This window comes from Podarcis liolepis, assembly GCF_965112155.1.
Source record: "Podarcis liolepis genome assembly, chromosome: 2".
Lineage (NCBI taxonomy): Eukaryota > Metazoa > Chordata > Lepidosauria > Squamata > Lacertidae > Podarcis > Podarcis liolepis.
This window is the reverse complement of record NC_139555.1, coordinates 59140991-59212745: the sequence shown is the minus strand read 5'-3', so window position 1 is coordinate 59212745 and position 71755 is coordinate 59140991. Positions and strand designations below refer to the sequence as shown.

The window sequence follows — 71755 nt, the reverse complement described above, 5'->3', positions numbered from 1 at the left end:
AAGATTGTAGGAATGGATCAAATGGTATGAAAGGGCCAATATATTACCGGGCCAAGTTTAAGGTTTTGATAATGGTGTACCCTACACAACTTGGAGGGGCTGCAGAGCTGGCTATAGGAACACGTTTAATAAAAGCGTGTGACAAAGGAGACACTGGCTATGAGAGATAAAGCGAATGTGAGATACAGTGGTACCTCGGGTTAAGTACTTAATTCGTTCCGGAGGTCCGTTCTTAACCTGAAACTGTTCTTAACCTGAAGCACCACTTTAGCTAATGGGGCCTTCTGCTGCCGCTGCGCCGCCGGCGCCCGATTTCTGTTCTCATCCTGAAGCAAAGTTCTTAACCCAAGGTACTATTTCTGGGTTAGTGGAGTCTGTAACCTGAAGCGTATGTAACCTGAAGCATATGTAACCCGAGGTACCACTGTATATTTTAATTGCCATGTTCTTATTGGAGAGAGAGAGTACTCCAAATGAAATTACTGTAAGACTTAGGGAGTATATCTGCATACACTCAGCTGGGCCTAAAGAGCAGGGAGAAATTCTATTCCATTTGCATTTGAAAGTGAACGTACCTACAGTGGTACCTCGGGTTACATACGCTTCAGGTTACAGACTCCGCTAACCCAGAAATAGTGCTTGAGGTTAAGAACTTTGCTTCAGGAGGAGAACAGAAATCCTGCTCCGGCGGCTGTGCGACAGCAGGAGGCCCCATTAGCTAAAGTGGTACTTCAGGTTAAGAACAGTTTCAGGTTAAGTACGGACCTCCGGAACGAATTAAGTACTTAACCCGAGGTACCACTGTAATTCACACATCACAAAACAAGATGTGAATGGAAACACAGCCATTTTTTCCAAATGAGCACTTCTCCGAATTTTGCGGTGCATTTCCCCACTCAGGTAATGTCTGCAAAACTGCATATACTAATATAAAGTGTCCATATAAAAGCATATATACCCGTGAAAATAACACAGAGAAACACATTACGTCGGAGGAAATTGCTTTGCATAAATGTGTACATTAGGAGAAATTTGCACTCAATTTTATGGGGACTTTAAAAAGTCACAAAATGATGTAGAGAACTGATCTGAAGATAGGAAAAACGAGAAAGCAAGAGAAACAGAAATGGCTCTACTTGCCCATCCTTACCTGGGAGCAATAGGGTCTGGTACAGCTGTGTTGTTGGGCTTCCCTAGCTTGTTCTAGCTTCCCAATGCCATGCCATGCTGCCAGTTACCAAGATGTGGGGGGTGGGGTGGCAAGGCAGTGATGAGCTTGGGATAGGCTCAGAGGTGGGGGCATTGGGTTTTCTCCATCACTGCACCTGTGCCCTGCTATCCACTCCCCTCTCCTCTTAGTAACCAGCAGCAGTGTGCAGCATTGGGAAGCAAGGACCACAACACAGCCCCCCACCTGCACAGCTCATGTGGCCTGGGAAGAACTCCCACAGAACTCCTTGGGGCTTACTTCCTACTTGCCTTGTTTCTCTGGAATAAGCTCCACTGGACACAACGGGACCTACTTCTAAGTGAGCGTGCAAAGGGAATATGTTGCAACACAGAGAGAAAAGTAATCTTCAATGACAGAGGCTCACCCACTGCAAACCCTCCAGTCAAAAATGGTCCTGGGTCCATCAACTGTAATTAATGGTCAGTGCTAGGGATTGCCAGCAGCTCCATAATATAATACAAATCCTTATTAGTCTAATACCTTGACTAGCAATGTGTATGGGCACCAAGGAGACCATATATTTATTCATGTTATTCTCCTTTCGGAGGTTATGTGGTTGGCCCATCAAATGTAGGAAGCGCCTCTGATTTGTTGTGTTGCATATAAACAATTCAGCAGCAAAAAAGCACAGAGCATTTCAATCCTTATATTGTGAAGGCTCATCAAGCGACTCCAAACATGCCTTTGCTACCCACATCCTTTCCCCTTGACAATTCAGTGCCCTGTCTTTCCCCACCCATGATTTATTTAAAAGTATTGCCTTTTTCAGTTTGCCTAACCGAACCTCATTTGACTAATCAAATTGTCCCAACCTTGGCCAACTGCCCCACAGTTGTGTGCGCAGCCCTAATTTTATGAAGCTTTTGAAAATCACCACATATGTGGAATTGCATGTTCCAGATCCTACTACTACTATTTTTTTAAGGATGGGTCATGATTAAATAGAATGATTAATCTGGGATTACTTTGTTCATAGCTTTGTAATTATACCTTTGCTGTGCCAGCTTTCTGCTAGAGATCTGTCTTTCTTCAACCTTGCCTGTTCATGCAGACTCTATTCCTTGGGGCTGCTTCATATCTAATTATTTTCCTGCTCTCTGTACAGGAAAAAATGTCTGTGCTCCTCCATACTGACTTTTCATGGGGTGGAGCTGCAGCTGGTGGAGAATGCGGTGGTCCCTTGGTTTGTTTTTTACCATTTGCTGAAGTTAGCATATTTAACCAGTCCCTTGCAACTGCATTGGCCTATCACAAGGTTCTGGAAGCATCTCAAGGTACTGATGCTCACCTTTAAGCCTGGATCTCTCATACACCTCTCCAAGCATAAGAACATATTCAGTTTAGAACCGGGGTATATGTGTCTCTGTGGAGCAGGGCCTTTGCAGTGGTGACTCAGGGTATTTGGAACTCTTTACCCAAGGGACCCAAAGTTTGCTGACTTTTCAAAAAATTCTAAGGTAATAACAGGGAGGATTAGCATGCTATTTTTAAGCTAGAACACTTAAATATCAGAGTGTGTGCATGGGCTGGTACACATGGCTGGGAACACATTTGATGCATGCCAGGAAGTTTAATCACAGAATGCTTGCTTAGGCTGCCTTCCCCTTCCCTGTGAAGCAGAGGCCTGACTCTGCCCAAAGGAGTGAGAGGATACCACCAGGGTAAGATCCTGAAATGGGTAATATCCACTGGTGGGGCCAGAGCAGGACTGGCCTGGTCATTGATCCATTGGATCATATGCCTGTCTAACTCCTGGAGGGGACCCGATTCAGCACCTTCAGTCATGCTAGCCTGAAACTAGTGCAGCAAAAAAGGCACCCTCCCCCTCCAATGCGGCAGTACAGTGGTACCTCGCAAGACGAATGCCTCGCAAGACAAAAAACTCGCGAGACGAAAGGGTTTTGCGGTTTTTGAGCTGCTTCGCAAGACAAATTTGCCTATGGGGTTGCTTCGCAAGACGAAAACGTCTTGCGTTTTTTGCAAGTTTGTTTCCTTTTTCTTAACACCGTTAATACAGTTGCGACTTGACTTCGAGGAGCAACTCATAGAACGCGGTGTGGTAGCCTTTTTTGAGGTTTTTGGTGATTTTTGAAGCTTTTCCAAAACTTTTCCGACACCGTGCTTCGCAAGACGAAAAATTCGCTAGACGAAAAAATTCGCGGAACGAATTAATTTCGTCTTGCGAGGCACCACTGTAGCTCCTCCTCTCTGATCATCGTTAGGACTGCTCTACCCATTTCCTGGTTAAAATATTTATACCTCCAACTGTTACTAGATTATAGCAGGGTTCTGCAAACAGCCAATATAGTAAACAGTAAAACTCAATGAAGCGGCAAAAATAACTCCGGATACATCATTTGCATTTATTGTAAAACTCTTGTGAGATTTTTTAAATTTTATTTTATACATTTTATCTCATTTTCCTCCACTGCCTCCACCTCCTGCAAGATAATGTAGTTAGTAGCTTCTGTATTTTGTTTTGTATGATATATTTTTATGGATAGAAGCTTCACAGAGTCTTCTGGAGTACACAGAATATAAATACAAAGGAGTAATCTTTATAGGGTATTGGTTGTGTTCCTACTACATGGATCAGAGTGTAGGCGTGGGGGAGAAATTCCATTTGCTTTGCATTAAAAGGCAAACCTATTGAATTTGATGTGTTCAAAACTCTCTGCAAACCAAAACACAGCCATCTTCTGAAATTCAGATTTCTCTGAATTTTGCAGTACATTCTTTCAGCCAAGTCATGTGTACAAAAATTCACATACAAAGAGAAAGTTTGCATAAACATACACATACAGTGGTACCTCAGGTTACAAACACCTCGGGTTACAAACACTTCGGGTTACAGACTCCACTAACCTGGAAGTAGTACCTCAGGTTAAGAACTTTACCTCAGGATGAAAACAGAAATTGTGCGGCAGTGGCATGGCAGCAGTGGGAGGCCCCATTAGCTAAAGTGGTACCTCAGGTTAAGAATGGTTTCAGGTTAAGAATGGACCTCTGGAATGAATTAAGTTCATAACCAGAGGTACCACTGTATTAGCAAAGATAACATAAAAATCATATTATAATAGGGGAAATATAAATATTAGGGAAAATATGCTTTACTATGTGTATACTGGGAGAAAATTGAACTAAACTGCTGGTGAATTTTCATAAGTACCTTATAAATAAAAATTCTCAAATTTATGTAGAAATGTGCAGAACTAAGGAACTGAGAGAAACCCAAACTGACAGATTCACCTTTCCTGATCCAACAGCCAGTGCCATCACAGGCCACTTCTCAAAGTGCAGGTGGAAGGGTGAGGAGGAAGAAAGCTGGCTTGATGTCATTCGACTGCACCAGTTTCACACACAAAGCTTAAACTCCATGCATTAAAATAACACTATCCATTGCATTAAACCTTGCGCAAACCTCATTGGCTTAAATGTAAAGAATCACTCCCATGAACTTCTGATTTGTCCCATTTGTATAAAGGTACAAATAAAAATATACCTTTTGTCTTTTCAGCAAGTTCCCCCTCTGTTAAGTATGGTACTTGAAAAGAAAAGAACAGAAAAGAAAAGCTTTCAGTATTTTCCACATTTAAGAAAAGAAAAATCAGAAGGCAGGTTTGTTAAGGAAGTGCCAGGATCTGTACTAAATAAGCCTCATGGCCTTTGGCTGTTGAGTAAGAACTTTCCATAGTACAGTTTGCTAAACATCATAATTCCCATGGTAACCAATGCATTGCATTGCCATTCCTCTAATATATTGTGTACATTTTTTGTTTGGAAGCAACAATTACACAGATACAACACTGACCTCGCTGCCCTTTGGAGCAATTCCTTCTAGAATATGGAGGCCAAACTTAGTCTCGCATGCCCCATGCAGAACACAGAAGGAACAGCATAAGTCAGAAGTATATACTTTTCACTAGAAAGATAAATCATGGGTACATAAAGAAAGTTAAAGCACAACATGAAAGAACCTTGCAATGTCTTGAGCTCATCATCCCATTTGCACACACAGACGACATGAAATGTTTGGGTGTTTGAAAGAATACTGGCCGTGAAAAAATGATACCTCAACAACCCAAGCTATTATGAAAATGGCAATTAAAACCTATCATTAAAATAAGTAATGTTGATCAAATGCCCCTAAAGAGATGTTGGCATCCATCTGTCTTGAGAGACAATGGAGTGCACCTCTGGGGGTGCAGTTAAACTGCTGAAGGAGGCATACAAGACACCATCCAACCATCTTTGGATCTCCGTTCCAGCTTTGTGTAGAGTTTACTCCTTAGCCTTAGCTTCTCCTGAAGATGTCCCACAAGGCAGCAGGTATAGATTTTTCTCATGAATTAGTATACCCACAAGGCAATGGAGGTTTAGTATCAAACTTTTCCTTCTCTTAGACAGGCTACCTTCCTAGATTGACAAGCCCCATCGTCCCCTCATTTCCCTCCGCTGAAACCACCTCCTTGACCATTGGACCCAGGATCGGTCTTGTCCACTCCATCTGCCAGAGCCTGTCTTCACACGCAGGGGAAGAATTTGAGACCCATCAGCTACCTTAACCTGATTTAGCCGGCCAGTTGAAGCTGTTTCCAAGGTTGTGGCCACTGTCACATGCTGTTGGCTTCTAGGAGAAAAAGGTGTGAGCTGAGTGCAGGGTGGAGACCAAAAGTGGACAAACTACTCTAGAAGGAGCATGATGTACAGAAGTACTGCTGCTCCCTTAACATCTCTTATACCTCCAGTAAGATTCAACCCAGTAAGATTCAGCCCGGTTTCTGAGACTGGCAGCCTAGGTTGGTGTCCAAAATGAAAAGGCCCTGCTCCTGATAGATATTGTGCAGCCCTTCAGCTCTGTTCCACATGAAACGTGGGAATTCAGAGATCATTCTCCCATGGGAATTGCAAGTTATGAACATTCCTGAACCATATTTTGTGGTCAACCGAACGCTAAGTCCAGTTCATCTTTTCCCACTTTATCTCAATGATGGCTCAAAAATCTGTGTCTGTGACTTCCTGTTCCAAAGCACTCAGCTGAGCGTGTGATAGGCAGCAGTGGCATGGTCTGTTCAACCTGTGGGAGGTCAGCATGGGGTCTTGAAGAAAAGCCACAACTGTTAAAGACTCAAGGGGTTATGACAATAAACTCTTCCTTTAACTTACCCTCACATGAACACAGTCGGCAAATGCCTGCTACTTGCATGTTTTTTGCAATGCTTCATCTTTTGGAAGTCAGTTATTTGGACTCCTTGCAGTACAAGCAGTGGGATATGTAATAGGCCCACTTAGAAAATATATTAAAGCAGAATGGGAATTGTAAAATAACGCGAACCAAGAAGTCCAAGACGTTCCCAGCTTTTGATGTCTAATGAGTCGATTGCATGGAAACCTCCAGAAAAGAGCATAAGTTATGAATAAATACATCATCCCCCTTGGTCCGAGGCTTCCAAGTTTAAATCAAGTGCAGCGCAGTGCAAGTGCACATCATCCAGATGTTTCTCACATTACTATATTTCAAGTGTTTACTGGAAGTGATCTCATCATACATGGTTAATGTTGGTGACCGGCTCCGCATGTTATTCATATCATGATTTAGCTTTAAGATACTGGTGGATCATAGTGTTGTTTAAAATGGATAAAAATGTGCATTTAGCCACTCACAGGGAGACGAGGCAGAGCAACCTGGACGTGACAGGGCTGACTCTTAATCCATGTTGAAAGCGAGGAAATTAAACCCACGTATAAAGGAAATATCAGTACATTTTTCCTGGGAAATAAATTGAGTTTGGCTAATCTAGCAAATCAACAGAGCCACTGTCCTCCTCCAGAGCAGGCCCTTCATTAAAGCTGCAATCAATCTCTTGCAGGCTGGGGAAAAAAATATGAGTCAGAGGACAACAAAAGGAAAGGAGAAATGCAGCCCAAGCTGGTGTGTGTTTCCTTGGAAGCAAGCCTCACTGAGCTCCATAGGATGTAATCCCCCATAAGTGTGGGAGGGATCGCAGCCACAGAATTATTGGCTGTTATGGAGCCATGAACCTTATTTCAGTGGCTGAGACCATGTGGGACACGCGCATGCTCCAGGGTTCTTTTCCTGGTCACTCTAGTTTAGAAGGAACAGGTAGAAGATAATGTGAAAGATCATGGCCTGGGGCTAGATGAGCAAACAGTCTGACTGAAGATGCAGTCCCATGGACATCAAATAGCCTTTAACACACAGTTAATGTCCTATTGAATTCTACAGAAGGGCCATAGCTGAACCATACAGTATCTGTTTTGTATGCAGAAGGTTCTAAGTTCAATTCCTGGCATCTCCAGATAGGTCTGGAGACACCTCTGTCTGTAGCGTAGATAATATTGAGTTAGACCAAATACCTGATTCAGTAAAATGCAACTTCTGACAACCCTTTGTTCCTAGAATTTAGGCACACTTAACTTTCCCACAAATTTCACAGACTGGCAGGTCATGCATCCATAGCAGCAACCAGAGGAGGAATGGCTGCTGGGAGGAGCGCAAAGAGAAGAATAACCACAGTACATCATCAGCAACACAACTAGATGCCTTCATCTGCCCCTGCTGCAACAACAACAACAACAACAATAATTTATTATTTATACTCCACCCATCTGGCTGGGTTTCCCCAGCCACTCTGGGTGGCTTCCAACAAAACACTAAAATACAATAACCTATTAAACATTAGAAACTTCCCCAAACAGGGCTGCCTTTAGATGTCTTCTAAAAGTCTGGAAGTTATTTTTCTCTTTGACATATGGTGGGAGGGTGTTCCACAGGGCGGGTGCCACTACCGAGAAGGCCCTCTGCCTGGTTCCCTGTAACTTGGCTTCTCGCAGCAAGGGAACCGCCAGAAGGCCCTCGGCGCTGGACCTCAGTGTCCAGGCAGAACGATGGAGGTGGAGACGCTCCTTCAGGTATACTGGGCTGAGGCCGTTGAGGGCTTTAAAGGTCAGCACCAACACTTTGAACTGTGCTCGGAAACATACTGGGAGCTAGTGTAGGTCTTTCAAGACCGGTGTTATATGGTCTCGGCGGCCACTCCCAGTCACCAGTCGGAGCGCTTTGGAGAGCACCAGAGAGGGTGCTTCGGAGCCAAACAGTCAATAGCCCTGGTTAACTCCACATTCCAGCGGGCCACCAGGGAATCAGCTGAAAGGCCATCAACATGGGATAAAGCATCCCCTACCACTCTCTGGAAACCATTTGGATCCATTAAGTGGCGGGGGCGGACCATCCGAATCGGTCCCACCTGCCTGCAGAGGGGAAGGGTCGTGGAGAAGTCCAGTTGCACATATCTCTCCCGTATCAGTCTCTACAGCCACAGCAGACACTGTAATCTTCCAACAGTTTGACTTCACCCCAAAAGTTGAACACCTCCATTGTATCCCAATATAGTTGGATGCCAACCAATCTTGCATATCTTTGGTGATCATTGTCTTCCATGAACACAGTCTTAACAGTGAGTCCTTAAGTGACTGTGGAGGCCAATTCTGGATCCACACATACTTCCACAGTGGGGACATCAGTTTCCAGGGAGGAGTTGATCACGGTGAGGGTTTGTCAAACATGCCTTCCTCTTAGCACATTATCCCCTTTGCATATACCAGGTTATAGAACCCATAGCCCATGGGAGAGTTTCAAAAGAAGTCGGTAGACACATCCACAAGCCACAAAATAGTGGCTTGTATGTTGAGTCCCATGCAATGCCTGCTACAGCCACTGGAAGCTGCCAGGCATAGTTGCAATGCTGGAAAATGCATAAACTGCCATGATTGCCACTTGATAAACCTCCTTAAAGCGACTAGTCACCTCATTCATGCTATGGAGAAGTGGTCCTATTCATGATCAGTGACCAGTGACACTTGCTTCACTAAGCTAATTCAGTGTAGTGTGACTATTCATCAGAAGTGGAGCACAGTGCAAGTACATCTAAAACAAAGCAAAGATATTCAAATAACTTTCTCGCTGACTTCATTCAGTTTTCACTGCCTCTGGGCCAACAATGCATGCCAGGGTCCGTTAGGTCTGTCAGGCAGAAGATCAAAACAAGAGGCACCAGCGATGGAACTGGAACAAGCTGTATTCTCTGCAACTTCAGCCTTCGGTAACAAGGGGACCCTTTATTATTTTGCACTGCTGAAGTGATCTGCACGAGACGAGGCCACCTTTTGAACCGAAAGGAAAGAACATCTGGCAGCAAAGCATCTACCAGCTGTACAAACAGCGGTGGGGGCAGGGTGTTAAAACTGGGGGAGATCTGCAAGATACTAAGATTTGAACAATGGCTCACACTGCTGAATCAGTGTGTCACAGGGCACTTTTTCATTCATTGTATTTATATTCCATCTTCCTTCCAAGGAGCTCAAGGCAGCATACGTGGTCCCCTTCGTTTTTACCATGACAACCAGCCTGTGAAGTAGGCTGAGTTGAGAGCTAGAGGCTGGTCCAAGGATCCCCAGTGAATTTTGAAACTGATGGGCAATTTGAAAACAGGTTCCCCCTAAGCCCTAGCCTGACCTTCTGCCATTCCACCACACTGGCTCATTGGTGTGTGCGTAGGAATATAAGGTTTAGGCATGTCGAAAACCATAGCTATGTAGAAATGCACAGGTAAAGGTTTACCTGACCGCCTCTGACTAAAGTGCATCATTCCCCTCCTTAGCGAAGGCTGCTTCGGAAGCATGCACGTGGTGAATGCAATGTTTGATGTGGGCTCCCACAGGTACACTTAGGCCAGGATCAAGCGGGGAGAGAGGGGGCATGTGCCTCAGGCAGAAGGCTGGGTGGGGCAAAATAGCATCCTGCCCTGGCCACCACCCACAGGGCCTTCCCTGGTGCAGTGGCTTTAAATGCAACTGGCACTGGCAGGGTGGGTAGGGGCCTCCTTTGGCTGAAGCAGCTCAACCAGTGCCAGATTTACTTATAAGCAAAATAAGCTATAGCTTAGGGCCTCACTCTCTTGGGGGCCCCAAACAAATTTAAAGGAGAAAAAAAACCTGGATGTACATTTCCAAAATATAAGATGAAAAATAAAATAAAACCTACATACAGCAACAGTGTTTTGTGTTGTGTAGGCTCCTATGATGTATTTCACTGTTAATATACTTCTTAATTGTATTTCAGTTCAACAATTACTTTCATAAAATACACATTTTGTTATGTGCAAATGGCTTTAGATACCTATTAGGTCCATAAATTGCCATATAGCATATATTCAACACAAAAAACAGCAGCAATTTGTCGTTGACAAAGGACAGCTGGACATATAAATGGCCCTATCACCTTCAGTAGCTTAGGGCCTCATCAGACCGAAATCCGGCCCTGAGCTCAACGCAGTGCAGCACAACAATGGCGTAGCGTGGGGGGTGCAGGGGGGCCGGCTGCACCGGGTGCAACATCGGGGGGGGCGCGCTTGCGCTCGCACTCGCACTCGCAGCTCTCTGCCCCTACCTGGCTCACTCACTCTAGGGGGCGCAAATTACTTGCCTTGCCCCAAATGCTGACAAGCCACGCTACACCACTGCACCACAACATGGGACAACTCAGAACTCCACCTACAAGGTTCCTCTCTTCCAGTGGTGGCACTTTCCTTTCGCTGCCCATTGTGGTGATGGGGGTCCAGACAGGGGTGGATCTACTATGAAACTAATGATTCAGGGCCCCTAATCCTGGAGGAATCCAGGAAGTGACTTTAGTCCACCTTGCTTTAAAATTTGGGGTCTAGTAGAGCCAGTATGAGTCACATGACTCAAACTGATATATTGGGGTGTGTGTGTGTGTGTAATTTGGTATATATTTTAACAATTCCAAAGTCTGACAGTCAGTAGCACATATGTTGTAAAGGTGTGGCTCTCTGTTGTGGAACAACCCCATTGAAGAAGATAACAGTATTACCCATATCTCATTGCTAAGAGTGAAGGGGCCCGTCATGAGAGTTCAGGCTTCAGGCCCCCCAAAATGTAGGTCTGCCACTGGGTCCAAGGGAAGGTTGACAGCTATGGGGATGATCACCTGGTGAAGCAGCTTCCCAGTGGTCCAGGGTGAGAGGACACCCCAGGGCTGGAAGGCAGGTGCTTTTTCTAGCAGCCATTAGGGAAAAGAGCCGGGAGACATACTCTGTTCTGCCACCCCCAATATCTGACCTCTAGAGAGGCACTTCTCTTCCTCCAGGAGGGTAGAGTAGGGCCACGTCACCCATTTTTTCTTTTTCTTTATTGGAGTGGGCAGAGAAGTACACCTTTACAGCTGTGCAGACCTGTGTTTTATATCTAGCAATTTATTGCAAAGCGCTTTTGTTGATCTGTGCTGTATATAGCAATACACTGTAAATGGCTCATGGTGTAAATTGCTTTGAGTGCCCCCGAGAAATGATTCAAAAATCAAATAAATAAATAATACATTTGATCAACATCTACGACAGCATTTTTTAAATTAAAACTTCTCATGTGCTTTTATCACAGTTCAGTTATGGCCAAAAAGGCTAATAAAAAAACTGGCCTGCAAAGGTATGCTTTAAATTATCAATACTGGAAGGTATTTGGCAGCATGCTAATGGACTTGATGTTGTGCCTCTGTGAAGCAAAAAACACATGGCAGTTAATTTTAAGTACTCCGGTGTTGTGTCACTATCCCTGAAATGAAACAGGAAAGGAGACGTATCATGCAGAGAATATCAAAACAATCATTTTAAATCCAAACAGGAAAAGAAAGTGGGAAATGTAGAATGAAGTACAAACGGAGATATGTTGCTCCCCCTGCTGACGATTATTGAATATAGCCAGAGTGTTTCTCGGACTGCAAAATCAGGACCATGCCTGCAGCAGTAAAAATCCTGGGTGTCCCTTATTTTCAAAACATTTTTGCTTCAAAGAATCCCAGCGCCAGGAGTGCCTGGCTTGTATCTGAAATAGAAAGCTTTGTACCAAGGCATCCACTGAAATGCTCATAGGCAGATGGCAAGAGCAACACAGGAAAAGTGAAGCAAGGAGACGAGAGCTACTCATTGCCTTCCTTTCCGGGCATCAATTATGTCTGCAGAAAACAAGGGAGATGGCAGGGACTGCCTAATGACTTTGTTCTCATCCACAGCACCTTGCATTTTTATAACAGCAGAGGAGCCTAAGAAATCCTGCTGAGTTGAAATACATCATTGTCAAGCTTTTGCCAGTGACTTTGCCCAGCTCCTCAAAGAGGCTCAGATTCTGTTCATTGATCACCCTTGCCTGCTGCTCCTGCATCTTCATACATTCACCTCAGCTGCCTGCCTTTATTCCTAGGCTGTGGGGTCCCTGGAAATTTTGTGCAGAAGTAACCCAACAATGTTGCACAAAAAACTAGATTCTGAAATGGGCAATCTGTGTGGCTTGGGGGGGCAGGGGGGGGGAATCTCCACCTCTGTGAAATGCACTGATGATAATTAAGCCTACTTTGTAGCAGGGTGAGAATGTTCTCACAATTAAAGTCACGACAGGAAGACTGCCATCTTTCTGGTGCCATCACATGACACGACCACATGGTACACGACGTCAGTGTGAATTAATATGATTCCAGATTGGCTAGATCACGTAGCTGCCAGATGATGGAGAATCTTAAAACACATGTAGCGACTGCTGAGAGTCTCGAATAGAAGTAAAATGGTGCACGATAGACTAATTCTTCTACATAAATAGTATTTACCTTTAGCCACAAAAATTCACCTCTGCTTTACTCTAGTCATGCATTGGCTCTAGTTCAGCAAGCACCCACTTATGTGGGACTCTTATGGCTGTACGGTTAGGCCAGCTCTGTCAAAAGGCCAAAGGGGAACATGCTGAAGTAATTGATAGCATAAAGTGGAGGCCCGCAAAGATGTAAAACAGGGATAGAGATGAAAGGTTTGGTTTTCAATTGCTAAAAAGGAAGGATGCATGCATGGTTGAAATGGGATGACTCTGTGGAGCAGAGGAAGAAGTTACATCCAACATTTCCTCTGAAATGCCAAATGAAATGTTCAGTAATGAGGGCCAGATTATACATAAATATATAGTGTCCTTTTTCCTTTAGCAGCTGTATGTGTTTAGGTAATTTGTTTGGCAAACCGTAACATACTGGAAGAAGTCTTACTTTTGAGAGTCAACTGCTTTTAAATAACTTTCTGCATCAGTTCCCCCCACTTCAGATGCAATAGCAGATCACGGTATGCCTCTTGATTCAAACGGATGAGAGGAAATCAGGGCATGTGATGGGAGCATGTAAGTCCAGGGTTTCCTCATGTAGTGACAGACTGTGCTTAGCATCATGTCTGAATCGAAGCATTGAATCCATCAAGCATGGTCTTGTCTACTTTGGCTCTTAGCGCTTGTTCTTAGCCCTCCTACATGGAAACTTTAACTGGAAATAATGTAAATTGGGCCTGGGAGCTCAAATGTTTGTAGCAGGAGCCAGCCACTATCCTACAGCCCCTTTCCAATTATGACCCCCCACACACACACTGCACATGTGTGCATTCACACGACCTACTCCCTGACTGCCCACAATATAAGGTTGTGCATTGGTGGGTAGGCTGCTGAAGTACAGGTGTGAAACAGAAAACCTCTGCTTGTTTTCCCACGGGTACCAGTTGCCTTGGAAACTATCACCTCCGGCTTGTTATCTGGGGATGCTTTTAAAAGGGAAAGCAAAAGTGTGTGTTCAGCCAGGACTGCTAATGGGTGGGATGCTTGGCACTTGGGCCTATGGCTCCCTCTGAACCCATTCTGTTCCAAAGCATACGGTTTATGAGTATTTGTTCCCAAACACCACCTGTAACAGCTTACTCTTGTGGTTTGTTTATGCCCCGCCCCAATGCTTAACTTTCTCATGCATTGGAAGACTGCAGGGGGTTATTCTGCACAATCCCACTGCCCATATGTGGATCAAAGTGAGCATGCACATCCAAATGTTCATCATTGGGGAGACATCTATTTACAACGCAGCATAGGGCTTATGGAATGTTTGGAGAGGAATATGGATGTGTTTGTAGCTGAGATAGATTGCGCAGTCCTATTTTGGCTAATTTACAATGCAGTGCAATGCAGACTTACTCCGAAGTGCATCCCACTTATTTCAGACATCTCAACTATCTGTAAGACTGCAGCCTTAATGGTTTCCCATGCCTATTGATGTAATACATGATTCCTGTTAAGTCCAAAGGTTACTACTTTAAGGGTTCAGACAGAACCTACTTCTTGGTGAATGCTTTTAAGGTGATTGTTGCAACCTTGATCTCCCCCATCCACCTGCCTACACACCAGGGTTCACTATTGCTAACAGTGAAGCCCAGGATGAATTGGGAACAAATGTCAGAGGGCATCTCAAAGATGTCCCTTATTAGGAACAAGCTCTAATGCACTTTGGGCATGAGAAAAGTCCACGAGAAATGCAAAACCTAGGCTGGAACTGCTCCAGACACTGGTGAACTGGAACGCATAAAACACAGACCTTACACACTTGGAACTTTTAAAACTGGAAATACATTTGTGTGTTTGTCTAGGGAATGTTTTTTGGTTCATTTTTGTTTTATTATGTATCTTGTGTTCTCATATTGTAATTTTGCTGTTGTGAATCAGCCTGCAATCTTCAGCTGAGTAATTATAATGAAAGTGAGGATGAGCTGTCAGATGGCTTTGATGGTAGGCCCCCAAACGACATCTGGTGGCGGCAGCTGGAACATACCAGTTGTTTGGTCTAACACAAAAGGTATTAGCGACTGATGTGAGTATATTAGCAATTTACCTCAACAACATATGCATCCTGCTTGTAGATTTTTATTTTCAATTACAACTATATTCTGAAGGCTTAGTTTACATACTGAAGGATGCAATGAACTGTTAATACATGCTTTATTATTATTTGTTGAATTTATATACCACCTTATAGCCCGAGGTCTCAGGGCGGTTCACCCAAGCATATTGCTCTTTAGAGAAGCCAGAGCACATAAGCTATTCATTTAAATTGATGACAAACCACTGGAGCCACAACTGTGATCAAGCTATATCTGATTAGTAGTGTCAGAAGGTAGATGATGTGGATAGGTGCCTTAAAAAGTGGGGCACTTGTGGCTCTCTAGATGTTGTTAAGACTCCCATAAGCCCCAAGCAACTAGCCAATGGTCAAGGGTGATGGGAATTGTAGTCCAGGAATATCTATAGGGTTGCAGATTCCACACCTCTGCATTCAGATGTGGTTTTGGATCCAAATTAAGGCTCATCCAAATTTGGATTTCATATTCTAGTACTGTATTAGGAAGCCATATGGAACTACAACACAACTTGAACTGTTTCAGTGCATTAATACCTTCATTATTATATGTTCCATCTGCTTCTAAACATTTCAGTCATAAGCTTATATACTTTTGTAGTTTTCTTTCCTCAAACTCAAAATCCTACTGCAATGTTCTGACATTTGTGCTTGAACTAGCAAGTTTGTGCTTGAAATTCAGCCGGCAGAATGATGGCAGTGAGCTCTAGCTGCTGCTGAAATAGTGTTTTCCAGCCCTGGGGAATCAGTTCTAGCCAGATGTTCATTTCAGTATGGTCCACTTAAAACTACAACACTCTTCATACAGAAAAGTTGGAGAAGTTAACAGCTCCCCAACCCTTGTTGTTGCCAAAATGTATCTGCAAAAGCAAAAACTGAGAACTGCATCTACAACCTTAATACAGATGCAAAATGCTACGACCCATAAATAACTATGTAGAAGTTGTTCCTTACAAGTTATCCATAAATAGTCCATTATGGAGCTTTGCAGCAGGCAATAAAAAGGTTGTAATCACTTTCCTCTACTTAAAATGTGCAAGTTGTTTCTTTCTGGGAACAGAATGAAAACAACATTAGTGCTACATTAAAAGACTTTTCTACCCCAACCTGGCAGTTCGAAAGCACATCAAAGTGCAAGTAGATAAATAGGTACCACTCTGGTGGGAAGGTAAATGGCACTTCCAGGCGCTGCTCTGGGTTCGGTGTTCCGTTGGACCAGAAGCAGCTTAGTCATACTGGCCACATGACCCGGAAAAACTGTCTGCGGACAAACGTCGGCTCCCTCAACTAGTAAAGCGAGATGAGTGCCGCAACCCCAGAGTCGTTTGTGACTGGACTTAACTGTCAGGGGTCTCTTTACCTTTCCACAGCACAATTTTTACTTTTCAATGAACCTGCAATATGAAGCTGCCCTGGGTTTCAAAAGCAGATTCCTACATGGCAGCAACAGGGATAAGTATTTTTAGTGAAAAGCAAAGTTAAACACTCCATCTCTTCTCCAAGTGTCAAAAATCTAATTTCATAATGTACATTTCCCCACACACTATAGTCAACATGCATAGGAAGCAGATCTTTCAGTATGCTAGCCTTGCTTAACTGAAATGAATAAGCTCCATTCCATTTTATTTTCTTTACATGTACGTAGTTTTGAAAGTTTTATTTACAACATTATACATTAGTTGATATCACTGCTCAATAGCAGTAAGCAGTGTAAAATTATTTGTAGAAATGGCTCTACTTGGTTTTGTTTTACATACCAAGGATTAAACTTCTATAGCTTTCCATAATGTACAACAGATGGCTTTGGTTAAAAGTTTGGAGAACTGTACAATACGACTGTCGGCTTTGTTTTTAAGAAGCTTTGCGCAATAAAGGTAGTGAGATATGGTTATGAGATTCAAGAAGCTCATCAAGAGATAAGCTGTCTTCCACTTTACCTCAAAGTCCTTGGCCTCTGCTGCTCTTCCAACCACACCTCACCAACTACACCCTAGTTTTAAAGTTTTTAAAATGTCCTTCCCATTTGTAGTGATAAAGTGGATTAGTACTTTAACTGGAGCAATTTATATGAACTGAAGGAAACTGGTTCACTCATCTTACAATTTTGCTTTCTCTAGTTTATGTGAACAACACATAACTTAAGGCTACAATACCAAACACACAGACTTCTGGGTAAACATTCATAGGATTACACTGAAATTGTGCATAAATGGTTACAAACAAAATCTGTACTAAAATTCTACCGTTTATGTGTAACACAGTGCTTACGTGCATTGAACATCCATTTCAGCCGTTGAGTTTTGCATGGTTACAGTTTAACAATTTTGTTAAGGTAACATTCTACTTGACATCAGCAAAGCCTGGTTCCTACAGTTACCCAAGGCTCAGAGCTGGAAATGTTATGTGAAAATGAAACACTCAGAATTGATCTTATGTGCGAGGCTTAGGTAATTTCTATGCCACTCTACTAAAATCCCAGCTGTCAATCTAGGCAGAATCATGTATGTTTACTTCGTAAATCTCGCTAAATTTAATGGGACTTTAAACTAAGTGTATACAATCCAATTCCTGCTCCAACTGATAAAATGTGCCTGCCAAATAAAGTATTGCACCAAATAAATAGAGCATGAACTGAGCTGAAGTTAAACACCTGCTTCCCAAGTAGAAAAGGTGTGTACTATCAAATATTGAATGAAGAGAGCAGTGCTTCTGATTGTACCTCTAATCAGGCATCCCTTAAATATGACCATTTCTGCTTATTTATGAGATATGTTGCATACAATGGTATGTGCAATACACAGCAGTCTTGCTTACATCTCTGGGCTAGCAATCTCTATTTCATTCAGGATAAAAAAATTTGTTATCTGTACAACTTCAAACTACAGGAGAAAGTTTTCACACTCTTCCATGAAAACCAATAGAAAATGGTGCATCTGGGAAAGTAAATCAAACCTTTCTCCTAGACATGCTTGTTTTCAACATGAAGTACTTTTCAAGGCAGGAGCAAACAGAAATACCAAAATATAGTACAAGTGGAGTGGGCAGACTGGCCAAACTTTTTCCAAAAGGGTTTTTCAAATGGTTCTTCCTTTCCACTCTGTACTAAAGGTGTTTGTTTGATTAGCAATGAGTTGCTTACACTTGCATAAGTTCAGATCCTGCAGCAGTACCAAGGCAACTGTTAAGATGCAAGAACCCTGAGCTTCAGTAGCGGGGTGGGAGGTTAGAAAGAACTGTTTTTTCTCTGTAAGGGGAGCACAACCTGAGAGCCTCCAACCGGAAAAGATGGGAATTTCTCTCACACACACATGCACACAAATGCAACCAGGGGAAATATCTCTATAAACTTATGGGTTCGGGTAACCAGTATCTTTAATATCAGAACATTCAGAAACACAAGTTATTTTCCTGGAGAGGCATCACTTATAAGTAGCATCAACACTATACAGACATACATCATCTATCCTTTCTCAATGCTGGTATCTGTTTTATTTACATAATGGAATCCTATACAGGTAGTAGTAAGAGTTCTCTCTGTGAGTTGTTCGGCAGAGAAGAAAAATCAAATGATTGCTTGTATCAGGCTGGCAAGATGAGAAAAGCTCCTGGAGAAAAGTGAACTTGCAATTCTACCACGCCTTCAAGCTGTGCTTACAGCACATGTACGGGCAGTGATTGCTGAAGAGAATAACTTAATTTACAAGTGGCAGAAGGCTGAGCTGTTTCCGAACTGCCTTATGCTGTGATCACTATGGCTGCCATCTGCAGTGCCACCATCCACCCATACCTAGAAAAACCATAAGCTCTCGGACATGTATTGACCAATGTTTTCTATACAGTTACGTAAGTCCATAAGCAATTTTTCAGCTGGTTATAATAATTATAATAATTTATTATTTATACCCTGCCCATCTGGCTGGGTTTCCCCAACCACTCTGAGCGGCTTCCAACAGAATATTAAAATACAATAGTCTGTTAAACATTAAATGCTTCCCTAAACAGGGCTGCATTCAGATGGTTAGTGGGGTTGGGGGGGGGGAGAGAAACAGTGAAATAGTGCATTTACACAGTTGTCCTGTTGTAGCTTGAGCATTGTCACAATACTAATACAAATATAGGCCTCAGGCATCATACTATAAGCTGTTGTTGTTTACAAGTTGTATATAACCACTGGTTTTAATTAAAGGAACAGTAACAGGAGAAACAGCACTTTAACTCAAAATCCAGACACCCATTAGGCAGAAGTTTACCAAGAAGGCCAAAGTGTTTAGCCACACCAGAAATACTAGTACAAAAGTAACTTGTACTAAACCAAGTGCTTAACAATTAAATACAAATCTGTTAAAAATACTCCAATTAACTGGAGGATAAACTAAGCACTTAATGGATATACTTTCAATGTATACACTATTCAGTATACTCTATTCCATTTTGTGATTGGCATAGTACTGCCGGTATGCAATTAACTGAGGAAAATAATTCAGTATGTTTATATTTAAGATTCCTTATTTGCATAGAAAGCAACACCCTGTACAGCCAGTTCTGACCAATTCGGCCTTTTGCCTTTTTTTCTTTTTTTTTTACCATGTTGGCATCATATCAGGAAACCACATTCTTCCAAGGTGTTTGGAAACTTCAGAATGAATTTGATCCAGATTGTAGTCATTGTCTGGAATAAGCACTTCCTCCATAATGGACAGCTGGGTAAGCCTGCCTCCGCACATCTTTACAAACTCAATGAAGCCTCGACATGTAACTTCACATTCACCAAGCCCCATGGCAGTTAGATTCTTACAGCGTTCAGCAATGCGAATGAGTTCATCATCCAAGGGCTGCAGGCCATTAGCACAGACAACTAATTCAATCAACCTTGGGCAGTTCAGTCCAATACGTCCGAGCATTGATTTGCTTACTGCACGGCCAAAATAAAGATGAGTTACAGGTGTTTCCTCCCTGAAGAATGCATCAAATTCCTCCTCATATAGGAAGAAGTACATCACAATGTTGACTTTAGGGGAGTGTTTAATGAGAGCATCCCAGCTTTGTTTTTTGATAGCGTGAAATTCAATCTGTCCAGGATTCTCACTCACAACATCTATACGGAGATGTTCAAGATTAACATGCTTCTCACTTGAAAGAGCCAGTAACAATTCATCACTTAGTAGATAGTAATTAAGAGCAAGCTCCCTAAGGCCATGACACTGGTCAGCAACACAAAGAATTCCTAGGAATGACAAAAAGATGGAAAGAAAAGTTAAGTACAAAGAAAGACTCTAACTTAGTTTACCTCCACCACGCTGAAAAACATTCCCAATTCCAGGACATCACAATTATCAGAAACCAGCATCAAGTTCTTAACCTAATCTAAGTTGTTATCTAACAACTTTTATGTGAAGCTTCATAAGATTGTGCCATTATATACGTAGCCTATAATAAGGGCTAGGATTTTGCCTGCCATGTATATCTTTTTGAATGCATCACTTATTTATATAAACATTAATGTATGTTTTAAATGAGGATTATTGGTAAGAAGGTCTGCATATTGTTCAGCAGATATTTTAGCAATCATTCTATATTGAGGTCTAGGATACGAAATAATGCTTGTAAAGAACTGTTTTTGGAAGTTCCAACCACTATGGAAAGCAATGTAAATGCTCACTGAGAAAAATAATTGCATTTCAAAATGGAACTTTTTTGTACAGTCTGCTGTCTGTATGCATATTTTCTCTCAGTATGTTTCAAGAACAAAAACCTTCACAACAATTTTATTTACCTGAAAGGATTTGATACCTATGAAAGGCAGTACTTGTCAGTATATTAACAAAGCAAGCAACTAAGCATAAAGGACTCAAATCTTGACATAGTCAATTAGTGAAATTCATTCACCAAAATTTGAAGTCTATGGAGAATAAAGCTGTGATTTTCTTAATTTTTTTCAGTTTCCAGACGCTATGCTGGGCCTACAAAGGTATTTCATCTGAGTAGCAGAGACTATGGCAGCATCCACACAGCTCAATAAAGCAAACAGTTCATTGTCAACACAGATGGCTCTTGCTTTGGGGATGGTTTTGTTTTGCTGCAACCCAATCATAAGGCTAAATCATCTCTGGAGTGAAACAAGTCATGATCCTCTTTCAGATGTAATGCTAATAATGATATCTACAGTTTATTTCTTCTGTAATAAAGACAAAAGTTGATAAAAGAATTTCATAAACTTGGTAAAGCAAGAGGCAACCTTGATAATTATGAAGGTGATTTTTAAATAAAAATGTTAATTGAAGTAATTAATCATGATCTGCGACTTTTATATTACTTTTTGTTTTCTCAGATTACTTACCAGCTGGTGAAACATGAGGGCAACTGCTCATTTTGAGCAATTTTAAAGTGTCGCTATTGTTTGCAACAAGGACCTTCAAGGATGGATCATCTACTGGTGTGTCTTCAATCTTGATGGAAGATAATGACTTGGAATTGACAAATACTACTGTAAGCGCTGATACGAAGTGAGCCTATTCAGACAAAAAAAAAGAAGGAAAACATTGGCATGCAGTTATACATTCACGGCATGACAAACAAAAAGTTTGTCTTGAGACAAAAAAACCTTTAGGTTCTATGCAATACTATTTACATTTGGCTAGTAAAAGGTATTTAAGAGTTCCTTGATTTTAACAAGGCGTATCTAGAGGCTAAAAAAGTAATGATCTATTACCATCAACTGCAGATGTAAAAAAAAAAAATACTTTTAAAATTTTATCCCAAAATCTTGTTTTTTCCAAAGGAAAAATGTATGGAAACAACAAAGAAAATAAAAAATAACTGACAACCAGGCCACTATGGAGTGGAAGCTCCTAACTCCATTTGCTGACTGGTTGAGTACTGGAAATTACAATAAATAAATTAATGAAAGTCAAAAATTTGACATTGAGCAATCAAATGTTATTTTAAAAGAAACGTGAAGCTCATGCTCATTTTACATCCTGCATAAACACTGGTACTGAAGTCCCAATAAACTTTACCGTGCCACTGCAATTAGAAACTCTGCCCAACCTCTCCCCAAATTACCCTAGAAATTCATTACACGCAGAGTAAACCTAACTTTAAGAACAGATCCCACCTCATTTTATTTACATAATTTCAAGTTCAGAACTCTATGGAATATCACCTTGGAAACATTCATGAAACTTGGTTTTGCCGTTGAAATCAAGCCAAGTGTCTTGATAGAACAATTCACCAGCTGAGATAGGATGTCACAAGCTGCTTCTGCAGACTCTGTACTACTATCAACCTGAAAGGCAACATGCAATACTTTAGTGAAAATCAACATTACATTAAATTATATTCATTATGCAATGTAGAGAGTCAATGAGTACTAGACCATGTACTGCTTTGTACTCATGCATTGAAGTTATTGCAAAGCACTTTTGATTCTTAGCGAGCACACCTGTCCAAAATGCTGTACTGCAACTTCATTAATGCTTCCCAGAGATTCTTGAGCAGCAACTATGTAATGCATGCATGACACAGAGTTTAGTGCAGATTTCATAAAACACAGCATCCCTGTGTTTGAAAAAGGAATGCAAGCAGTCTATGTCACTCCAAACCTGCTGGAAGGAAGTGTACCTTCCAGGCTGTCTGGAGTGATTCAGTTTAATCCAAAGGAAGGTTGACAGTGACCACCTGATGCCAGACTTCTTGGTGGGGAGGTGGGAGGGGGAATTGTTCGGTTGAAGTGAATGGGAAGATAGGAATTGGAGACATAGAAAACTTGCAGTTGCCAGCACATTTCTATTTCATATTTCTACACTTAAAAAAACAGCAAACACTAGCATAAACAAATAAGTTTCTTTAAAATTGACAGATACATATTCTAAAATTCAATATACATACAATATTCTTAATTATTACTAGAACACAAAAGAGGCTTCTTTACCTTGAAGCTGACATACTGCAAATGATCAGCATGTCGTTTAATAATCTGTTGAATGAGATCTGGGTGAGTAGACTTCAAGTATGAAGTAGCAGGCTGATTAAGCTCAAATTCAAACTTTCTCCAGAGATCAGGAATATGAAACACTTCATTCCATCTCCGGCAAACTGAAGATGCACGGGCACGATCAACAAGAGGCAGGCATTGGAAGATATGCAAAACTACGTGGTGTGGCAGACTTCCCCAGTCCATCAAGGTAAAAGGATGAGATGTGTCAAAGAGAGTGTCGTAAAAACCAGTTTTCTGCTTTTTTGTCCTCTGCAGTGTTTGAAGAACTGGATTTTCAGCTTTAGCTGTCTGCCTGATCCTCTTCATTCCGAGAGCAAAATGATTTCAGGTACAATACTGTTGAGATGTATAGAAGCTGCAAAGCTTTCTGTAAGTTTTCAAGTACTGTAGATCTCTATAAAAGTACATAGGGCCGTAACAAACAAAATAATTAGAATTCCAAAGTATATCTTGCAACTTTGCTTTTGTAAGCTATAATATTGTTTGATCCTTTGTCCCAGTTTTCAAAACAATGCATAAGGACTTAAAGGGGGGTGAGGCACATGCATGCTTCACTCCTCTTATTTACCAAAGTTGGAATGAAGGCACTTACTAGTCTCTATATCAGAAACAGTGATAAGGTAGTGTTCCCAATCACAGGGAGGTTTGCAAGCATGTTCAGCTGCAAAGCTAGTCAAATAATAGTGGTAGGTATAAGCACAGTTTGACATAATTAGTTGGGAATCATCATGTTCTAATGCTAAGTGATATATGAAACATATGGCTACAGTATTTTTCTTGTGGTAAGGAGTTCCATAGCTCAGCTCCCCTAAAACATTTGCTCTAGAGTATCACACCCACTTCCAGCGGCGTAGCGTGAGTTGTCAGCACCCAGGGCAACGCAAGTAATTTGCGCCCCCTAACCCGGGGCAAGGCAAGTAATTTGCGCCCTCCCCAACCCCTAACCTGCGAGTTGCCGCGCAAACAACGCTGCTTGCCCGGAGGAGGATGGAGGCAGAAGCAGCCGCCGCCTGTGGCTGGGCCGAGGGGATGGCGGCGGCGGCAGGGTGCAGAGGCTGCCCGTGCCCGGCCAGGCGTCGGCGCTGCTGCAGCGGCTGCTCCTCCTGCGAGCAGTGAGCGGAGCGCAGCCACAGCGAGGGCGGGGGGCGCGCGCACTAGGGCGCAAGGCTGGCGGTGGCGGCGGGGAGCCCGGCGGAGGAAGGAACTTGTCCCTTCCCTCTGGACTCGCGCCCCCCCCCCAGATGTTGCGCCCGGTGCGGTCGGCACCCCTGGCACCCCCCACGCTACGCCACTGCCCACTTCCAAATTTTAAGCGGAAACAGGAAATAAGTTTTCTTTGGTATTTCCCCCCCTTATACGTGCCTTTTAAAGGTATTTTTATTCATTCTCCTGTAATTTCTTCTCCCATTCTCCTTTCGCACTCAGCTCATATCTTATCTCCAATAGCCATTCCTCCATTCTGTTGTTTCTACATTCACTTCTACCTGATTCCCTTCCTTTCTATTCCTAGTTTATTATTACTATTATATTTATTAACTTGCATCCCTGGCAACTTTTACTCAGCATGCAAAAATGGTGGCAGTGCTGACAATAATTCAACCAAAAGCTTATGGTACGCCAAGAGAGTAGTTCAAGTACTGGGCATGCTGTGGCCTCCCTAAAAGTGGCCCAGGGCCCATCAGTAGGTCCCAGCCCACTGTTTAAGATTAACCAAATGAAAGTTTTAAATCAATTAAAAAGTTGTTTTTAATTTTGTGAATTATAATTTTTTTGGTAGAAGTTCAAATCCTTTCATTAATGATAAAAATATTAAGAGGTTTAATCTTACACAAAGAGGGGTGTGTCCAACTGCGTCACTTACCAGCAGAGCGTTTCACCAGCAGAGTGAAACAATTTTGGTAAATTCTCCCTTCTTCCTCCCTGCCCCCATCTGTTTTGGAGAATCTTACAATTCAATACTGTATTTAGGACTTGGGGAAATGGGGAATTGCTAGAAATGGTTTCCCCCCTTCACCTTGCTGAGTGACACCATTGGATACAACCCAGAACATTTTAGCAATGTAAGATGAGGACAATAAAGATAATCTTGTACCGTATAGGTTACAGACATTTGCAGCCAAGACAGACATATAACATAGGAACAATGGGTTGTATCTAATGCTAGTTCTGCTCAGAGTAGACCCACTAAAATTAATGATTCTTTCTTAGTGATACCTAGTAACTTAAATGAGTCTACTCTGAGTACCATGAGCACTCACTATGTAACCCAATGTTGCTGGTTGGTGTTGTTTTTTTTTTTGGGGGGGGGGGGGAATTAGAGGTCTTAAGTATGAGCCAAGATGGAGTTCATCAACCTTTCTGCTCTAGAACAAGTGGTTCTCTAATCCTGGCGAAGGCCTGGACCACTTAAGTAATCCATTTTTAAAAAAATAAAGAGCAGACAGGTGTTTTTCCAGAGGAAAGATAAATAGTATATTGAAGCTGAAGGTTCACATTGCTCTAAAAAACACTTATATTCAGAGAAGATGAATAGCAGGCAAGCGGTGGGGGGGGGGGGTTCCCAAAGAATGTTGCTGCTAGCATCAGTCATTTATTGGGATAATTAAATGTGTCCTCCAATCACCAAAACATTACTAGCAAACAAGGACAATTTACAGCACACAAGTCCACTCTGAGGTAAGTCTGAATGAATAGGCCTTACTCACAGGTAAGCAAAGTTAGGACTACAGCCTTAGTAATAATATTCAGATACTATTACAGTATCATCTCTAAAACATCAGCTGTGAAAATCATAGTATAGTTTTCTGATAATTAGTTGACAAAGCAAGCAAAATATATAGCTATAAAATGACACAAACTATAAAGCAGCAACTGCTGTACAGCGGTACCTCGGGTTAAGTACTTAATTCATTCTGGAGGTCTGTTCTTAACCTGAAACTGTTCTTAACCTGAAGCACCACTTTAGCTAATGGGGCCTCCTGCTGCCACCGCACCGCTGCACGATTTCTGTTCTCATCCTGAAGCAAAGTTCTTAACCTGAGGTACTATTTCTGGGAAGACAGGAGTGCCTGGCGTGCTCTGGTCCATGGGGTCATGAAGAGTCGGACACGACTAAACAACAACACTATTTCTGGGTTAGCGGAGTCTGTAACCTGAAGCATATGTAACCTGAAGCGTATGTAACTCGAGGTACCACTGTATTCATTTTATAATCTACCTCACAAACAAATAAGAGCATGTGACAATGGTAGTGTTAGCATACCATGCTAAATCATAGCTAATGGTTTACAGTGGTACCTCGGGTTAACATATGCTTCAGGTTACATACATGCAGCCAGTTTGACCAGAATGCAGAGCAATACTGTAGGAACGACTAATTCTGCACATCTATAAATTATAAAGCTGTAGTTGGTACTTTTCTCTGAACAAATTAATAGTTAAGACAAAAACATTGCATGTGAACCAAAGTGTTTCCGAATAGATTCAATCTTGCCCCCCCCCCCCCATGTTAAGTCAACTACAGCTTAATGGCTAGTTGTACAAGTCACCTAGCCTTGAATTAGAGGTGCACTTGCACACATACCTCTAGAGAATGTGGAAATTCCTGTCTAACACAAGTACCTTTATGGTGTCAGAACAGCCATCCCACTGATGAGTCATCCTGTCTGTGTGAAAAGATTCCTTAACTCGAGAGCAGGGTGGGGTCCTAGAAAAATGGCTGACCTATGAAGTCATCCACCAAAGAAAAAACAACTTGCCAAGTCTAGGAAACCCATATGAGGGACTCAGTTAAGTTTTGGAACTATGACTTGTGCAAGTAAATCACTTCCTACTAGTGGTTTGAAATTCAAAATATCTGGAACTGATTAATTTCATGAAAGAAAAACGCCAATGGAGCAAGACTTCTAACACAGAAGAATGTACCATGCAGTTTATAAAAGCTTGGCAAACCTGACTATATCCAAACATATGACTTTATACTTCAACTAAGAAAATTATAACTGTTTAAGTACTAAAAATATGATAAACAGTTCAAGGTTCACCCAGGCTCAGTTATGGTGTGTCCAGTGTTATATCAGAATGAAACCAGATACAGAGGACAGGGTAGCAAATGGCAGCAGGTCAGCGATGTCCCCTCAATACTTATTAGCAAGGTGAGCCTGCCTAGCAAGCCGACCAGGCAATTTCCATTCTGTAAGCTAAGCACAATTTGTATTAACATGCTTGCGACAAGCAGGAAAATTAAAAGCCCTGAAAGAGCTTTGGACTAATGGAATGGAATGCCAGCCCAGCAACAAATCATAAAATAGTTTTGAAGCTGGGATTCAGTAGTGCTGACTTCTTCCCATGATTGCTTCTTAAATTTGTCCATATTTGTAGGAAAGCTGCTATGGCTCTAATAGATTGTAATGAATCTCTGCGCAGTTAGGCAAAGTTCAGAAAAGGGTAAGATACTCCAAAAAGTATTGTGCAAAACAGGGAACTAAGGCTGCAATCCTATGGACACTTATACATATGGGAAGAAAGCAGTTCTCACAAGGGAAGGAAATAAAATGTACAATCTCCTAAGAATTAGTATTGAGCCAATACTTTCTAATTCTTTCATACCTGTTTATAACTTAAGAGTTAAGGGTGATCATCAAAGTACATGAGATCAAATTATTCAGGAATGCGAAAACTCAAGAATAAGGCTGATAAGGAGCATCTTCTCTAAAGAGAAATGCAACAACCTTTGGGGTCTTCAGAAAATAGGTGACCAGGAAAGGGGTTATGACAAATTTAAAAATTAAGCATGTTGTGGAAGAAGGGCACAGAGAAAGGGTTCTTTTCCCCCTCTCTCAGAACAATCTAACCGTTTCCAAGGAAGCTGTTTAGATTTAGGACTGAAAAAATAAAATACTTCACATAAAGCATAATTAAAGGAAATGGATGCCACGAGCTATGATGATGGTCACTACTTTAGTGGGCTTTAAAAGTGATTAGCTTTACGGTGACTAATGTGTCAATGACTACTTGTTATGATGATTATATTATCCCTACCACAAAACACTAGTTGTTCAGGAGCAAATACAAGAGAGGGCTATTTCTATATGCCCTGCTTGTGGACTTTCTAGATGGTCACACTGGAAAACAGTATGCTGAGCTTTGGTATCATCCAGCAGCTCTCTCCTTATGTTATCACCGGAACATAAACTCCCATGAATACAGTGGGTTTTGCTTCGGAGTAACATGGATGGGAATCTGCTCTAAGACCTAAGACTCCTCCCTGCAAGAGAGAAGAGGATGCCAGGAACTCAGCTCTGACCAATAAAGGATGGGCCAGATTCTTTCAGCTTGGCTCACAGAAAAGCTGCCCAGAAGATAACTAAAGTACAAGGAGTGGAAGATGTAAGGCAGAGATCGTAACTGTCTCTCACTGGCAGACTGCTAAGTGCAAATCTTTTCTCAAAAGTTCTAAAACTCCCATTCAGGTTAGGCATTCTGGTTAGGCACTCTTCGAATGAATATGCAGTGGTACCTCGAGTTACAAATGCCTCAGGTTCCAAATGCTTCAGGTTACGAACTCCGCTAACCTGGAAGAGTTACCTCGAGTTGAGAACTTTGCCCCAGGATGAGAACAGAAATCATGTGCCGGCAAGAGGCCCCATTAGCGAAAGAACGCCTCTAGTTAAGAAGAGTTTCAGGTTAAGAACAGACCTCTGGAACAAATTAAGTTCGTAACTAGAGGTATCACTGTATTTTAACTATTAAGGCGGTATTTTGGTTGTAGATACATTATTAGATGCAGACATCTGGAACTGGATTTTAAAAGTTAGTAACAGTTGGACAAAAAGTTACATTAATATCTCATTGCAGAAATTAAAATACTCTTCACTATTAATTTTTTGAAATGAAGTGGTTGTCTTGATATTTCTTTTGCATTTTATTTCAAAAACATACAGAAGACATATTTCTGGTTTATTTAGCAACAGAACATGATGGATATCATAGCATAGATAGCCTGTATATTGCTGCACAAAGCATAGAAAGCACATCAATGAACAAATATTTATGGATAACATTCAGCTATTACTAATATGGCAATGTTAAACCCAAAGCAAACTATACAATACATTTTTGTACCAACATTCTCTTACCTAAAGAATGTGTCCAAATTATAGCTAACGCTGGATGAATGAACTGGGTTATCTGCGTCCATGAGTCAATCACCCACATCTGTCTGCTTGCACTTCTAGGCTAGGTAAAATATCAAAGAAATTTTAATTTAGTTTGCCAAAACAGAATTTCAGAGTGAGTTTGTAATCTTCCTATAATATGTGGGAATTTAAGAACTACAACTGCACCGAGTTCAGATTTTCACCTATTCTGACACAGAGAGGAAGATACAGTGGAACCTCGGGTTACGTACTGTCCTCCTTACGAATGCTTCGGGTAACGAGCTCTGCTAACCCGAAAGTAGATGCCCCTAGTTGCGAAGCGGATGCAAGTGGAAGTCGCATGCCGCCGGCGTGGCAGCAGCAGAAGACCCCATTAGCGAAAGCGTGCCTCATGTTAAGAATGGTTTCGGCTTAAGAACAGACCTCCAGAACAAATTAAGTTCGTAACTGGAGGTACCACTGTACCAAACAAATCAATTTTCTTCTTCCTTGGAAACCAAGTTCCAGTTTTAGGAGTGGAATATGTTTAACATTCAATTTGCAATCCTCAATAAATTATGGATAAGATCCTAGAGTGTGTGTACCTTTTTATTTTTTAAATTATGAACATTCATTCTCATAAGGTGCCATTATAGATTCCCCAAACTGATCCCTTTAAACTACAAATACTTCCCAAGTACAAAAGCAATCTGGAGTTTTGCCACCAGTTCTGCCCCACCTCCTTCCCCAAGGATTGATGCTGCTGTTGCATACACAACAGTTTGAATGCAACTCCTGATGGCAGGGGAAGAGCGGAAGATGGCTTTTCCATCTCCTTTCCCTAGCAGTCCCCTGAAATGCCTCTACTGAATAGGGTGAGCTATGGCACAGGAGACTGAAGGTAACTACAAGAAGATGGAGGCACCTTCCAAGAGTAGACAACATTCTCACTGAATGTGCCTTTGGTGACTTCCCTCAGAAATCTGTCCCCTGAGCCTTGTGACGAGGCTTTTCAGAAGGAGGAAAGTCACCCATTGCACACCTCTTTCCATCAGTACATAAAATCCAAGCCACAATCTTTCCCCTTCCCCCAAAATTTCCTATTACAAAGAAAACCCTCAAGAGCAGACTCAAGTGCTTCTTAAATTCTTTTGTATTAAAACACACTTTTCACCATATGCTCCCTAATTGCGTTTTTAGTTCTGCTTTAATTGTGACATGGTTTTATGTAACGGGTTATTCTGTTTTATATAATACTCTGATTTAGTTTTCTTTTTATATAAAAAATAGACACACAGAATTTTAAACAAAATATTTATCATGCAAAGATCCCCAAACCGATGAATGAATATTGAGCATTTATAGAGCAGTTTGGGTGACTCTGCAGAGCATCTTTTTAAAAAATGGTATTTTAAAGAGGACACGCACACTTCATATGCTTCTTTATAAAGCATAATTTCATAAAAATCAAGGGTGCCTTCAGATGATCATGCACAAAGCCACACACCAGATCAGGACAAAATCCCAACAGTGCCATATCTAACAAAAACCCAAGAATCTGACAGTAGTACACCTCTTTTTTTGATGAGGGGGTTTTAAGTACAATTTAGAAATTAAGAGAATATGCCTCTTCTTAGAGGTTCAGCCAATGATCTCAAACTGGCTAAAGTACAAATGCTGGAATAGAAATTGGTAAGTATAGTGTGGCATGTGCAAACACAGTGGACGACTTGACTCAATTCATGGTATTTTCTGAGAATTCATGAACACAAACTTTGCCATTTGAAAGTCAAACCGATATGCTGGAAACTGACACCATAGAAAAGGTTGCTTGTTTCACTAACTTTCAATTCTGCCATGACACAGTACAGTTTTGAAAGAGGACAAGATAAAATGTCCAATCCAAAACACAGACAGTTGAAATAATTGAGTATAGGCTCAGGTGAAAGAAGTTGTCCCATAATAACTCACATTACCATATATATTATGTATTGTCAATACTTTAGTTTTCCATTATACAGGTTTAAAGTCATCTTGTATTCCAACAACTATTTAACATGAAGACAGCATACTTGCTGTGACCCAGTTGTATTAACTTAGACACTGAGAACCAAGTTACAGGTTTTAATGCCTCAAATGTAAACTGAGGGTTGTTTTGGAAATAGAAATATAATGTATTCTGGACTGAAGTAACAGGAAACAACATGTAATGGCTGTTAAGAATGATGTGCAAACATAATCATATTATATTGCTTTATAACTCATTTAAAAACAGCTGCCATTTTTAGTTGTATATTGCCCTGTGATCTTCAGATGGTAGCAACGAAAATAAAAAAACAGTTGGCACATTTCCACAGAATTGTTTACCATGCAACTATGTACCTTTTGCATCAGATTCAGATATATGTTAATAACTGAAACTCATAGTTCTGCAGTAAAATCAATGTGAAGATGTAAACAGTTCTACTATCCTTATCTGCTGCATAGAAAATTGGTGTAGAAAAACTGACCATCTTCAAGAACTAAGCAAAGAATCAAACAGGATATTTAAAATCTCTACCATCTGAAAGAAAATTGACATTGGGTTTAACATCACCACTCTTAAGCTGTCTTTCAATGACAAGCTCACTGGATACATACCAGAAAATGCATTTTTAGCAAACAAATCTCATGATATTTGAGCTCCTGCAATTATTTGTGAAATAAAAAGATACCTACTGTCGTTTGTTCAGTCTAGTGTTCAGCACTCCAACTTGCAACGAAGGTCCCTAGATTTTTCATTAAACACCGTTGTTTTTCAAAACCTGCTGGGCAAAAATCAGAATTGAGTCAAGTTAACACTTCCCCTTCCCCTGCGAAGAAAAGTGTCCGTGTACTAAGCCACAAGAGCACAATGTTAAGTATCAAGTAACAACTCATTAGGTGTATAATACTAGCTGTGTGGGTTAATGGTTTTTCTTTTCTCCCTTTAAAAAAATCTTCCTGGCAAAAAAAGAGAAAAGCTTCCAGCAGCGAAAGCGCATCAACTGCACCGTTTTGCCCCATTGGCTGCGAGCACACTGACTGGCGAACGAAAGGTCTATTTACCTGTCAGCAGCTGCAGGGCTGTTTATAAACAGTCCTCAAGGCGTACACGGACGCGCACTCTTTTACGTCAGAAGCAGATTTTCAGCTCAGGGTGCATTAGGGGGCTAAGGGCTAATTACTGGCATCGCTTTATGATTTAGGAAGGCTACGGCTTTGCTTCTTCCTCGTGCCCCCCCCCCTCAAGCACCACCAAAAGGCGCTTCTTTCTCCCTCCCTCGAGTGTTGCCACCGGCTTCCCCACAGGCTTCGTGAGGTCTGCCAGGGGAAGGAAGGCGCCAGGGAGCCCAACGGACGCCCCCAGCCGCGCACTTCTGGCGGACGCCCCACTGCCGCCAACGCGGACTCGCGGCGGCTGCTGCTGCTCCTCTCCCGCATCCTGGCTCAGCCGCGCCTCCAACACTCCCCTCGCAGCAGCCCCGACGCCTTCCAGGCCCTGAAAGTGCGCGCGGGCGACCCCCCGCCCTCCCCCGAAACGGGCCTTGTTGTTGCGTCTGTGGCGCAGGAGCGAATGCCGCCCGCCCCACCCAAGGCGGTCGCCCCGCTCTCCCCTCACCTCAGGATCCCGAAGGCTCGTGCCAGGACGCGAGTGGCGGGCGGGCAGGCGGAGGAGGAGGGAGGCAAGGAAAAACAAGTCGGCGGCGCCACCTCGACCCCACAACAAGCCCAGTCACTTCCGCGGCGGCGGACTGGAGGAGGAGCTGCCTCAACGCCTGACCCACACTCACCCTCGCCTTCTTTTCCTTCCCCTCTGGCGCATGCGCGAGCGTGCCCAGCTCCGTTGACCTAGATTCCGGCGCGTGCGCATCTCGATCTCCTCGTCGCTCACTTCCGCACTCTGCCGCTTCGCCGCGTTCTTTTTACGACAGGCGAGCCTTTTCCTCCCTTGGAGCCGGAAAGCGGGTCGGGTTCGGTAGGGTAGGATTAGGTCTGGTGCGGGTTAGTAGTAGCGCGCGCATACGGGAGGTGGGCGGGGCTGCGTGCCTCCCGCCACCATTTTGTGCTTGTCAGGGGTTGCCATGGCGACGCTTAAAATGGTAGAAAAGGCCTGTGCAGTAGCTTTAGGGAACTCCGCTTACTTACACTAGGGTAGCATAATAAATAACAAGATGGGGGAAAAATCTTCTTAAATAATTCTAGTGGCACCTTAAATATCAACTAAATATAAGCTTTTAAGGTATGAGCTTTCGTGTGTAATACACACTTCGTCTGATACTCTGAAGCAGAGGTAGGGTAGCAGGCGCAGTTATTAATAAAGTTAGAGTATTACTGCCTCTCAATAGGAGCAGCTGTGACGAATATGTAATTTGGTCATGCTGATGGGAGGCTAAAAACAGGAGGAAAAGGAAGCTGAGTGAAAAAAATTCCAGTAGGGCATCTGCTGCTTTCACTGCAAGAGAATTATTTTGTAGACTGAGTGCATGTGTTTTAACACTTCATAGGGCTGGAGCCGAAGCACTTTTGCTTGGGTAAATCCTGTGGACGCCTGACTCCCACCAGTCTCAGATGGCATATCCAATGGCAGGGGCGTTTATTGTGTATATGTTAAATTTATGGCCTGCCATTTGGCCAGGGTGGCAAACGTGCAAGTGATGGAGCATCTGAACACAGTTTCAATACAGAGTAGACGGGAGTTGGGTGGGGACAGTGTGTGGTCCAGCAACATCTGGACCACATCCCTGCCTAGGGAATGAAATCGGTTGAATTAAGTGGTCGCTTCATGTGCTGGAAGGATATTAAAATGGGGAGCATTCCCCAGTTTAGCTGACTGGCTAAAGGAGGCTGTTGGAAATGTGAACATCAGAAGGCTGCAGGGTGAAGCAAATGTATTTGGTTGAGTGCAGCTGTAAGGAATAGGTTGATTTGAATGCAGAGAGTCATAATTCATAATTCTGGAATATCATGAACCCCTAATAGTCTGTAGGGACTCTGGAATTCCACCCAAAACATCAGCCTTGCCTTAACAACCCCCTCCCTTTCCCCTGACTCATTTCCTGAGATATAAGTTGTCTTTTCTAGGGGGTAGAGAACTTCTGCTCCTTTGGCTAAATTAGGCTCAGCACAGCCCCCCATTTTGACCTGTGAGCCCATTTCCCCCCAAACCATACCTACCACCTCCTTCGCTGACATGTGGCATCAGATGCAGCTGCGAATAAACGAGCAGGAGCCCTATAGTGCAGTGAAACCCTGAGCAAAGTGGACTTGTTGTCAAAACTGACTAGCTCATTGGTGCTTACAGCAAACCACAAGTTGCTGTAAGCACAAGCATTTATTTATTTAATTAATTTGTATACCACTCTTTGTCCACAGGGCAATTCACAACATAAAAATACAAAATGAAAACACAAAAGACATAACCAAAACCAACAAAGCGATGCAAAGGATGGTCCTACACATGTATAACTTGAACAGTGCCCACAAATTATTATTATTATTATTATTATTATTATTATTATTATTATTATTATTATTTTGAGTCCTGCCATTGTGGAGAGGAGCTCCACTCATTTATCAAGGCCCACAAGGAAAGGGTAGGGGAGTTCAGGATTGGGCCTGCTGGCTGGATCTAGTTCTTCACCCAATGCCTTTTTAAATGTTTATGGAAATGTGTTGAAATCCTGCACTGTTGCCTTTAGAAAGTATCAGGAGCCTACCACACATCATCTGAGGAAAAATAATCAACAACCTACCCTGGTGCATTTAGTAGCTGTAAAAGGGCAGCACATTTATATGGCACCTGGGGGTAGATAGCTGCAAATACTGTAGTCATTTCAAGTGGTCTTAGAGGTGGTCTTAGTGTGCTTCCAGTTTTCCTAAAGACCAATGCATTTGCATGGTTTTACACCAAGGCGAATAGACACAATGTAGCACAAAGCATTTTGGGAGTAATTTGGAGGTATAGCATATTTAAATTTTGACCTTTCATCACATCCCAATACACTCATCACCAAGCTATTGGATTGGGGTGGGTGACTTCTAGTAGCATTTCTCCTATTATTCTATGTACCAAAACAAGCAATGATTCATCCTTGATAAATTATTTATCAAGGAGATGCAATCCATTAATTCCTTTAGTCATTTGCGTATAGACTTGAAATTGCCTCTTTAATTGCTTACTTTTACCCCAATTGAACTAAGTATGTGTACAGAGAAGAAGACCTCCACATACACAACAGTCAAAGGATTAAAATTTGCACTGCACTTTATTTTGCAGTGTCATGCACAGACTTGTCTGGTGCAAATATAAATAGTTTGGGGTTAGAAAGGCGATAAAAGCTGCACAAGATAGTTATCACATAAATTCAGATGAACTAGTTAACAGGAATAAATTTCAGAGCACCATTCTCATTCTTTAAAATTGAAATAATGGTCTTATCATAATTAGATAGTGCAGTTCTAATGACGTGAAATTGCCAAGGAGACAGAAGTGGTAGCAGCATTAATGCCTTCAAAGTAGGTTAGTATGTCAACATTCATGAAGGCTGGCTAGTAGTTCTGTTAGTCACCAGCAGTGTTCAGGGCCATGTGCCATGCAGTGTTCTTTAGTGGGTCTTGGCAATTTATTTAGTTCTTTATTTTTTGAAAAGAGGAATTATATGTCTGGGGTTTTTTATATAAACAACTGCATCATAAAGAGAGTCAAGACATGCAGTTTGTCTGTACTTTCCAGCCTTCAATGAAATTTTGTGTTGCTTAAAAAAAATATAGGCAGTTTTAAAGAAAAGGGTCAGCATGATGTGTCAGCATGCTGTAACATCAGTTCTATAAATAAAATGCTAGTTCATCCATGCCATGGGTTCTTTCACCTGTTTAAAAATAGGTAAGACTGATAAGACAAACAGCATGTATTGTAGTGCATGAAATAAGCTTTTTGAACTTAAATTGGTATAGAAATCTATTGTCACATAATTTCAACAGTGACAGAAACTAGGCTTGCCAAATATTTTCCTGAAATTATTAAAGACACATCCCCATTATTTAGCACAACCCTACTCAATGGTATACCTAGTTTCATTACAAAATAAATATTCATGTCATCTTAGCCGTGAGACAAAACAAGTTTGCCCATTATTTACGATACAATACAATACAATAATCTTTATTGTCATTGTCCCAGACAGAACAATGAAATTGAAAAATCTACATAAGACATTCAAAAACCAGCAATGCTGTAATTATAGAACCACTGGCAATGAGATTATGCCAAATTCTGGCAGGATATGGTGTAACTATCAATGGAACCGAATGCATTATGGGGCTTTATGCCAATGGTCTTGTTTTATCTGCATCAGACTCGCTTAACACTGGAAGGTTATTGAGTATAGAATTGGAGACCTTTTTTAATGTCTCTGGACTTAAGGTAAATTTTCAAGAACTGGAAATAATATTATTTCATGTTCCCCCACAACTTCAGGAAGCTTCCAAAATATTACAAATCCCAATAGTGAGAAAAAGCTTCAGATACTTAGGCATTCAAGTTACTTATCATTGAATGAATTATTTCGGTCACAGACCAGTTCCAGCTCACATACAGTATCAGGGAAGTCATAAAACACGATAGGGATACATTTGTATTACTTATAATTTTAACAAATTACTGTGTATCAGACAAAATTATATCAAGGGATGGGAAACAACAAATATGGACATACTATGTTGGAAACAGAACTCGCAACACATCTATTAGCCCTTGCAGGAACAACTATTGCCAGGACATGGAAATCATTACAATTGTTAACTATGGACCGATGGCATAATGTAATTTGGCAAACAGCATTATTGGAAAAAACTGACACAATAATTTAAAAGTAGCAAGAGGCCAAAAGAAACACAAATTTTATGCAGTGATATGTATTTATTGATTACAGAAATAGTCCTGCATATGGTAGAACAGAACCCATAGTTTACAGCACAGTCTGGCATGCATGAAGGACATCTTTCATTTTATTTCCCCTTTCCCCTCTCCCTCCTCTCCCTATAAATTCTAATGGATACAAAATGCCTTTTATTTACGGCCACCAATCTAAGCAATACACATTACTATACATTGTTTCATATTTGTAATAATTTTGGTATTTACATTTTGCTACAACTTGGCTAATATATTCAGAAAGTGTTTCTTTTTTTATTTTTATATTTATGTAATTGTTGCATTTCAGTGCAACCATGTTAAACATTTTAAAGAAGAAAATGAATAGAAACTGTGCTACCAAAAAGGTAAACACTCATATTTCCCATCTTTTCTAACCCCCTTTATCATTGTATACACAGTAGCTGTAATAGCAATTGTTTTCCTTCTCCAAAATAATGAACAGCAAAATAAAATAATTACAGATTTGTGGATAAAAGGTAGTATTCAAATTTAATAAATACATAAATAATAATTTTTAAAAAATCTGTTGGTATTTTGTTTTGGGGTATAAGGCACAGGAACCATCATCATGAAAGAACTTCACTGGGTTCTGGTTAATTTCTAGTCACATTTTCCCCCCTGACCTTAGGCCTGAGGGCCAGGGCTTTTTTGATATTGTCATCCATATTGTGGAGCTCCAACCTAGAGACATTCATCAGGCCTTCTTGTAGAAAATGTGTGAAGACCATCTCACTCCCACAACCAAATGAAAATTAATTGTATTCCGAAACTGTTTTTAAAGAAATGTTACTGGGAGTTTTTGAAGATTTTAGATTGTTGATAATTCAACACATAGTCTTTCTGCCCATTTCATTATGTTGAATTGTTTTAATATATTGAATTTTTACAGATTTGCTGTTATTGGTTTTTTGTTTTGTTAACAACCCTGAGTATTTTTATTGCCACATGGCAAGATACAGATTTTAAAAACAAACCACTTACCCAGGCTATCGCTAAAAGTCTTATGATAAGTGCCAAACTACACTGTTACCTCATTCATGTCTTTAGGTAAGTGTGCTTATTCTGACTGCTTTTATTTTGAAGAAAGATGTTCCAGACCTGGACTGGGCCCCTGTGCCAGTATTCTGCTGAAATTGACCCCACGAGGGGTGTCCAGACATTTTTCTATAAATCTGTGCCAGTGTATAGTGCCCTCCATGTTTAATTTTTAATGAGCATTCCTTTATATTAGTAGATACTAATTTATATGGTTTAGATAGTCATAAATTGTCCTACTAATTTTCAGTAAAAGCTGCTTTTCTCTCATTTCAATCCCAGTAAAAGTCTACTGGGCACTTCCAGTCTGTACAGAGAGCAGATTCCATCCTTCTATTCTTATTACTCTGGACTAATAAACATCCTTTCAAATCGTACAAGTGGCTTTGACTAGCCAATACATGCTGGAATTGATAAATCCTCAGCCAGCTAAGAGTCTGTGTTCCTAGATTTCTGTAATGTAATTGGATTACCTTTTACATACAAGTCACATAATCTGAATCCTTTCTCTTCCAATAACTATCAGGCCACCTTAGTAGGAGAGATGGGAAGCAGACTTAATTGCAATTTTATTGCCTCTGGATTACTCATAAATCGATCAGTCAGAACCCAGACAAAGTTGAATGAAATGCTGGACAGAGCCACGTTATAGAGTTTCCCCTTCCTCTCACAAAACATATTATATTGCTTCTAGGATACACCATTGCATTCCCACTTCCCTCAGGTTTCCTCCAGATTTTTGCCCTCGATGGACACTCAACGTTCCCTTGCATCTGAGCAAGCAAGCTCAGTCGACATGTGACCTGGTACTTTTGCAAACCTTGATGTTCCCTTAAATCTTCTGATACTTCCCTCTTGTGTGTGGTTAGTGGTTGGTACCACTGGCTGCATGATGATTGGAGCTTGGAATGAATTTGCCATTTAGTATATACGATAGAAGGTGGCCCTATGACTTTTGGAGGACCAAATACGTAATGATGAAAAGGTTACTTTCAAACTCTCATTCCCATACACCCTGACTGCAACTGGAAACAATTCATGTTTAAGAAGCAGCAGTGCTGTGGCAGGCCACAAGAGGGTACTACCACATTATGGTTGCAAATGTGCAACCTTCCAGTGCTGGCAGGAGACTGTGCGCTGTAGCAAGACATGCCAGTATCCTTATAAATGATGTTTGCAGTTAGACTGCCATATCCTTCTAAGGTAGAGGGCCTTCTCGGTAGTGGCACCCGCCCTGTGGAATGCCCTCCTATCAGATGTCAAGGAAATAAACAACTATCTGACTTTTAGAAGACATCTGAAGGCAGCCCTGTTTGGGGAAGTTTTTAATGTCTGATGTTTTATCATTTTTTAAATTATTATGATCATTAATTCTGTTGGAAGCTGCCCAGAGTGGCTGGGGAAACGTAGCTAGATGGGTGCGGTAATTATTATTATTATTATTATTATTATTATTATTATTATTATTATTATTATTATTAATGTTTTGTACTAGAGCCAGAAGACCTTGCCTAGATGTCATATTATTTCACCTGTAATGTTGAGCTGAATTCTCAGTTATCACAGACACCTTCCACTCCTTTTTTTAGCACATTAAGTTTGCTAGTGCTGTACAGTGGTACCTCAGGTTAAGTACTTAATTTGTTCCAGAGGTCTGTTCTTAACCTGAAACTGTTCTTAACCTGAAGCACCACTTTAGCTAATGGGGCCTCCTGCTGCTGCCGTGCCACTGGAGCACGATTTCTGTTCTCATCCTGAAGCGTATGTAACCTGAAGCATATGTGACCCGAGGTACCACTGTACAGAAAAAAGTTATGTTATTATAATTACCTTGGCTAAGGAAAGGATGCTGTGACTGGCATTATCCAGCAGATGTCAATGTTGCATGTGTATGGTACGCAAGCTGTTGGAACATAACATTGGGACCTGATGAGGGGACTCCCATCTCTTTGCACGTAAAGCACATATCTCGCCAAAGCATTTGAAACCCAGAGTTGATCCTTCCCTTGAGGAATGTCAGGGATCAGGCTGCAGACTGGGACTGGTCACTGAGATGGGAACACTACTAGGTTGTAAACAACTCTCTTTCAATGATGGTAATGTATCTGACCCATGCAAATTAATGATCTGTTTCTAAGACCAACTAAAATAATGGAAGACCTACGGGACACAGTCACCTCTTTTGTAATGGTCTCAGTCTGCTACTTGGCAGATTGCCAGCTGAAGACCAGCCATACGTTGCAACTCTCAGGCCTCGGTTCAAAGCAAACTTCCAATATTTGCCCACTCATACAGTTTACCAATCATAAAGCAGACCATTTGCAAATAGGACTTCCATTTCTGAAATGGGCTTTACCTTCCACTCTTCCCCACACTCCCAACATCTGCTCCAAAGAGTCCCCCATCCACCCAGAGCAGATTTTGAGGATGTGTGGAGGGCTGCAGGGTGGGAGAGAGAAAGTTGAAGTCTCACTGCACAAAATATGAAGTTTATACTGCTCGTTCCCATGGGTGCCACTCTCTCTGGACACTTCAGTAAAATGAATATGAGCCTCGAAAAGTGCATAGAGCTGAAGTAGGAAGTGGGAAGGAGTGTCACGCTTCCAACTTCCTTCTTCAGCTCTATGTGTTTTTAAAGGGAAGGGAAGATGACTATCCTTACCATCCCATGATCAAGGAGGCAGTGGGAGGGGATTCAGATACTTCGTTACACCCAAGTGTGCAAAAAGAACCCTATAACTGTTTAAAATGCTAGCAACAGTTCCATCCTTCAGCGTTTTGCCTGTTAGTAGACTACTAAAAAAATGAGCTTTGTGTCTTCATAGGGAGGGGTTCTCTACTTCAAGAGCCGGGGGCTTTTGTAAACTTTTATGGTTACTTTGCTCTTTTAGCTATGAAGAACCAAGCCCTGTGTGTCAAGACCTCCTCTCGATTCCTTTTTTTCTGGCTCATGCTAGATGGGATGTTGTAAGAGTCTCAAGTGATTGAAAGTCTTCTCTGGGAAGAGACCAGAGGGCATTTAGGGAAAGAACAGTGTCAAAACAGCAGGTACTAACAAGTTAGTAGATTGATTCTCATTATCCAATGTCAATTGCCTTAAGGATGTTCCTGTTTCATTCATCTCTTGTTTATAGTTTCCAAAATAATCCTGAAGCATGTCTCCTTTGGGCAAGCCGCTAGGATTCTTACCAAATGCCCTTTTGGTGCTCTTGGATGTTATATTTTTGTTGGCATGGACTGATGCTTGTTTAGGTATTCCAGACATCCACTCCCAGCCTACTATAGGAACTGCTGGTCCTATTGGATGTTCACGAGAAAATTATCAGGAAAGTTTGGTAAATTGGAATCAGTGAAGCTTAAAAGCCCAAGAGCAGGGCAGCTTAACTATAGGTCAACAGAACATAAAACATTTGAAGGAAACTGGTAATTTATGGATAGCTAGTTTTATGGATAGCAAGAGCATTTGCATTTCCTCTCCTTCCCTGCGTGCCCCCCAAGGGGTGGTCCACCCCTCCAGAACTGATTTTGAAGGGGCATGGGGAGCTGCAGAGGACTGAAAAAGAATCTCCATTGCATGCCTGGAAGTCTGTTGTCTCAGTGATTCTTCAGTTTTGGGTAATTCCCAATATGTGTCAGAATTCACATTTGCACTGCTTGGTTCAAACATAATATGAAGAGTTTAATAACTCTTAATGTATTAAAATGAACACAAAGGTAGCTGATGCTCTGATGTTTCATTCTTTATACCAACTTTGCCTTTAGGTTACACTTCCAGCTGAATGATTTATCCTTGCTTCTGTCAGCCCTGAACTATCAGCGGGCACTGCCCCTGTGAAAAGAGACCCACACCAACAGATCAAAATGATCCTGCAGAAAATTGCCGAGTTACACATATTTTGTGAAAGAGGATGTACAATCGGAACGAAGAAAAAGAAAAGAGTTCCGGGGGATTAAGAGATACAAGTCAAGCCAACCTTTGTTTATACTTGGTTTTAAAAAAGGAGAGATTAATCTAATCTTGGGAAATGTCAGAATCAGTAGCATGGCAAATACTGAATAATCCATAAAGGTTTGTGACCTCAAGATAACAGATGGTTTGTTTTCGTTGAAAATATGTTTTAGCACCATTGTTCCTGTTCACTTAATCTATCTAGCAGATCTTACAAAACTCATTTTGCCTTGTAGAATCTTAGCAATTTTGTACCCTAAAGAAAACTCCACAATAGTAAGCATCAGCTGACTGCATGACGATAGGTTTTACTGCTGCAAATAGTCTAGTCTGCCTTGAATTGCAACTTTGCTTTGATCAACAGTAGATAGCAAAGTGTATCCAAGTTATGTATGCCTGTGAACCTAGTGGAGAGTCCAAAGAGAAATTTGACCCTGGATAGCCGGCAAAAAAAACCAGAACATTCCATAGACACCATGTATGTGCACAACCAAACACATGCAACTGTGCACATGTGCACCACAGTCACATGTGCACACACATCTCTGGCAGCAATTTGGCTTGAAAAAAGTGTTCTGTTGTAGGTGATATGAGGACTTCTTTGAGCCTAATTGCAATGAGAGAAGGGCAGTTTTGGTGTTGGTGGCAGCGGGGGAAGGAAGAGTTAGTTATTGCTTTCCTAGTAAGAACCTCCTAAATTGCACACACTAAAACACCTTGATTGCAGTGAGGGTTGAACAAAGTCTTCTATTGGCTGCAATAGAATGCTTCGTTCAAGCCTAATAGTGGCAGAGGTGAATTTTTGGTGGAGGGGAATTAACTGTCCTCAGTTTTAACCCACCCATGTTGCCTCCTTGTGTCACAATTAGGACTGGAAAAAACCACCTATTGGCAACAGTTACAAGGCTTTTTTCAAGCCTGATTTCGGCACCAGGCAGGACCCTGTTCATGCCCTTGGTGACCCATCCTTCAAAGGCTTCATAGAATGTGTTATGCTGAACTTTATGAGCAGTATTATCTGGGCGATTCACAAGCATTGGGTTATTAGAGTTTTGATTTGGGACAGATGCCACAGAATAAAATAATAAATAATAAAAATAAATAATAACTATAAATAATTAAAATTAAAATTAAATCGGGATTAAGGAGTTTTCTCAGGATGGTGGAGGGTGTTTGTGCTGTGTCCCAGTGGTGTAGTGGTGGTAGCACTTCTGATAGGAAATGCTCTGTAGACTGGGGGTGGGGCGGGGCAGGAATTGGTGTGTGTGAGAAATGTCCCTATTTTCATCTGAGGAATGTTGGAGGATATGAAACATTATGAATAAAATGCTTGGGTCCCGATCCAAGTACCCATTCCACTAGTAGAAGACAGTTCAAGGTGCTGGTGCAACAGGGCTCCCCCCCCCTCACCTCATCCTCCGTTTCTCTCCCAAATCTGCTCTGGAGAGTTTGGAGAATCCCCAGATCAGTGCACTGGGAAGAAGAGGAAGATCATTCTGTTGGGCAATAAAAAATGCTTGTGTTGACAGTATATTCTTAGCACTAAGTTGAATTCTGCCCCGTGTGGAGTTTGGCTTCTGGTGTATTTGTAATCCAGGTAAACTCCAGGCCAGGGGTCACCAACCTATGGCCCAGGGGCTGAATAAGGCCCGAGGGACTTGTTTATCCAGCCTGCGGCGACCCCCACTGCTGCCCACTGCCACCCGCTCTTACCGGCACGGCGCGGCGCAGGGATCCACTTCCAGGGCAGAGGAGCACTGGAAATAGCTTGGCGTGCATGCGCACAGGCCTCCTCTGACCTGGAAGTGTGCCGGAAATAGCATGTGTGGGCATGTACTGGCATGCGCTCCCCTGCCCTCTGGCCCACCGCGCAATCATCCCTGGAGACCCCCGGCCTGAGGCAAGGAAAGCTTGGAGACCCCTGCTCCAGGCATTGTCTGGAAGAATCAGGTTGTGAAACTCTCAGTCAAGAACATAGCTGTCCACTTTCAGATTTGAAAATAAGGGATCAGCAGCCTCACCTGTCCCTGGGACAGTCTACAGGATATCTAACAATCCGGGATAGCAGTGGGAAGCAGTGGGAAACAGCACTGGAATAAGGGAATTTCCCACCAAAGAAAAGGGAAGGTTGACAGTTATGGTCAAGAAATGCCCTTTAAAATAGGGTTTCTCATTAGAAAAGAGTATCATTGTGCAAATTGATTATTTTCAAGAGGTCCTCAAACTTTTTCAAAGAGATCATGATGGAAGCTCAATATGCAAGTTATAACAACAACAACAACAACAACAACAACAACAACAACAACAACAACAATTTATTATTTATACCCCGCCCATCTGGCTGGGTTTCCCCAGCCACTCTGGGCGGCTTCCAACAAAAAAATATTAAAATACTGTACTACATCAAACATTAAAAGCTTCCCTAAACAGGGCTGCCTTTAGATGTCTTCTAAAAGTCTGGCAGTTGTTGTTCTCTTTGACATCTGGTGGGAGGGCGTTCCACAGGGAGTTACCTGGCGTATCCTAGGTCTGTTTACTGAGAAAGCTCTTGGCACAATAATTTGGAAAATAAAAAAGGAGTAAAAAGCTAACATATGAAAATCTTTATTCTCTGCACACGTATATGGCAGTTCTGTAGTTTTACAGAAAGTTACTGAAAGGTATGGCCTTATGTGTCAAATACAGTAAATACTAATTTGATATCCACCTCATGTTCTCCTGTGTTACTGCTTGAAGATGTTCTATAGCCTCACTGAAAAATTTTCCCGTATCTCCGCTAGTGGAGTTGTCACACATTGCGTTGCAGATTACAGGCTGTGGAAGGGGGAAAAAAACATGATGAATGGTCTAATACATTTTATCAAGCAAGTTTAAAGGACAGATTTATTGCACACGGAAATTCAAGTGCTTTTCATTTTGCCTTCCTGGCTTAGCAAAAGCAAACAGAAATAGTGTGATGTAGTGATGAATGCCTTTGATTATCAGTCAGGAAGTTCCCAGGTTCTTTTCTCGATCCACCCACAATCTTTCCAAAACTGGGTACGGCTTAAAACATACCTAGAGGATTTTTTCTCAATTCTGATCGAAACAAGTTGGGGAAAAGATGCATCAAAATGCAGCATTTCATAAGAAATGACAGGATCAATATAGATTGTGACTAACATTGTGTGTGCACTGCTTTCCAGCTCTGGATGTAGAGAAAAAAGGCATCAAGTGGATTTAGGTCACATTTTTTCAGTCATAGTCCCCATCTGCACTATGCTGATGGTAACATGAGACAGCTTTGCAGAGGTGTTGAAAGGATGTGAAGCATTCTGAAGTATTTTGGAAAAGGGAATATACAATTGCTCAGTCTGTGCATGATTTTGGTGTTTAGAAAACTGCATAATCACTAGGCATACACAGTTTTGGTGGAAAACAACAACAACTAATTAATTCATTAATTACCATATTTTTCTGTGTAGAAGACTAGGTTTTTTCCAAAAAGAAATAATGTCAAAAAATTTTTTGGGGGGGCACTGGTGAACTGGCGGTTGGTTGTTGCCCAAAACCAGGGGGCGTCTTATACATGGTGGCGTCTTATAGACGGAAAAATATGGCATGTCTCCCATCTGACTGGGTTGCCCCAGCCACTCTGGGCGGCCACTAGCAAAATATGAAAAACACAATAAAACTTCACTATGCAGGGACATTCTTTCTCTGAAGACAGGGAATCAAATGGTCCATGGGATTTATGATAGGTAGGTAAAACAACAGGTTGTTGTTCTTTTTTACACATTTAGCTGAGAATAAGTTCCATTGAACTTCTTGGTGCTTACTTCTGAGTGAATAATAATAGGACCAAGCTGCTGCATTTATGGAAAGTGTGGAAGGGTAGTTTTATCAGAGTGGCCTTCCCTTTGCCCACCATGGTGATTTTACCACTTTCAGTTTACATAAATCCCATATACTGTATTTAGCATCTTATTGGAACCAGTGGTTTGAGGGTGAAGCCAGGACTTCACACACTCAATATGACAGACCATCACGCTCCTTTCCCCCCACTACAGTGTCTCAAACCTATTGAGAACACCATCTTTCTCAACTTAACAAATTAAGTTAATTTGGAGATGCAGAAAATATTAAAAATAAATTTAAGGAACCTCAGAAAGAGTCAAGTTTGAAATGTTAAAATGACTGTAAATTTTTTGAAAGGTATAAACCTGAAAAATCATTTTTTTAAAAAGAGAGAACACCATCTTTGTCCTTCAAAACCATATGAACAGGCGTTATTGGTGACTATCTCACTGTTCTGGAATTCATGTGGGCCTTCCTTAGGATGCTAGTTATTAAGATAATAGATTTCTTTTACACTTAGCAGTTTTAAAATTAAAAATAGATTTTAAAAAAACAGACACCCAAATTCCTTAAATGTGTAAAAGGTTTGGGTGAACAGAAAAGTCTTTACCTCATGTGGAAAATACCACAAATATGACACTAGGTGAGCAGTCTGAGAAGGCTAAGTGGGAGAGCCACTTCTGAAGAGGCCATTTCCTGGGTGGCTTTTATTTTTGTACGTTTTTACTGTCTTCAGTTTACTACTGTGACAAAAACTCTTAAATGTTACTTCGTCAGTAAAAAAAAAAACCTATTAAAAGAAAAAAAAACCTAGAAAATTAACCCCATTTGAGAAATTAATACAGAGATCCAGATTTCATACGAAAACTGTCGCAGAATTGTATGAACTGCTAATAAGTGTAGAACCAAATAGAAATTAGAAAGATAATAAGGGCAAGACTTAGAAATACAAATGGTGAATAATAATGTAGCTGTGTTTGTTAAGCATTATAAATATATAAACTCTTGTATGTATTTTATATTTATAGGAATACACCACCTACCTTGCACGCCTGTTTCCGCTTGATTTGTGTATAGCGTTTATTAAGGTTCTTAATCTTCTCAGCACACCTGGAATTTGGCTTCAGATTCTGAATAGCTTCAAATCCTTTATCAAGACATGACCATTTACAACCAGTCTGAGAAACATAAGTACTATTTTAACATCAAAACCAAATGCACTTATAACAATGACAACTGTGTAAAACATACTGTTCTGCTAACAGAATATAAACTAGAGTAATAACCCCATCCTTTATATTAGAAAATGGCATAAAACCAGTGCTTTTTTCTAATAAAAAAATAAAAAAATTAGGGGTACTTTCGCCATTTTACAGTTCAAATTGGGAAAAATAAACACAGTGAATGGACAAAAGTACAAAGATTCACAAAATGTTTAGGAGTATGTGTCCTCCTGGTTCCCACACCCCCAGAAAAAAGCACTGCATAAAACTGTGATTAGGACTTGAAATATGCATATATATTCGATCAGAAATTGTGGCATACTTTTCATAATATAAAACTACCATTTTATCGCTAACACTGTCATTCATGGTCAAATGTATTATTAGTGTGCGTTTATATTTCAGCCATCCTTAATGGTTAAGTGAGCGGAGGCCTAACTCACTGTGTAACAATTAGGGATGGCCAGACTTGCTCTGTTGGAACTCATAACTGTCTGCCCATTTATTTCTTCCAGCATCATCTTGGTTGAACTTTTAACAAATCCTGTAACTCAGGCATCCCCAAACTCTGCCCTCCAGATGTTTTGGGACTACAGCTCCCATCATCCTTAGCTTACAGGACCAGTGGCCAGGGATGATGGGAGCTGTTGTCCCAAAACATCTGGAGGGCCGAGTTTGGGGATGCCTGCTGTAACTTTTTTTATTTTTATCTTCCTGTTTTTTTAAAAATTGACTTTTGGCTCCTGTTTGTGGCTACCGCTGGGGTCCAGTCCATGGACCTGAAATCACTGCTGTGGCTCCTGCTTTATGATAACCTGTCACTCTCTAGGCAGTACTCAGTGCCAGTACTACGAATCAAGATTGATAGAGTGGTGGCACAGCTAAAAATCAAGGTAGAGAAAGTCCCATAGAACAACAGGTTTTCTTGATGACGTACTATTGCCCTCTGAGAGGATTCTTCACATTTTTAATGTGATTTATGTCCACGTTATGTAATTTGTGTTCAGTTCCTTCGTAGACCCTGTGCTTCCCTGTGGTAGCTACTTTTAGACTGGTTACCTTAAAAAAACCCACAACAGAAGCGTGCTGTGCCCAACCTTGGAATGCACATGGGACGTTGCTGTTGCAACCAAGTCAGCCACTCAATAGTTTTTTCAACTGTTCAGATTTGACTTCTGAACTGACCAGTTATGGGTTTTGATGTCATAACTAATTATAGCCTTCACCCTGCCTGGCCTGATCTTTATTTCTATAAATTTTAAAGGGCAAAGGGAAACCAGATATGTAAGAACATAAAATTATCTGGTCTCAAGTGTAATGGAGACAGATTGTTAAATGCTATTGCATGCATATATATATATATATATATATATATATATATATATGTTTTCGTAGATTTTCACGGGTACAGGAATGCAGGTTTTGGTGTCCTCGGGTGTCTTCCCGTGTAAAAGTTGGGGTGTCTAGGCGACGTTTCGACGAGGTCTCACTCGTCATCTTCAGGCTGGTGCTTTCGGCTTCTTGTTACTGGAACAGAGCGGGATCTCAGTGTTTGAGTTCCTATAAATACTGTAGAGGGGTGTGGTGTATTGCCTCAAAAGTTCTGGGCAGAGGGGAAGTTCCCAGGCTAGTGTTCTTTTCTTCTTTTGTTCCTTAATTACTTGAGGGATATCTTGAGTGATTTCTTGAGTGATATTCTGAGTACCACTTAGGTGGGTCATTAGGTGTGGATTAGTTGCTAAAGCCTTCGTGTCTTGACCTCTTGAATTTGTGAAGAGTTTTTCTGGGAAGATGGCTGTACTGCACTTAGTTGCAAGCCAAAGCACAACTAAGTGCAGTACAGCCATCTTCCCAGAAAAACTCTTCACAAATTCAAGAGGTCAAGACACGAAGGCTTTAGCAACTAATCCACACCTAATGACCCACCTAAGTGGTACTCAGAATATCACTCAAGAAATCACTCAAGATATCCCTCAAGTAATTAAGGAACAAAAGAAGAAAAGAACACTAGCCTGGGAACTTCCCCTCTGCCCAGAACTTTTGAGGCAATACACCACACCCCTCTACAGTATTTATAGGAACTCAAACACTGAGATCCCGCTCTGTTCCAGTAACAAGAAGCCGAAAGCACCAGCCTGAAGATGACGAGTGAGACCTCGTCGAAACGTCGCCTAGACACCCCAACTTTTACACGGGAAGACACCCGAGGACACCAAAACCTGCATATATATATATATATATATATATATATATATATGATGTCTAATATACTTAATGTAAAAGTGCATAGGTCACCTAGGGGCCACCTAAGTTTTATTCTGAAAATCTCAAATCATGGCAACTTATATGTCTTTAAATTGGGCTCCCATGTATTTGTTCAGTCAGGCAACAAACTCCCAAAATAAGCTATGCTATGCCAGTCTTATAAACATCGGAGAAGGAATTTCTGTTTCCAAGAAGGAGGTAGGTGATCAGCAGACACTGGATCGTTCATGCACTTATCCCATATAACATTTCCAGCCTGATAAACAGCTCTCTACGGTTCCTTCATGAGAAAATGGTCTTAGAACAGAGTGGACCATCTGCTTGCCATAAAAATGTTTTTAAAAGCCTAGCCTCTAGGGTTGAAACCATCTGCCTAATTACTTAGCAGTAAACCCCATTGAACCCAATGGATCTTATTTCCAATTAAATACTTGCATAGGATGAGATTGTGCATCTGTTGAATGCAGTTCTCAAGGCATAGCAGGGGGAATGGTTCACATCCAAACCTAGTATGTTATGTCATTTTACCTACAAGTCTTCAGTTTAATGCAGTATTTAAAATGATTTCAAGAGAGCATTGAAAGCTTCTTTACCAAAACCAAAAACAGTTGTATAATTCTGAATCTGAATTAGCCAAACCAAAAAATAATAATTTAGAAATAACATATATTTTTGAGAATCCATTTGAAAAACATGGTCTAGTCCTTTGTCACTCAGAGATTATTTTTTTAAAATGTATGACAGGTTGACAAAATCCGACAGTTTTCTTGTAAATATTAGATTTTTTTCTTCATTTGTAGGGAGCAAGAGGGAATTGTGTTTCATGTTTTATGCATTTTTGGCTGTAGTTTTTTTAGATATATTTAAACATATACATATTACAAAAATGATACAGTATGATCCATCCAGATTAAGCACTGTTAAGTACTATTCATAAGAGGAGTTCAGCACTGTTGATTTCTGTGAAACTTAAAAACTGCCACAGTTTCTAGTTTATTCACTTTGATGCATATTTCACATTTCAGAACCATACACTTTTCATGCTGGAACGATCAACAAAAGCCATTGGGCCACATTTCACTTCTTAAGACCCCTTTGTCTTAATCTTTTCATAACCCAAAATTTATAACATGTTCAAATTTCATTTGCAAATTTCATCCTTGCAATTTCAAGAAAGGTGTTGATTTTGATATAGTTGGTTAGCAGATCCAGATAATGGTTGTTTTTGTTTTTTTGTTTGCAACAGCTGTCTGGAAAAGAAATCTAATGAATCCACTGCTTCCACTTTCATATATTAAAAAAATCAACACGAATATATATTGTAGATGTACAGTATATGTTGAAAGCAGAGTAAGTGCATGCAGTCTGTATGACATATCTAAGTTGCCAATAATTTTCATTGGTGTTTACTGGTTTTGATTGTATGGTTTTATGTTGTAAACCACTCTCATTTTTTTCAATGAATAGTGGTATATCAATAAATTTATGTGAACTGCCCTGAGACCTTCGGGTATAGGACGGTATAGAAATTAAAAAAATAAATAAATAAAATAATTTGTTGGAGGGGCGGTCTGTCTTATTAGATTGGATCTAGAGTTCACTTCCGCCAGTGGAAAGAACCTCAGAGCGGCAGGGTGGGATCTCTGGAGCAGTGTGGGAGGTGTTGGAGGCTGCAAGGGAAATGGGGAAATTGACAGCTATCATCTACCCCTCTCCATCAGCAGCATTCTTCTGCTAGATCAAAAGCATTGTGTGAAACAGAAGAAGCATTTCTGTTTGTGGAAGATTAAATCCAGGTCTAACCAGTTAAGTTTTATGTTTATTCAAGATGATGATGATGACGACGACACTCTTACACATATTATAATTTTTAAAAATGCTCTTACACCTTTTAAACTAATCTGGGAACAACATTCTCATCTTCTGCTAATTAATAACAATTCTGAATAGACATGTTAATAACATTATTGGTATTAACTTGTTCATTCTTGCAAGAATTTTAAACAGGTGATAATAAATTGTTAAGAACAACAATGCATATAAGTCAAGGGCTTCAATCTTTCAAGGCTTTTGTAATTTAAGTGTTTGAATTGTTTTCTTACCCACTTAGTAGGAAGACTTAAGTTTACCTGAAAAGGTGGAGAAAAATGAGCATTAAAGATCAGCATGGATCAAATATTTGTAAAAATAATATTTGCAAAAAAAGACTTGTACACTTACAAATTCTCTGTTCAGGCAGGTTTTACTGTTATTCTGAAATGACAATATTATAACAATTTTATTATAACTATGATCATTTTGTAAATAGAAAATAATGGTAATCTAAAAATAATATTAAGCTGTATATACTTACAAGGCTAATTATTTTATTTCTGAACTCATTGACATTGCACTGGTTCACTATGTTCAAACAACAAAAAGCCACATAAGACAGCATTGTGGAGTTCATTCTGTTTGATGCCAGCAAAGTTGCTAGAGAGACTCCTTTAAATTTAGATTTTTTCAAAATTCCGTTTTTCACAAGAAGTGGGGGAAAGACTCGTCTCAGAACCGAAACTCAGTAGCCATTTCCACTTCTTCTAAGGTAACGGTACATTTTAGTTGTAGTAAATTTGGAAATGAGTCATCTGTGTTTGTGGTTTTCCTTCAGACAGGGAAAATTTTATTTAACTTTTAACACGGTGATAAAATTGACTATGATTGAATAATGTCACCATAGGAAGCCATCAGTGTATAATCTTGATGAAAGTAGGTGCATTTTCCATACTTAGTAGATTCTTCCAGTTGAAACGTCCACCCAATATTGAAAAACTGTTGCATGTATACAGCCTCATTCTGAAGATACAGCATTTCGCTTGATTCCAAACTGTGTCCTACAACATCATGGAATTTTCTTATGATCACAACTGAAGAACTCTTGTTCTCTTACTCTGCTTGGCAAAACTGCACCTTGAATTAATATCACAGAAGCTTGCAAGTGCTGTCTTGAAGAACTTGGATTACATATTAGGTCCCAAAACTTGATATATACCACTATGATAAGTTGTCAAGGTGCTCACTATACACAGTACCTGAGTAAGTGACGAAGCAGGTTGCTCAAAATGAGCCTATCTAATTGCAGAACAATTGGTTCGTCTTGCTTCTAAGATACTTACCTTTCCACCCTGAATTTGCTGGGCTGAATTTGCTGGGCTGTGCAAGTTGCAGAACCTGTCTTCTCTCTCCTATGGATAAGGCATTCTACGCATGTCGCATTTTTATAAATTTTGAAAATCCGTAATCCGTCAAGTTGCTAGGCTTGTGACACATGCCAAATGAAAAATAACTTGAAGACAAAACTCATCACCCTCTGCTCCTTTTGCCTTCTTCACTTTATCTTTTTATAGCATTTATCTCGTTTAAAGCTCTGTCTGACACCCATAGAGTTGTCGCAAGGAGAATACCTCCCTCTTTCTGTCCATGTCTCCCTGTTTCTATGCTTGCTTCTTGCCTACAAGACTGAGCAGATTTCCTGGGGTGGAGCAAGGAACCCGCCTTTATCCCTGAAGAAGTTCCTGTTGATGTGAGTGTGTTGTTTGTACCTTTTAAATGCATAAATCCGCAAGCAGGGCCTAGTATAATCTTAACAGGAGTAGCCAATAATGTAGTTGGGTCACTCAAACTGGTATAATATTATCTGAATTGCCTGTTTAGGGAAGCTTTTAATGTTTGATGTATTACTGTATATTAACATCTTGTTGAAAGCTGCCGAGAGTGGCTGGGGAAGCCCAGCCAGATGGGTGGGGTATAAATAATAAATTATTATTATTATTATTATTATTATTATTATTATTATTATTATTATTATTAATAATAATAATAATAATAATTTTAAAGTTACATCCCTTAACTGGAATACCTTAAATGGTGAACTTATCTGATATCTGTTGTGTCAGTGCTTCTATTGTGCGTTAAATGATTAAGGGGAAGAGAAGAAACCTCTGACTTGTTAATCCTTGTGATTTAAACTTCCAAGAATTTACCCACTGATTTTAACTGTCTCTGTTGAATAATTTGAAGGCAGGGTGATTTTAGCTATTTTGTTTTCATATTATCAGATGCATCTTTGAAGTCAATCAAAAATAAATAATTCTTCCTTGATTTTCTCACTAATTTTTTTTATAAATATATGATGTCATAATGATGCTCTGACTCTCTTCTTCAAATTTAAGGAGCGCTTCGTTTTGCAGAAAGATATGTCTGGATCAAGCCCAGATAAAAGAAATGAAACTCACAAGTGCTCTACAAATGTTTAGTTAACACAAGGAAAAATAAAGACTGGATTCTGAGAAATCCTTTTAAGGGGAGAATTAGAAAAGATTCATAAAATTAACCACATATTCCCAATAAGTTAGTCTAGGTTTTCTTTCCTTCCCAAATATATTTTGATTTAAATTTTCCCTTACCAAGGTGGCGTGGTATAGACATACTGCTGTTCTTAAATCTATCACGCAAGGTGAATTGTTTCATTGGATGACTTTTATATCCTGTGCTATATTTTATGGTGAATGTTAATGCTGCTGTTCTACTTTCCTTTCCTTGTTTATTTTATTATCTTGAGTGCCCATTCAAATGTACCTCAGAGACCCTTTCCATGTGTTACTCACAAAGAGAGAAAGTGAGCAGGGAGAGGCTGTATGGCCAAGCTTTTGGCCCTGTCCCCATGAAGCATGCCTCCTACCAGCACTGCTCCTTTGGTTGACAGCAGGGAAGCCTTTTTGTGTTGATCAAGAGGCTTCTCAGGATCCCAGTGCCTTGATTTCCCAGGGCTCCAGAATCTGTCAAAATCTCCATGTGAAGAAGGTAACGCACCTAAGCTTCCCCAACTCAGATGGCCAAACTAAAGCAAAGGCAGGCCTTGGGGATCACTGCGTGCCACTTTTCCTCTTTCTGCATGTAACGCATGAAGAGGGGATTGAGCACGGCGGCTTCCGAAGCTCTTAAAAACTGGGTAGGTTTGTGTAGAACAGGCACCCCCAAACTCGTCCCTCCAGCTGTTTTGGGACTACAACTCCCATCATCCCTAGCTAACAGGACCAGTGGTCAGGGATGATGGGAATTGTAGTCCCAAAACAGCTGGAGGGCCGCGTTTGGGGATGCCCGGTGTATAAGAAGGTGCACTTTCAGCACTCCCTAGCTTTAAAGCAACACTTTGAATTATGCCTTTCACTGTACTTGTACATGTCATGCTTGCAAGCTCTGTGAATAAAGATTGGGAAAATGTAATAAGTGAAATGGGCCATGGGTGGTGTTGGTATGAGTTCCTTTCCATTTTTTTTGTAGGTTTTTAGGAGAGGGAGGATTGTCACCCCGCCATTACTCCTTGGAAGCACCTATCTGTCTTTTACTCTGAAATGTAAGTACATAATCGCAAGAAATGTTTGTTAGATGCAATATTTTTTCTTTTTATAATTCAAACCGGAATCTATCCAAGAACAGTTACCGAAGAATGAGGAGGGAAATGAAGGAGCCGGTAGAAAACCAGAGGCAGAAAAAAATCTATCCCAAAAGATGTGATTGTGATCAAATAACAGCAAGAGCAAAAACAATGTTGCCACAATTTGATTATAAAAAAGCAAATTACAGAAACTATATTAGAAGTTCAAAGAACAAAACACTGAAAACAGGCAGCATATAACTAACAAAGTCTACAGTTTAGTGTACAGAAGTTTAAAGGTACCTCACTGCAGATAAGACCATTCTTTATTTTATGAATAAATCCAAATGGAAGGCCATCCATTAATCAATTCTGGATTACCCTTATTCATGAGAAACACAGGAGCAGTAAAAACAAAAACATACTTCTTTATTTGTAGGACAATAACAATGATCAATACATACCAAACCCTGATAATTTTCTTGCAGGGTGTGGTATAAATCTCAATTTGAAACAAAAATGAATAGCAAATTCGGCTTAGTAGATGTGACTAGCAATTGTTTGTAAGAATTGTAAAACAACATATTGATATAAGTACTGAAATTCTCCTGACAGCAGCCTTGTGCTCCAAGATTCTACTCAGAATAAACCCACTAAAATTAATACACAGAAGTTAATTTATCTATTAACTTCAATGGATCTACTCTGAGTAGGACTAGCACAAAACGCATGAGGATAAGGAGGATATATCTTACATTCTTATCTTCGGCAACTCAACACAGTAAAAGTCAACTTGAAATAATTTAAAAGATAGGGTAGGTCTATCTTCACGAATGCCTGCAGTGCTCTGAGTAACAGAGCAATCTAACCCCCACCTTGCACTTGGTGGGTGTGGGTTTGGACGGAGGTGTCCCTCTGGCCAGCTCTCCTAGCTATATTGGCCTCCCACCACCCACAGAGTGCTGCAAGCATCACACCATCAGTGAGGGCATCACTAAATGTGTGGCGGGGTGAGAGTGTTATTGGTTTGCAGCCTGCTCTTGGAAGGCTCTGAAGTGGGGCATTCATGAGGCAGGGAGGGGAAAAGGTTGAGCCAGCCAAGCTCATTAGATCCCAAGGTGGTCACACTGTAGCTGCATGGTGGCCTGGCCACTGCATCAACGTCAGGCTGCTTCAGCGATCTTACTAATGCTCACCTTCTGCCCCGGCCATGTGCAACAGCACAGGAGATGCAGCAGTGGCGGGAGGTCTGCATTGTGGCCTAAGCAAAGGAAAGCTGACAACCCTATTGTGCTCCAACAACTTAGATACAAACCTACCCATCTGAACCAAGTTCTCTAGAACATAATTCTGCAAATTTTGCAAGTGATTTCTTAAAGGAAATTAGTAAAATTCTGCCCTTGCTTGAATGCCATGCGTGGAAGTCTAGCATGGCTCAAGTTGGAGCAAAAATCCAACTGCTAAGCTAGAGGCAAAAGAATTCACAAAGGGAAAAAGCTAATTTCCAAAATGGTAAAAACCTGTAACACAATAGTACTGGTTTTTTGCTTGTTTTTTACATTTTTGTTATTACAAAAAGTAGGTCCCTGGCATGGGACGTGGGTGGCGCTGTGGGTTAAACCACAGAGCCTAGGACTTGCCGATCAGAAGGTCAGCGGTTCGAATCCCTGCAACGGGGTGAGCTCCCGTTGCTCGGTCCCTGCTCCTGCTAACCTAGCAGTTTGAAAACACGTCAAAGTGCAAGTAGATAAATAGGTACTGCTCTGGTGGGAAGGTAAACGGCGTTTCCGTGCGCTGCTCTGGTTCACCAAAAGCGGCTTAGTCATGCTGGCCACATGACCCGGGAGCTGTACGCCGGCTCCCTCGGCCAATAAAGCGAGATGAGCACACAACTCCAGAGTCGGCCACGGCTGGACCTAACGGTCAGGGGACCCTTTACCTTTACCTTTTAGTTCCCTGGAATATTTTGGGATATATCCCAGGCACATAAGTATGCATAAATGCACCTGACAGATATTTGACTTCCACTGATCACGAAAATGGCCTCCCTCTTCCCATCATGCATCATTCCTAAAACAGCCATGATATCCTTGATTTGTAATGGACAACTTGAGGATATACCATGTTTCATGTTCCAGGCAATATGAATTCCCTCTGTGCATATATACAAGCTACAGGAGAAATTGAAAGGTAACTCCTTGCAAATGTCATTTGTTCTCCTATTTTCTTCCTTCTCCAAATGACGGATAAAAATAAACATACGAAGAGTTAAAGATTTCCCTTTTGGAAGTGTTGTATTCTGAAACTCAGTTTACACTGTCACTGACCATCAGTTGATATGTAAGCTTATAGAAGAACAGTTAACGATTGCATCTTCAGTGAACCAACACTGCTTCCAGTTTTGGATTAATGTTTACACTTTTTTCTTTGAAAAATTGACAGGCCCGTCTTGGAGAACATCAGACCTTAGGATCATTTTGAAGTCCATAAAAAGAAATCTGGCTTGCAATGCTTGTATGTGCAGGGTCCCAGCTCACCTGGAATCTCATGACAGGGTGGGAGAAAGACATTTGCCTGAATTCTACAGAAACCTATTTGCCATCTATGCACAAGGGTTGTTTATCTTATCTAACATGCTGATGAGTGGTTTTAAAGTGGGCTTAGGGGGAAATGAAATGGAAGAGGGGAGGGCTGCAGCTCATTGGTGGAACCCATGCAGATGGTCTCATGTTCAATATCTGGCATCACCAGGTAGGGCTAGGAAAAACTGAAACCCTGGAGAACTGCTGCCAGCAAGCATAGACAATACTGAGCTAGGTGGATGAATGGGTCTGAGCCACTGTAAGGCAGTTTCCTGAGATATGGACCTGTCCCTAATGACTCTAAGTACTTGCCATCTAGAAATTCAGAAGAGGAATATAAGAAGAGTCCAGCTGGATAAGCTCAAAGGCACAACTGATCCAGCTTCCTGTTCTCACAGTGTCCAACCAGATGCTTATGGGAAGCCCACGGGCATGATGTGAGTGTTGTGTGCTTCCCAGCATCTGGCATTCAGGGAATTGCTGCTTCTGATATTATACTCAAAATAGCCATTATGTCGAGTAACATTTGATATCATGAATTTGTCTAATCTCAATTTAAATTAAAAATACCATAAGTTAAACTACTTCTTCACACAATGCGTAGTTAATTTTGTATGTCCTGAGCCTTCCAACATTTGGCTTCATTCCTTGAGTTGTATCAAGCTAAATTATACTCTTGAGTCATTGAAATGAATGAACATAAGTTTATCTTGCCCATTAATTTCAGAGGGTCTAGTCTTAGTATGATTCACATTGGATACAACTCCTTTTTAATTAAAACACTTTAAAGTCTGGTTCCTAAATGTACAAAGCAGTTCACATAAAACACGAAATGCGTCCCACTAAAATTAACCACCCACTAAAATTAACCACTTTGGCAAAACCAGTCAAGCAAAGTTTTCCTCACCTCAGTAGGAAAGTGGATCAATGGGATAGGCTAGGGGGAACAGTGGTAAGTGCCCTGTTCATAGGTATCACTGTCCTAATTTGGTGCACTGATAGCATAAAGATCCATGCTAGATTTCCCAACCACAAGTGTAGCATGGGATGATGTAGGAAAACAGGATCCATCAGGTTATGTGAGTCCCAGATTAGATTTTCTTAACCAGTATGTTCATACTAAGTTACATGGTGACAGTGTTAATAATCCACAATAAGCATCCTCTGGGTCCTACTGGGCAAAAAGAACAGAGATACTGTACTGCCATTCTTGACACATAAATGGTCCAAGAGAATAGTGTGTTCCACCATAACAAAGGCTGCTGAAGCTTCCAACTACATAAACAGGGAGTTACTCCCCTTATGTAAACAAAGATCACAATTTACTGTATATTTGGGGTTCAGTGGAGTTGTTGCAGTGCTAATAGTAAAACAATTTTTATTTCAGAGTGATATTTTATCCAAAGTATTTTCCCTGGTCGTCTAGTTGCAGCAGCAGATAACATTCCAATTGTTAAAGAAAAGCACTACGTTGCCCAATTTGTCTACAGACTGTGTTCCTTAGCTATTTTGGTAAAGCAAAGGGATCATGCAAGTTTTATTTCGTCTACTCCTTTACCATCCCTTCCTGTTTGTTCAAATTCTCTAGTCTCCGAGATGCACCCATAACCTTTATCCTCTCCTATATCTTCTCATCAGATACCTGTCACAACTAAACTGATGCATTCATTTATTTCTTATATCCTGAATTGAGAAATAATGTCCGAGACTGAGGTCTGCTAATCGAGAAACTGGTTTTTACTTGGCTAAGAAGGGCTAACTAGGGGAAATTCTGAAAACAGCAGCCTAGCCTTATTCTGCATGCACTACTCCTTTGCCACCCATTTACTAAAGGAGCCAACTAGGACTCAGATACCTACAGCAATGCCAAATGGATGGCAGATATACAGTGATTCCACCTGATTTACTTGATCTTACATTTGGATTCTCATTTGGTGCAATGTACCATGCTCCATAAGATAAAATGTCAGAGAGCGCAACATCATGGGAAAGTACAAATAATTTTATCATATTTATCACATTTGGGATGGGGGAAAAGAATCACAAGTGTAAATTTGCTACATAAATGCTTAAACTCTTCATGAGGTTATTACATTCTTTCTTGTCTTACAATGGATAAAGTATCTAGTCACATGGCAACAAACAGGAAGACAGTTTGAGTACACGGGAATATATTTTCTTTGATTCTTCAAGGACCACAATTAACTACCTACTGATGGTGCTAGAAAGTGACATCTGTGGCCGTTTCCCAGCAGAACAAGTTGCACTCTTACTTCACCAATAAATGTTTTTTTATCATTGCCAGACAACCATGTGCATGTTAAAATTGCTTTTGTCTTTAGAACAAAACATTTAGAAGAGAGAGGATTTGAATGAGAATTCAGGTGATCCATCCTCGAAACTCTTCAGTCCATGTACCATATCAAAAACCACTCATCGTGAACAGAACATTCTCTGATGAAATTTCTTCACTTCATATTTCCATGTTGGTAAAATCAAGTTTCTGATCAAGGCCGTGCAGTTGATTTGGTTCAGGAAGCGAAAGCAATGGTCAAGTACAGAAGTTCCCTTAGGATCAAAAGAAACAGTCATCAGAAAAGCAATCCCACAAGCTCCCTACATACAGCAACATTTTGGAGACATTGGCATTGTACCAATTTTTGGAATTCCTGCATCATCTCTGGTTGAACTGGTTGCGAATGTTTAAGAGCTTATAAAGCTTAAACTAGTTTCTTGGAAAAGTCAAAACCAACTTCCAGAAACATGGCCAATATTCTTGCAACAGATCTACTGGATGGGCCCGTTCTGAGTAAGCTACTCCCAGACCAGAACTATGCTGTGTCAGGCTGGGTGAGACCCATCTGGAACTCTGGACAGGTGCTACCAGTCAGTGTTGACAATAGGTAGGGTAAGACCACTGTTCTGACACTATGGCTATTTGGGTTTTGCTTCCTCCACTATTTTTTATTTATTTTTACTTCTGCAAAGATTGGGATTCTCTCATGCCAGCTGATACTGCCCTCTTGTGTGTGCACAGTGCAGTTTTAGCTATATAAAGAATGGTGCTTCTGTCTGAAAATGAGGGAATGGTGGACTTAGTGGCAAAAATCAAACACAAAGGTTAAGGGGTCGAAGGATCTGTCAATTTTAATTCTCTCCATATCTCATTTTCAAATCTTAAATTACGTTCTCCACATTTTCCAGCAATCTGAGATTTTAAAAAAAGAAATCCTCACAAAAAGTCAATTTTCATGCAAATTTCTCCGAATTAAAATATTTTTATATGTAGTTTTGACCAATGTACCATTTTTTGTAAGCAATTTCCCCTACTGTAATGCATTTTTTGATGTAATTTTCACTAATATTTTCATGTTATGCATACTTTCCCCTAATATATGAATTGCTGTAAATATTGTTTGGGTGAAGAACTTCATCACAAATTTCAGAGTACTGCAAATGTGTGTCTTGGTTCATATATTGCTTCAAAAAGTGCATATTTGGTAGATTTGACTTTACATAAGTGCTAAATTGAATTTTTCCTCAATTCCTAGCCAATCTGGTTCATTTAAAGTCTAATCTTATGCACACATGCCTAGAAGTAAACTTCAATGAGTTGAATGAGACTCATTCTCAAGGCAGACCATGCAGGAATACAACTTTAATTGGTTTTACATTGATTTTAATGTGCTGGAGAGCATTCAAGTCTGTGATGGATTTTAACAATTATGTGAAAGTATTTTTAACTGGTTTAAGTGGAAATTGCCTTCAAATAAATATATGCAGCATCACTGTCTACCTTGGTGTTGCAATAATTCCCTAGCTGTATAGACAGAAAAGGCATGAAATCTCGAAACACTGCCATGCAGCTGACCTGGAATTCAAGGATTTGCTTCTGCTTGTTCTCTTAGAGCTTTGAGTGAAAGTTCATATCCAAGAAACATGGCAGCACTCATTGGGAATCCTCGCACTGCATTCACTGTAAGGCCCCTGAAAAAGACCTGTTAAGAACAAAGAAGGAAAGTTTACATCAAAAGAGCTTATCAATTTGTATTTTGGACATAACAGAATTGGGATAGGACCTAACAAATGGGAATTAGACATCAGGAGACTCTGGTTTTCTCATTAATGTTCTAAAAGGATTGTGATAACTGATAAATGACCAGGGCCAGATTTAGGTTTGATGAGGCCCTAAGCTCCTGAAGGTAATGGGGCCCTTTATATGTCTAGCTGTCCTTTGTCAACAACAAATTGTCACTGTTTTCTGTGTTGAATATATGCTATATGGTAATTTACGGACCTAATATACACAACAGAAAACACTGTTTCTGTATGTAGGTTTTATTTTATTTGTTTTTTATCTTATATTTTGGCAATGTACATCCAGTTTTCTTTTTCTTTAAGAAATCTTGGGGGCCCCAAAAGAGTGGGGCTTTAAGTTATAGCTTGTTTAGCTTATACGTAAATCCAGCACTGTAAATGACCCCCCCTCCTCTGCAGCCTCAGAGTCTGAACAGCAATCCATCTCAGACTCTTCCTACTCACTAAACCCTGTCACTTCTCCTGTTGCCTCCTCCTCCTCCCAGACTACTCCTTCTTCCTCTGACCACTCATTGCTGCTCCACCACCAATCCCCTGTCTCTGAGCCTTCCTCCCCATGTGGTTCTGTTGGGGGTTGCCTGGCTGGTGCCTTCCACAAATCTTCTGCATCCAGCCAGTCCATGACAATGGATTTCAGGAGAATATTTCCTCACATGTCTGTCCTTCTCACTGATGGTTTTCTCTTTTGTGCTTTTATGTTTCTAGGCATAGAGCCAAAAGGAATTTGAACAAGGTTGTTCCCCCCCCAAGTGATTTATTTTTTAAAAGATGATTTTTAAATATATATATATTTGAAATGGATACAAGGACTGGTCAGTGAGCAGTGTTGTGTCCAGGTTACTTTACGGAAGCTTTTAATATTTGATGAATTATTGTATTTTAACATTTTGCTGGAAGCTGCCCAGGGTGGCTGGGGATGGGTGGGGTATAAATAATAAATTATTATTTAATAAATTAAACAAATCAATATTCCACCCCTCATCATAAGTGATCACAGGGAAAGTCACAACAGTATAAAACGCAATATGAAAATTACATTTAAAAACATATCAGCACCCCCATCCGTCATATGGATCTCAGATATTCAGAAGGCCTATCCGAAAGACTGGGGAAAGGGAACTGTCTTCACCTGGCACTGGAAAATAAATAAATTAGGCTAGCAAACTTCAGAAGGAGAAGTTTCCACAATTGGGATGCCATATAGACAACAAGGAGTTGTCTGGGGTGATATTTTTCCCACTGATGATATCTGTTTATACAGCTGTGGGTGGCTGCAGGCAATATAAATTGGCAGTGGGAATATTCATGGCAGCATCCTAAGGCTGATGAGCTGAGATAAACAGGATGATGATGATTGAGGTAAGTGCTGAGATAGCAGGATTTAATCATCTATAAGCAAGTGCTGATTTATTGGTACTGACATTCCACGTGCCTGCTTCCCTCATCACAAAATGAGGATAATTCATATTGACCAGAACAACTAGCTAGCCTTGTTTAGTGGTTTCTTATCAGATATAAACAGCTCCATGATCAACAATGGTTAATGAGCAAAACTTCAAGCCGTAATTCTTTAGTTTGCATGATTTTCAAGTGGCATGAGGCAACATTTTTCACTTGGCAAAAGAATGTCTGTAAAAATTATGGTCCATGGGAATGGGCGATGTGCAGTCTGCCACCACAGCTTGGCCAGTAATATTATTAATTACCTACCCCCCCACCCCCACTCAAAGGTCCTATAGTGAGTTACAGCAAATAAAACACCATGTTAAAAACAGCTTACAATCATAGAAATAAGGTGGGCCCTGAAAATAAAAAAAATGGGTAGGCCCCATTTACTGGAGGCAGAAGATGGTTATCATGGATATTCAAGGCCATTTGGACTTGAATTCCATTTCTTCATTATGCATAACTGTGCTAGTTAAGTTGTAAATAAGGGCTGCCATGGGGACAATAGACCCACATGCAACTTGTTACCTATTTCCTGATATTTAGTATTTTGATAGTGCTTACTTTTAGACCTTCACTGTGGTAACTTTGGGAGATACAGTCAATGACTCCTCTGTATTTGTTCAAATAAACCCCGTCAGCTTGAAGGCGACTCTTGACAACATCCATAGGAGTGGCTGTTCCCCAAGATATTGCTCCTATGAAAAAGGGGAAAGTATTATATATGAATACAAAAGGTCTTCTGAGCACCTTCATCGAAGAGAATGGTAGTTGTCTTTAGGAGTCAAGCTATAAAAAATATGCTAGAATATGAAATGTAACTTAAGATTGGTAGCTAATGGTACTTGGCTTGCTTGTCTAAATACAACATGCTCATTGTTTGTTGAATGGCAGACGGGTGTACTTTTACTTAATAACAAATATATCCGCTTCTGAAGTGGCCCTAGCTTGCCATTTAAAATTACCTCATCTGCTTCAGACAAGCTTGTCAACGTTTCTTGCTACAGCAGGGAAGTGAGACACTTCAGGAAGTAGATTTTGACCTATTTTATTCAATGACTTATTCTGCCCCCCTTCTCCTAAGTGTTTCTCTGTTCAGTACTAAAAAGAGGTGACATTTAAGAACTGCAGAGTTTTGAATGTAGTATTTGTTGTGAAATGTTAATGCACTACAGTTTCATAAATATGGATTGCTTGCTATAGTTAAATCTGGGGCTTTTCACATTGGGCTAAATGTGTTTTTACAGGACAGTGACTTGAGATGGTGTCAGTGTTGTGAAATACTAGAGCAGACATAGGAAAACTCCAGATGTTTGGGACTACAATTCCCATCATCCCTAGCTAACAGGACCGGTGGTCAGGGATGGTGGGAATTGTAGTCTCATACATCTGGAGGGCCGGAGTTTGCCTATGCCTGTTCTAGAGGTCCTCTTCTTGTTAACTGGCAACTACTTTGTCTTCAAGTGAGATGGTGCTAATGTGCTGGAATTGTCACTTAGCTTACTTACTTCAGCTGGGCCTCTGTTCTTCAGTAACAGAGAGCCAACAGCGGAGTAAACTATATTTTCTAAGTAAAATGATGCTCCATCCTTCTACAGAAATTACCAGGGTGGTTTACAATGAAAAATCCATGCTCATAAAAATGCATAGGAAGGAATTCAATGCCAGCTTGCCAGATGGAGCAATCCTTGCTCTCTGCTGTTCTGGGATTTTCCCTCAAAGCTCAAGCTTCCCCCCAAAACCACTCTGGCTGATCAGAAGAACCCCCCCCCCATCTCTCATGGTGGAGAGGAGAGAAGGATTGTTCCTTCTGGCAAGCGGAAATTTTTGCACTAGCAGAATGTTGAGAAGAGCGAAATGTTGAATTCCTACCACTGTATTCCATGTAAACCACTTTTTTATTGGGTTTTATAAACAAGAATAATAATATACAAACAAGCATACCAAGTTTTCTCACGTCATTTGTATATCACATAAACAGCACAATAAATGTGGGAAAATATCTAAAACATATGTTTCATTATTAGTGATCAATGTATAAATTCTTGGTTTATGAATTGGTTCAAACAATTAGAAAAAGAAGAAAAAAATTAAGGGGGGAAGTGGGGGAGTGGGAGTGGTGAGTGGGGTGGGGTGGTTATGCTTCTATTATTCTACTTAGCGTGTGTGAGGGGTTGTGTCAGCGTTACTTGTATGGGTTCTATTACTCTCCACTTGTTGTATTTCCTTGGTGGTGAGAGAGATTGGGTGTGGCTAAGGGTTTGGGTGGTTGTCTTTGGTTGGCTGTAGTGAGAATTGTTTTTGTGTGTGAGTGGGGTGTGAGTGTGTATTTTTTAATCAGGTTAGCCAGATTGATTCGTATGCTGTCAGGGGATTCTTCTTGTTGTCTTGTTGGGCTGTGTATGTGATAAAGGGGAACCAAACCGGGGTGAAGGCGTCTTCTATTTGTCCCCATGTCAGTTTCGGGGTATTGGTTAGCTTTTCTAATAAGGCTGTTTCCCATACTATTTGATACCAATGGTCCATGTTTACTCCTGACAGGTCTCTCCAGTGTCTGGCCATGATGTTTCTGGCTGCTGAGAGTAGGTGGGTTATGAGCTCTTTATGATGTGAGTGGGCATTATTATCTTGGAAGATGTTTAGTAGGGCCAGTTCTGGGGTGACTTCTAATACTTGATTAGTTATTTCACATATTTCTTGTATGATTGATGTCCAGGTTTTGGGACATTTCCACCACATATGGCGGTATGTTCCTGTGGAGGTGCACACTCTCCAGCATTTTGGTGAGGTTCCTGGGCGTATTAGCATCAGTTTCCATGGTGTTAGGTACCATCTGTAAGTGAGTTTCAGGGTGAGTCCTTTCCTTATCGCTGATATGGATTTAAAGGGAGGTTTAGACCACATTCTAGTCCACTGGGTGGGGTTAATCTCATAGTCTATGTTGTCCTCCCATTGTTTTTTAATTACATCAAGGGGGTCTGTGGGGTTTTGGAGCAGTAGTTTGTATATTGTGGAGACCATTCCTTTGCCGTGTCCCTTTGTTGTTAGAAGGAGGTTTTCGAAGTAACCATGTAAACCACTTTGAGCTGTGGCTGATTAAGCAGTATAGAAATCCAACTAAATAATTAAAACTAAATTATTGGACTTAGGCAGGCACCAAGCAGATGAGTGAGACTGAGCTAGCTCATTCTTAAGGGGAGATGAGCTTGGCTTGACTGGTGGACTCAAGGTGTCAGTCAGATATCAGCTTCTTCTGACTGTGTGCCCTGTTTTCGTCACCTTTTCTCTTCCGTTCCACTGTGACTCTACTGTTCAAAAGGCATGTGCCACCAAGTGGAAGGAGGCAGCCAGCCAGGCACCTCATTGCCTTGTCCAACATCAGCCACAGCACACAGCTGCTAAATTATGCACACTGGCCAGTGCATTGCACAGTAATAACAGATTTTTCTGGGCCTCTCCCTGCACAGTGTGCATGTTTGTATAATAGATAAGCACATTAAAGCTTTTCAAAATACTGATGGCAATCCTAGGAGCAACTTATGTGAAAAATAAACGAAATATGTCTTCAATTTAAAACACTTCTAGGGCTACCACTAACACTGCCACCACTACAGAAAAAAGCATGTTAGGAATGAATAAATGAGCTCAAATTTAATCAAGCCTCTAGACAGCATCATTTCTGGTGAAGGAGAACAGAAATGGACATACCTGCAATGCCACCGGCCATCCACACAGAAAAGGGACTCGGAGAAAGGCATCCATCTGGAGTGATCCATCCACAAAGTAACGTGTAAGGGATGAAGTATAAGCAATATCCTGGAATATCCCTCAGAATCATGGCAGAAGAACCACGGTACAATCCCCCTAAACCCTCCTGCCGAAGGATCATGCCAACACAGTGAACTGGACCTCTGTAAGCAGTCTCTACTGAAAAGCCAGCCGCTCTGTGCTTCAGGTTTAGGTTGGCTGCTGGAGCAAGGAAAAACATGCTTAGTATCAAGTTACCTAGTATTCTTCAGAACATCGCTTTCCATGTCTGTTTCCTTTATGTTCCTTCTTTTGTTTTGACAATCTCTGTCTGACTAAAAGCTGCTATGGAAGTTTTAAAGCAGAGGTTGGCTGGCCACAAGTCATGGATTATTTAGCTGTCATTCCTACATTGCTGGGGGTTGGACTAGATTATCCTCAGGGTCACTTCCAACTCTATGATTCTTCCCAGGTGGTTCTGGGAAGGTGGGGGGGGCACCTTACCTACAAACCCAGTGCTGGCTCTGGTGCTTGGGATTGCAATTTAAGGTCCAAACAACTTTCATATTTAACAAAAGTGTTTGATCCAGCTGCTCTTGTTTTGAATAAAAAGTATCTGCACTGCAGAACCTTAATCTGGAACCTGCTCCCATTCTGGTTCTATTCCAACTTTTGCTGCCAATTATCCTTTCCTGGTCTGCCTTTTGCCCCCGAAACTGCTCTCTAAAATACAACTGGTCAGATTAAGTGCTAATCACACTAATTTAAACATGTGACTAACGCGATGCGGTTTGCCTGTAGGACAAATAGTTTTGGGAACATCCCTCTGTAATATTACACTGGGAGAAAACTGACATCAATGGCAAAAAAAGGAGGAAGGAAAATTGCCTGCAGCTTTGATGGTAATCTTTTCATTTCAACAACAGCTCACTTTTCAAAATGAGCTGTACAATACATTCAGATTTTCTTTGTCATACTCATGTTCTGGCCTTAACAGCTTATAAAAAACCTGTTGTTTTCTATTTGTTTTCTGCTTTAATAAATAAAACAATACTGTGGCGGATACTGTTTTTTGCTTGTGTAGTTCTCTGTAGCTCAAAGTTTGGAAATTAAAGAGCAAGAGAAATTCTCCACTCATATTAGAGCGTCACAATATCGCTTCTATCCACTGTATGTTTTCCATCACATAATTTGAAGTCAGGACTCTGAAGAATCTTTGCACCTTCATGCGGCGAACTATTTATCCATCTGCAATTAGAAGCATTTTAAACTTTTTTGGTCCATAAATGAGAGTTGTATTAGGTATACTTCATTCTACACATATGAGAACACATGGTAAAGTAAAAAAAAATTATATATAAGATTGAGCCATATATGTTGGTCATATCTAGTTATAACACCACTGACATATCATTATAAGTTGGGATAAAGCATAAGCTAGAAACACAGAAGATTAAAAAGAAATAAAAAAATGATTTTCTTTTACCTGCAATAAATGTTTGTGTCTGCATCTGCAGCCTTATCTTTACCAGATCAACTGGACCACCAATTCCAACTGAAACAGCCCCTGCTGCCATGCTTGCTAAAGCCAAGTCCGCAAGTGATGGAGGATGGTGAGAATTCCCATAGCGCTGTTGGCTAATGAGCCTTTGGGTATTGCTAAATACACCGAATACCACTGAGTTGTAGATAGCAATGCTAACTAGTGGGAAAGACATTCCCTTGAAGAACCCAGCCACCTGCAGATGAAAGAAAGTTGGATGTGAATAAGAATGTGTATGATTGTTCCCTTCCAGAAAGCTTTAAAATCACAGTTTTACCCAGATAAGACAAGAATGATGACTTAAAAAAAGCCACAACAACCTTCCTTCCTCTTGATACTGAGCAATACAAGAACAAGTGCAGCAATTGTACACGGTAACTCAATACATTTAAGAACAGCACAACTAAAATAATGACATCAAACAGCACCAGACCCTCCAAGTGTCCATATTTTCCAGGGACATCCCTGATATACAGAGGCTGTCCTGGTTTCTGATTTGATCCCGGAATGTCCCACTTTTCCTTAGGATGTCCCTATTTTCATTGGAGAAGTGTTGGAGGGTATGTTAGGATATCTCTATTTTTGTTGGAGAAATGTTGGAGGGTTTGGAGTTCTCCGACCCCTGAGCCGTCTGAAGGCAATCCTGTACAGGGAAGCTTTTCAAAATGTTTAATGTTTTATTGCATTTTTGTATATGTTGGAAGCTGCTCAGAGTGGCTGGGGCAACCCAGTAAGATGTGTGGGGTATAAATAGTAAAATTATCATTATGGAATGGGACGTCCCTCTTTTCATTGGAGAAATGTTGGAGGGTATGCAGCAGTGGAGCTATAACACTGTTAAGACCCAGGATGAAAAGCATATCTCCAACAAAAAATCTTTTTACCTGATATTGCAAACTTGACAGTGTGTGGGACAATCACACTTTCTCAGGGAAGGAACTGTCCAATCTGGGTGCTGCCACCAAGAAGGCCCTGTCTCAAGTCACCACAGAATGGGCCATGTTGGTTAGCAGAATCATGAGCCAGTTGCCTTACATGAAATTAAACCATTGATCCATTTAGTGTTGTATATTCCAAGGACAGTTTCAGCACCTGGTATGTCCTGCTTGGGTCAAACGCTGCTCGGCACCCTTTTTTGGCACTCTGATCACCAACACTGCTGCTTGCCACTAACACCCACCAGCAGCTATGGCTGCCACGGTGAGCAGGTGGGTAGGGGAGACACTAGCAGGATAGGATCGGAGGCTGCTATGCTGAGGGCCTCTTCAAATCTAGAGTTGTCATGGTGTATTCTGACAAAAATATATACTTACAGCTTCATTCCTGTAGACAGTGAGAACACATTTAAATGTGTTTCCATAGCCTTGTCCAGCTTGTAAGCGAGTCTGCAGAAAGAACACAATTATGAAATTAAACAGAAAGAAATGTGTTTCCAATTAATCGAGAGCACATGCTTTACAAACAATGTCTACTTTTATTTGACTATAATTCTTGCTTTGTTCCAAAGAAAAATCAGGGCAACAAATCATGCTCTCTGTCCAGTCTATGCATTACCCGAAGCAGTTCTAACCACAATGTGATATCTAAAGCCCCTATTGTCAACATATTTTGAATGTAGGAATTACCGTATTTACTACTACCACTACTTCTATAGAGCCCTTCATCTGAGGAACACAGGACAGTTTACAATATAAAAGATTTATATACTGCTACATTGTAGGATAAAATTATTTATTTTTGGCAAAAAAGAGTACAAAAATTGGGGAGGATCCTATATTATTTATGAGAATGAATCTTGTACAGATTCATCAGTATGGGAAATAGCATTTAAATTCTTTATAGAATACCAGGCTAACTACTGCCTTACCAGAAAGTAAAAGAGAGAGAGAGGGAGACAGCACATGTGGAACTTAGCACAATCTTTTACTTTTTCACTTATTTATTTTATTATTTGCTTGGTTAATTATACTATATCATTTAACAGATCTGTTACTCAAGGACTCATCAAAAACTAGTGTGCTGGGCTGCACTTAAGTGTCTCTGTCTGGCTTTAAGCGAAAGCTGAATCCCATACCTACCCATACACAGACACAAACCATAAGAGCAATCTGGTTTAGCTACATTAAAATCCAGGTCATGCTTGCTTAAGCTACCTTCCAAATTCCTTTTATTCACTGACCATCACATTAATTTCTTGTTCACTGAAATCAGCCCTCTGGCTGGCAGATCTCTCATGGGGTTTAAAGTTTTGTCAAAGTACTCCCTCTGAGCACGGCCTACATGGCTTACTTGTTAATTTGAAGAGACCTGATGTACTGGAACATAATCCACATTCAATGCACCAAGCTATTCCTCACGGCTCCCCATTCTCACCCCCCTATTCTTCAGGATGCGCCTTTGCTATGTTCATCAGTAAATACTGAATTACTCTATGACTCCACTTCTCCATTCACCATTTAAGACCTTTCCCTTCCCCCCACTGATTTGGGAATGCAACAAAGCTGCCTCGTTGCTATTCCCCTGCTGCATCCAGATCCAAGGGCAAAGAAGGTGCCAGCTTGACAGTTGTCTTTTAAGCCTTGAAAGATGCGTTGCTTGTTTCTTGGCTGTGCTCAAGCAAATGTAGGAAACGTAGCAAAAATGTTCCCACAAGACCTATTGTCGGCTCGCGGCACGCACTACCAGCAGCGACAGTATGAAACAATCCATTTGCCAGAACTGGAAGGCACATATTCCTTCGACGCTTGCTTCATGGACGGCACAACAAATTGTAAACACACAAATGCGATTAGTGCTCTGGCACAGCAACAACAGGAAGGAGGGGGCAGAGCATTCAGCCAAGCACTGTACTTTGACGCCTCTCGCTTTCAAACCCTCCAAGCATGCACAGCCACAACCCTGTTGATGGGAAGACGGCACTTGCTACACGCTGGAACAGTCTCCTGCAATATCCTGGCCCTGACAACAGGCAGCATCTTCTGCATCGTAAAATGGACAAGGCTGTAAACCAAGGTTGGAGCAGACTCCCAGTCTCAGGGCCGAGTCTCACATGGACAATCAGGGCTTCTTTGCAACCTACAGCGCCATCCGTGTGCATCCAAGGGCTCTGTGGGTTGCAGCATGGCAAATCCATGGTATAATGTTCACAGTGGCATGCTGAATCAGGAGCTGAACTCTGGTGGTGCTTTCTGCAGTCACAGTGGCTTCTCTTTAGATATCTTCAGTGCTTTTTTCTGGGGGGACGCAGGAGTACACATGCCCCTAAACATTTTGTGAATCTTTGTACTTTTGTCCATTTACTGTATTTATTTTTCCCAATTTGAACTATGAAATGGTGATTTTCTTGAGTCAAAATGAGAGTACCCCTAAACATTTTTTAAGAAAAAAAAAGCACTGGATATTTTCAAGCCACGGAAACAAACACACAAATGTAGGCCATCTGTAGAAGAATCTCCCAAATGGAGCAGCTACCAGTTTCCTATAACATGGACCTTCATT

General features: G+C 40.9%; 3 protein-coding genes and 1 long non-coding RNA gene across 12 annotated transcripts in view; 1 reads left to right on the top strand and 3 right to left on the bottom strand.

Annotated features, from left to right (window-relative positions):
* Positions 1–18380: 18380 nt before the first annotated feature.
* On the bottom strand, positions 18381–33073 carry LOC310699726 (F-box/LRR-repeat protein 21-like). Of its 3 annotated transcripts, none has more exons than XM_083488198.1 (7): positions 32800–33073; positions 31878–31963; positions 29160–29259; positions 22957–23416; positions 22189–22311; positions 21364–21535; positions 18381–20250 (listed from the first exon to the last, which is right to left on the bottom strand). In XM_083488198.1, the coding sequence occupies exons 4-7, from the start codon at positions 23326–23328 to the stop codon at positions 19607–19609; spliced, it is 1311 nt and encodes a 436-aa protein (XP_083344324.1). In that variant the 5' UTR covers positions 23329–23416; positions 29160–29259; positions 31878–31963; positions 32800–33073; the 3' UTR covers positions 18381–19606. The 3 variants fall into 3 exon arrangements, with proteins under 3 accessions (XP_083344324.1, XP_083344325.1, XP_083344326.1); XM_083488199.1 differs by having other exon boundaries at positions 29160–29254; positions 32800–33004; XM_083488200.1 differs by lacking the exon at positions 29160–29259 and having other exon boundaries at positions 32800–33004.
* Positions 33074–33270: 197 nt separating this feature from the next.
* On the top strand, positions 33271–42559 carry LOC310699781. Its single transcript, XR_014522247.1, has 4 exons — positions 33271–33420; positions 35629–35700; positions 41043–41199; positions 41914–42559. It is a non-coding gene; the product is annotated as an uncharacterized lncRNA (long non-coding RNA).
* A 2129-nt stretch (positions 42560–44688) lies between these two features.
* On the bottom strand, positions 44689–52963 carry LOC310701011 (uncharacterized protein). 2 transcript variants are annotated; one of them, XR_014522888.1, is made up of 5 exons: positions 51779–52963; positions 51646–51678; positions 51528–51554; positions 46981–47084; positions 44689–44914 (listed from the first exon to the last, which is right to left on the bottom strand). XR_014522888.1 is itself a non-coding variant. In XM_083490972.1 (5 exons), exons 1-5 carry the CDS (start codon positions 51872–51874, stop codon positions 44792–44794), a joined length of 414 nt encoding a protein of 137 aa, XP_083347098.1. In that variant the 5' UTR covers positions 51875–52963; the 3' UTR covers positions 44689–44791. The 2 variants fall into 2 exon arrangements, 1 of the variants encoding a protein (XP_083347098.1); XM_083490972.1 differs by having other exon boundaries at positions 46981–47115.
* A 6450-nt stretch (positions 52964–59413) lies between these two features.
* Positions 59414–71755, bottom strand: part of SLC25A48 (solute carrier family 25 member 48) — a 23027-nt gene continuing 10685 nt past the window's right edge. For 2 of the 6 annotated variants that reach the window (XM_083488240.1, XM_083488244.1), the window contains 6 exons: positions 69571–69642; positions 68201–68453; positions 66676–66936; positions 63532–63665; positions 61295–61421; positions 59414–59991 (listed from right to left, as the gene is read on the bottom strand). In XM_083488240.1, the coding sequence (XP_083344366.1) occupies positions 61302–61421; positions 63532–63665; positions 66676–66936; positions 68201–68453; positions 69571–69642 (840 nt within the window). In that variant the 3' untranslated portion in view covers positions 59414–59991; positions 61295–61301. Of the gene's footprint in view, positions 59992–61282; positions 61422–63531; positions 63666–66675; positions 66937–68200; positions 68454–69570; positions 69643–70335; positions 70519–70546; positions 71460–71755 lie in introns of those variants that run through there. The other 4 variants (XM_083488245.1, XM_083488243.1, XM_083488241.1 and 1 more) reach the window with 4 other exon arrangements.

Excerpts from the sequence above, each read along its gene's own strand:
- LOC310699726 (XM_083488198.1), bottom strand. The coding sequence starts at position 23,328 with ATGAAGAGGATCAGGCAGACAGCTAAAGCTGAAAATCCAGTTCTTCAA. Across the intron at positions 21,536-22,188 it reads GTTTCATGAATGTTTCCAAG|GCTCACTTCGTATCAGCGCT; the intron begins GTGATATTCCAT and ends TTGTCTGAATAG. Across the intron at positions 20,251-21,363 it reads CCCTCATGTTTCACCAGCTG|GAATTCTTTGTGTTGCTGAC; the intron begins GTAAGTAATCTG and ends TGTCATTCCTAG.
- LOC310701011 (XM_083490972.1), bottom strand. The coding sequence starts at position 51,874 with ATGAACTCCACAATGCTGTCTTATGTGGCTTTTTGTTGTTTGAACATA. Across the intron at positions 51,679-51,778 it reads GAAATAAAATAATTAGCCTT|AATAACAGTAAAACCTGCCT; the intron begins GTAAGTATATAC and ends TTGTCATTTCAG. Across the intron at positions 44,915-46,980 it reads AGCGGAAACAGGCGTGCAAG|CCTGTAATCTGCAACGCAAT; the intron begins GTAGGTGGTGTA and ends CCCCTTCCACAG.